Genomic DNA, 72,089 nt, shown 5'->3' on the forward strand with positions numbered 1-72,089 from the left:
CAATGACCTCAAAGATACTTCAAGAAGCACCCAGAAATGGGTGGAAACAAAGTGCTGGAGCGTTGTGAAGTGATGAGTCCAGATCTAAATCCCATTGACCACCTGTGGAGAGATCTTAAAATTGCTGTTTGGAGAAAAATATTAAAATCTGAGAGTCTTCAGTGATTGATACCTTTTAATAGCTAACTGAAAAGATGGTAACAAATTGCAAGCTTTCAAGACTACTCAGGTCTCTTCATCAGACATAGTATAACACAAAACCTGCAGAGTCACATACAGTTATATGAAAAAGTTTGGGCACCCCTATTAATCTTAAGCTTAATGTTTTATAAAAATTGGTGTTTTTGCAACAGCTATTTCAGTTTGATATATGTCATAACTGTTGGACACAGTAATGTTTTTGCCTTGAAATGAGGTTTATTGTACTAACAGAAAATGTGCAATCTGCATTCAAACAAAATTTGACAGGTGCATAAGTATGGGCACCTCACCAGAAAAGTGACATTAATATTTAGTAGATCCTCCTTTTGCAAAAATAACAGCCTCTAGTCGCTTCCTGTAGCTTTTAATGATTTCCTGGATCCTGGATGAAGGTATTTTTGACCATTCCTCTTTACAAAACAATTCCAGTTCCTGTAAGTTTGATGGTCGCCGAGCATGGACAGCCCTCTTCAAATGATCCCACAGATGTTCAATGATATTCAGGTCTGGGGACTGGGATGGCCATTCCAGAACATTGTAATTGTTCCTCTGCATGAATGCCTGAGTAGATTTGGAGCGGTGTTTTGGATCATTGTCTTGCTGAAAGATCCATCCCCTGCGTAACTTCAACTTTATCACTGATTCTTGAACATTATTGTCAAGAATCTGCTGATACTGAGTGGAATCCATGCGTCCCTCAACTTTAACAAGATTCCTGGTGCCGGCATTGGCCACACAGCCCCAAAGCATGATGGAACCTCCACCAAATTTTACTGTGGATAGCAAGTGTTTTTCTTTGAATGCTGTGGTTTTTTGCTGCCATGCATAACGCCTTTTTGTATGACCAAACAACTCAATCTTGGTTTCATCAGTCCACAGGACCTTCTTCCAAAAAGAAATTGGCTTCTCCAAATGTGCTTTTGCATACCTCAGCCGACTCTGTTTGTGGCGTGCTTGCAGGACGGCTTCTTTCGCATCATTCTCCCATACAGCTTCTCCTTGTGCAAAGTGCGTTGTATAGTTGACCGATGCACAGTGACACCATCTGCAGCAAGTTGATGCTGCAGCTCTCTGGAGGTGGTCTGAGGATTGTCCTTGACTGATCTCACCATTCTTCTTCTCTGCCTTTCTGATGTTTTTCTTGGCCTGCCACTTCTGGCCTTAACAAGAACTGTCCCTGTGTTCTTCCATTTCCTTACTATGTTCCTCACAGTGGAAACTGACAGGTTAAATCTCTGAGACAGCTTTTTGTATCCTTCCCCTGAACAACTATGTTGAATAATCTTTGTTTTCAGATCATTTGACAGTTGTCCTCTTCAGAGGAGATTCAAACAGGAGAACAACTTGCAAGTGCCCACTTTAAGTAGCTTTTCTCATGATTGCATACACCTGGCTATGAAGTTCAAAGGTCAATGAGGTTACAAAACCAAAAAAAGGGCTTTAGTAAGTCAGTAAAAAGTAGGTAGGAGTATTTAAAGCAAGAAAATTATAAGGGTGCCCATACTTATGCACCTGTCAAATTTTGTTTGAATGCAGATTGCACATTTTCTGTTAGTACAATAAACCTCATTTCAAGGCAGAAACATGACTGTGTCCAACAGTTATTACATATATCAAACTGAAATAGCTGTTGCAAAAGCACCAATTTTTATAAAACATTAAGCTTAAGATTAATAGGGGTGCCCAAACTTTTTCATATAACTGTATTTATACACAACAGGGCACAGGAATAATGCAATAGATAAGACAAGTGATATGAAGCAGAACTATCAGTATGGGAGAGGGAGAAGCAGTTGTGATGGTGAATATTAGAAGAGTTCATAGATAAGGAGTGTGAAAGTTTTATTGTCCTGTGATTGAGGTCTGGTCCATGATTGTGATGCCCCCAAACGGTTTGAGGAGCCCATTCCTTAGTTGATGTAGAAAGACATAAATAGAGATGAGCGTTGTTCTACTCGAACTGTTCGCCAATCTCAAATTCGAGCTGTTTTGGGCGGTGTTCGAGCCGGTCGGCGAACACGAACAATTTGAGAAAAATTCGGCTGTTCGAGGTTATGTTCGATAACTGTTCGTGCACCAAAATCATAACTGGATTTTTTCTCAGTAATGATGAAAATTAATGTTAATACGCAGTTTGAGTGTACAGCGGGGCGGGGGGAGGGGCAGGGGATGGATCTCTGCAGGAACAATGAAGATCTCCATTTTTTTTTCTCTTTCCCGCATTTACAGTGGGGAGGTGCAATCTGTCAGCCTATCAGCAGCGCACACACGGAGCGAAGTGCTTTTTTTCACACAAGCAAGGGCATGTGTGATTGGCAGTGTATGTCACATGTCCTTGCCCTATAAGACCAAGCCATTTTCCCCGTCGCCACCATTTTCTCACTGCTGCAGCTGCGTGTTAGACGGCACCGCTGTTGCTGTGTGCGCTATACCTTGTTAATTTCAAGCCAATTTTCGCACAAATATACAGATAGCTTGGGAGTAGGGAATAGTTGTGATTGCAGTCCTTTTAAGGACTAGGTTACAGCATTTCCTACGACTTTTATCAGGCAGGTCTGTGCTCTTAAATAGATAGATTGTGGGAGTAAAGACTAATTGTAATTGGAGTCCTTTTCAGGACTAGGTTACATCAGTTCCTATCAGTTTTTGCCAGGCAGGTCTGTGCCAGTGCTGTGCAAGTTTTTTTCACAGCATTTGGCTGAATCTAGCAAAGCTAATCCTTTTTGGCCTATTGCAGAGTGTGTTAGTCAGTGGAGTAGCCTATCTGTGTTGCAAGATATAGCACCTGTGTATAGAATACCAATTTTTTTACTGCACCTAGTGAAGTAAAATCTTTTGGGCATAGCATCATTCTATTAGTCCATCTATACTGACCTCCATCAGGTTGCAAACTGAATATAATTTTTTTCTGCATCTAGCTCTGAAAAAATATTTGGGCTTCTAGCAGTGTGTGGGACTTGGTCTATTAGTCCATCTATACTGACCTCCATCAGGTTGCAAATTAAAAATAATTTTTTTCTTCATTTAGCTCTGAAAAAATATTTGGGCTTCTAGCAGTGTGTGGGACTTGTTCTATTAGTCCTTCTATACTGATCTCCAGCAGGTTGCAAATTGAATATAATTTTTTTCTGCATCTAGCTCTGAAAAAATATTTGGGCTTCTAGCGGTGTGTGGGACTTGGTCTATTAGTCCATCTATACTGACCTCCATCAGGTTGCAAATTAAAAATAATTTTTTTCTGCATCTAGCTCTGAAAAAATATTTGGGCTTCTAGCAGTGTGTGGGACTTGGTCTATTAGTCCATCTATACTGACCTCCATCAGGTTGCAAATTAAAAATAATTTTTTTCTTCATTTATCTCTGAAAAAATATTTGGGCTTCTAGCAGCGTGTGGGACTTGTTCTATTAGTCCATCTATACTGACCTCCATCAGGTTGCAAATTAAAAATAATTTTTTTCTGCATCTAGCTCTGAAAAAATATTTGGGCTTCTAGCAGTGTGTGGGACTTGGTCTATTAGTCCATCTATACTGACCTCCATCAGGTTGCAAATTAAAAATAATTTTTTTCTGCATCTAGCTCTGAAAAAATATTTGGGCTTCTAGCAGTGTGTGGGACTTGGTGTATTAGTCCATCTATACTGACCTCCATCAGGTTGCAAATTAAAAATAATTTTTTTCTGCATCTAGCTCTGAAAAAATATTTGGGCTTCTAGCAGTGTGTGCGACTTGGTCTATTAGTCCATCTATACTGACCTCCATCAGGTTGCAAATTGAATAAAAAAATTTTCTGCATCTAGCTCTGAAAAAATATTTGGGCTTCTAGCAGTGTGTGGGACTTGGTCTATTAGTCCATCTATACTGACCTCCATCAGGTTGCAAATTAAAAATAATTTTTTTCTGCATCTAGCTCTGAAAAAATATTTGGGCTTCTAGCAGTGTGTGGGACTTGGTCTATTAGTCCATCTATACTGACCTCCATCAGGTTGCAAATTAAAAATAATTTTTTTCTTCATTTAGCTCTGAAAAAATATTTGGGCTTCTAGCAGTGTGTGGGACTTGTTCTATTAGTCCTTCTATACTGACGTCCAGCAGGTTGCAAATTGAATATAATTTTTTTCTGCATCTAGCTCTGAAAAAATATTTGGGCTTCTAGCGGTGTGTGGGACTTGGTCTATTAGTCCATCTATACTGACCTCCATCAGGTTGCAAATTAAAAATAATTTTTTTCTGCATCTAGCTCTGAAAAAATATTTGGGCTTCTAGCGGTGTGTGGGACTTGGTCTATTAGTCCATCTATACTGACCTCCATCAGGTTGCAAATTAAAAATAATTTTTTTCTGCATCTAACCCAGCCAATAGTTTTGGCCTAATACCACAGTTTGGCCACTCAGCTCTGCTCGGTTACCATCCATTGTTTTTTTGTGCAAACAACTCCAGAGTTGTGAATTAGTTAACCACCAAAATGAGTGGAAAAAGGCCTGCTGCTGGTGGAAAGGGGAATAGGCGTGTTGGGAAGGGGAAAAAAGGTTGTGTCCGTGGGGTAGGTGCAGAAGAAAGACCATCTTCCAGCCAAACTAAAATGTCTACTTCTTTTAGCGGACAATGTGATAAGATCCCTTTCTTACGGCCACGCCAATCGCTACAAATTCCAGATGAGGCACAAAAACAGCAGGTGCTTCAACGGATATCAAGTGCTCCTTTAAGTGGGCTCTCCTCCACATCAACTTCAACATCACAAATACTCCAGTCCTCAAAGGTGTCACCCAAATCGCACTTGCTTCCTCACAGCTCCCAAATCTCCAGCTGCCCGTCTGAGTATGAGGTAGAACAGATGGTTGAGTCTGCAGAGCTGTTTACTCATACTATAGCCTGGGAATCAGAGGTCGACTCCAGCGCTTCTGTGAATCCAGACGAGGAAATGATCTGCACTGATGCCCAGAATCTTTATGAGTCGGATCCAGGACCAGACGCAGAAGGTTCTGACCATAATGTAGACCCTCATTCCCAAACTGTAACTCCTGTTGGTGGAGACAATGAGGAAGACGATGATAAGACTCAAATACCTGATTGGAGCGACAACTTTAGTTTTTTGTCAGGGCAGGAACAGGTTGGCTCTGAGGACGACGGGTGTGATAACGCACAGGGTGATGATGATGAGGTCGGAGATCCCACTTACTGTCAACCCACAGTCAGCCAAGAGATGAGGTCAGCAGAGGAGGTGGAGGAAGATGCTAGTGACGACGAGGTCAGGTTGCGCCTTCCTGGACAGAGACGTAGTACTGGAAGCACGTCAACAACTGCATCCTCAAACACAACTCTGCCTCTCACCACAAGTCGTGGTGGCTCTTCAGGTCGCATGGGTGCTAAGCCTTGCATAGCCTGGGCATTTTTTCAGATCGATAAAGATGACCCAACTCGTGTTATCTGTAACATTTGTCAGCAAAAGCTAAGTAGAGGCCAAAAAATACATAGTTTGAGTACTTCATGCATGAACCGGCACATGGACATGAAGCATAAGTTGCAGTGGGAAGCTCAGTGTGCTACAATGCGGTCTAGCCGGCCGGGCCAACCACCGTCTGCCATATCTTGTGCATCCGCGGCCTCTTCATCCTCTGTGACTGGGGGGACAGCAGTCACACCTGTTTTGGGGCGCAGACCTGCCACCTCTTTACCCGCAACAGCCAGCGTGATTGGCAGGTCATCATTTTCTTTGGAGGTGGTAACACCAGCTGGTCTTGAGCGCTGTCCGACATCGATAGCACCACCTTTGGATCAAGGCAACCTAACATGTCCGCCTGCATCTTCCTCACAGACCGGCAGTTTGCCGGGGACACCCTTATCAACCCCGTCTAAGCACAATAGCCAGCCCTCGGTCCCTCAGATGTGGACAAGTAAAAGACCATTTCCTCCTAGCCATGAGAAAGCTAAGAGGTTGAATTTCACCATCTGCAAGCTCTTGGCTACAGAAATGCTGCCTTTCCGCCTGGTGGACACAGAGGATTTTCGAGACCTTATGTCCGTCGCAGTGCCCCAGTACCAGATGCCCAGTCGGCACTACTTCTCAAAGAAAGGTGTGCCTGCGCTCCACCAGCATGTCGCACACAACATCACCGCTTCTTTGAGAAACTCTGTGTGTGACAGGGTGCATTTCACCACAGACACTTGGACGAGTAGGCATGGACAGGGGCGTTACATGTCGCTGACTGGGCACTGGGTAACTATGGTGACAGCAGGACAAGGGGCTGCTGTCCAAGTCTTGCCGTCCCCACGAGTTGTGCGTCAATCCTCTTTATGTCATTTTTCCTCCACTGCTTCTGCCTCCTCAACCTCCTCTCAGTCTTCCACCTGCACCCAAAGCCTGTCTGGTCATGCCACAAGCTTTCTAACTGCGCAGAAGGGATCCTGCACACCTCCTTACTATGCTGGCAGTAGGGCTCAACGTCATCAGGCGGTTTTTACATTGAAATGTCTGGGAAATGTGAGTCACACAGCTGAGGAGTTGTGGTCAGCTCTGGAGAACCAATTTCATAAATGGTTGTCTCCACTGGACCTGAAACCAGGGAAGGCCGTGTGCGACAATGCTGCAAACCTGGGTGCGGCCCTTCGCCGGGGCAATGTCACACACGTGCCTTGTATGGCTCACGTGTTGAACCTGGTTGTCCAGCAATTTTTAGCCCACTATCCCAGACTAGATGGCCTTCTGCAGAGGGCATGGTCGCTGTGTGCTCACTTCCGCCGTTCGCATCCCGCAGCTCAGCGACTTACATCTCTACAGAAGTCGTTGGGCCTGCCACTTCACCGGCTAAAATGCGATGTGCCTACCCGGTGGAATTCAACTCTGCACATGTTGCAGCGACTGTGGCAGCACCGACAAGCCCTGGTGCAATACGTTCTGACGTATAGCCTGGGCCAACGAGATTCAGAGGTGGGGCAAATCACGCTGGAGGAGTGGTCTCAGATCAGGGACCTATGCACCCTTCTGCACAGTTTTGAAATGGCGACGAAGATGTTTAGTGCTGACGATGCCATTATCAGCATGACTATTCCGGTGATTTACATGCTGGAGCACATGTTAAACAGAATTCGGAGTCAGGTGGTGGCACAAGAGGAGGTGGAGGAAGTAGAGGAGGAGGAGTTGTATGCGGAAGGGCTAACATCTGCAAGGTCCAGACGGTCGGCAGCACCAGGGCGGCAGGCATGTGAGGGTGGGGGAGATGATTTTACCAGGGCGCATGGTAGCAGCCAAACTAGTGAGGAAGGTGCAGGAGCCCAGGAAGAAGTGGAGGACGAACTGATGGAAGACTCATCAGATGAGGGAGACCTTGATCACATTTCTGTTGTGCGAGGTTGGGGGGAGAGGACAGAGGAAGGAAGCATGATTGTTACCTCGCCACCAACACAACAGGGACTTGGTGCTCCTGGATGCGCAACACACATGAGTGCCTTCTTGCTGCACTACCTGCAACATGACCCTCGAATTGTGAGAATTAGAAATAATCCTGACTACTGGGTTGCCACACTGTTAGATCCCCGGTACAAAAGTAAATTTGCAGAAATTATTCCTGCCATAGAAAGGGATGCACGCATGCAGGAGTATCAGCAGAGACTGTTGCAGAATCTTACATGTGCTTTTCCACAAAATACCAGTGGTGCACGTAGTGAATCTCACAGTTCCAACTTGCCAACCGTGGGACCGTCAAGTGTTCAGCACTCAAACCGTAACAGAACCACAGTATCTGCTGGTAACATCAATTTTGCGGAATCATTTCACCACTTTTTTAGCCCATCCTTTGCAAGGCCACAGGAGACAAGAAGTCTGACACATAGTCAACGCCTAGAGACGATGGTACAGGAGTATCTCCAAGTAAACATTGAAGCCACGACTGTGTCACTGGACCCTTGCTCTTTTTGGGCTTCCAATCTGGATAAATGGCCGGAGCTAGCCACTTACGCCTTGGAGATCTTGTCATGCCCCGCAGCCAGCGTTCTGTCTGAACGTGTGTTCAGCGCTGCTGGTGGTGTGCTGACAGATAAGCGCACGTGGCTCTCCACTGATAATGTAGACAGACTCACGTTCATAAAGATGAACAAATCATGGATCCGAAACGACTTTTCTACCCCTGTGTCATCCTGGGGAGAGTAAAAGCTTGATGATTGGTTAAAATCACCCTACCAACCGTTTTAAGCTTTCAAATTACTAATCATGTTTATCTGTATCTTGACTGGAAAATAATTTGGGCTTTGTAGCAGTGTGCAGCACTGATCCTATTAGGCCATCTATAATAAGCTTCACCAGATTTAAAATTAAAAATAATTTTTAGCTGCATCTAGCCCGGAAAATAATTTTGGGGCTCCGAGATGCGCAAGACACATAAGTGCCTTCTTGCTGCACTACCTGCAGCATGACCCTCATATTGTCAGAATTCGAAGTAATCATGACTACTGGGTTGCCACACTCTTAGATCCCCCAAACTTTTCGATCAACCTTTTCATTTTAATAAAGACCAAAAAAATGGTCATTTTTGAAATTATAAGCATTAGCAGGTTGTTAGAAACTGAAATCAAACAGTTTTCAACTCAAAACTTTATTCTAGGTGATGTTACATTTTCACATAGGACCCCTTGTTCGAAAGGAGCTTCTGAACTCTCTCGTCCATTGAATTTGTCAGGTTTTGGATGGTTTCTGCTTCAATTGTTTTGCATGAGGACAGAATACCCTCCCAGAGCTGTTGCTTAGATGTGAACTGCCTCCCGCCATCATAGACACTCCTTTTAATGATGCTCCAAAGGTTCTGAATGGGGTAGAGGTCAGGGGAGCATGGGGGTCACACCATAAGTTTGTCCCCTTTTATGCCCATATCAGCCAGAGATGCAGATGTTTTATGTGCAGCATGAGATGGTGCATTATCATGCAGAAAAATGATCTTGCTGTGAAATACACGGTTCTTCTTCTTGAACCATGGCAGGAAGTGCTGTTTGAGAAAATCCACATACATTATGGAGTTCATCTTTAGCGCCTTCAGGGATCCTAAAGGGGCCGACAATCTCTCTCCCCATGATTCCAGCCCAAAACATTACTCCACCTCCTCCTTGTTGGCGCTGTAGCCGTGTTTGCGTGGGGTGTCCATCAACCAGCCATCCTCCACTCCATTCATCTGGACCATCGAGCGCTGCACGGCACTCATCCGTGAACAAAACAGTTTTGAAATCAGTCTTCATGTAATGTTTGGCCCACTGGAGCCGTTTCTGCTTGTGTGAAGTGGATAGAGGAGGTCGACAGGATGGCGTATGCACAGCTGCAAACCTCTGAAGGACCCTGCATCTTGTTGTTCGGGGGACGTTGGAGGCACAAGCAGCTTCAAAAACTTGTCTGCTGCTATGACAAGGCTTTTTTGCCGCTGCTCTTTCAACCTGACGTAATTGCCTGTAGGAAAGAGTCCTCAATTTGCCCTTATCAGCACGCACACGTGTGTACTGTGAATCAGCTAAACACTTCTTGATTGCCAAGACACTTCATCCTGATCATCGCACAATGTTGATTGTAGTCATGCCTTGACCTAAACACTCCACAATTTGTTGCTTCTCAGCAGCCGACACATCCTTTTTCTTTCCCATTTTGGCAGAAAATGTAGGCTGCTTAATAATGTGAGAGAGCCTTCTTAAGTAGTCTTGCCTTTCATTGGACACACCTGCCAAACTAATTAGCACAGGTGTCTGCAATTGCTTACAGTGATATAAAGAGCCCTGACACACATCACCATCAATGAGTTTAACTGACAAACAAATTCTTCCCTTATCACTCCTAAACACTTTTTGCATAATAATTTGGAACGCGGTGTACATGTGCTTTTCCACAAAACACCAGTGGTTCACGTAGTGAATCTTACAGTTCTAACTTGCCAACCGTGGTCTGTATGGAATTGTTCAATAAAGGGCCCAAAATTAAGATAACATAGATGGGAGAGGTCTCTATGAATAGGAATTCCTAAGTATTTGATACCCTGTGAGGGCCAGGCAAAGGGAATGTTGGACTGGATGGAATCCTATATGGATTTAGGGAGGGAGACATCGAGGGCCTCAGACTTCGCTGCATTGATTTTAAAATTTTACCATGTAACAAAGTGATCTATTTCAGCCATAACAGCAGGGATGGATATATGTGATTGAGTGATATATACTAGGACATCATCAGCAAATAGAGAGCACTTGTACTCGGTGCCTCCCACCTCAATCCACCTAATATTGGGGTTATGGCGAATTGATGAGAGCAGGTGCTCCGTCACTAGGATGTATAAGAGAGGGGACAGAGGACATCCCTGCCTTGTCCCATTGGTGATTGTGAAAGGTGATGAAAATGTTCTGACGCACCCCCTGGGCCTTGGGACACCCGGAGCAGGACCCTTTTTGGTGGATGCTGGTGGTTGTAGTCTTCGTGGCGGCGATCCGGTTCCGTGGCTCAGGGCGGTCAAACCAGTGGCGGAACTATTTATGTGGTTTTGATGTTTAAATGTCCGACTACGCCACCCGTGGATTGCGGTCAGAGTGAACCGCCGCTACAGGGCAGACCGCTAAGGCTGGTGTTGTGGGTGCAGCAGAGCGTAGCATAACTCCCCACGGGAGGAGTATAGCCTCAGGGCAGTGTATGCGGAGGATGGGGGTGATGGTGCAGGGCAGCAGCAGTAACGACACGGAGTCAGTGATGCAGTTCAGGGCCTTTACTCACAGTTCTTATTATCCAGACCACGTCTGCAGGTAACGGCTGCCCACGTCGTACTGTGCTCACCGGGTGAGGGGCTCAGACAACTCCCAGATAACTTTGGAGCGCTTCACAGGACCCCCTTTGTGTGTCCTTTGTCTGGCCTTTCTTACCAACACTTCTGTCCGGCTGCCTCGGGCCTCCTCTTGGTAAACTTGGCGCCAGTTTCCCTGACCCTATGTGGTGCCTTCCTAGTGGGTGGAGCAAGGGGCTGCGCCACATAAAATGTCAGAGCCTCCGGTTTCTAGCTGAGGGTCGTTTCCTGCCTCCACTAGTTCGGGGACCGGTCTCCCCCTTTGGCCTGACCCCTCCACGCAGGTGGATTCGGGCGTGCGGTGGCGACTCGCCCGTCCGCACCCCTGGGATCCCTTCATTCCTCGTTCCTGGAGCCTTCTCCGCTCCTCTTCCTTCCTTCTCCCTCTTGCAGGCCTGGGCCTCTGTTACTAGGCCCGCCTCCGGAGCAGAGCTCATGCAGAGCCCCTGCTCCCTGCCACTTCTGCTCAGACTTCTCTGCACTGAACTAAGATGGTGCCCACCTTTTATACTCCCTTCTCAATGCACCCAGGAACTGCTTCCTCCCTGCTCCTGCACTGCAGGGTTCCCCTTCCTCAGTGTTCCCTCCCCCCACTCCAGCCAGGGACAGGGACTGTCGTGCCCATCTCAGGGGCATATTGGTCGCCCTGCCCCACGGCAATGTGGTGTAATGCATGCAGGTGTCGGGTCCTGATCCACACTCCATCCTTATCTGAGAGTGAGATATCACACCTCTGGGTGAGGTGCAATACGTCTGTAGCAACCGAGCCCTCGGTGCTACAGTTCCATTTATCTTCAGCCTAGGTGACGTATTGTGATACAGGGCCGTGATTTTGGCTAAAAAAGGGTCCCCTAGACCCCTACCCCAAGCTTTTTAAGAGAATCATATATGGCGTGCCAGGAGACTCTATGGAATGCTTTCTCAGCATCCAACGAGAGTATCTACTTACAAATTTTTAACTGCATCTAGTCCAGGAAATACTTTGTGCCTAGTAGCAGTGTCTGCTAGTCAGCGGATTATCCCGGCTGTTAAGCAAGCTACACCACCTGTAGTTTGGACACTTAATTTTTTCAAAGGAAATGCTTCGGGACCACGGGATACTTAGTGAAGAGCATCAGGAGGCACCCCAAGGCATAGGGGCTGGGACTGGCACTAGGATGCCTTGCGGTGGACAGCCGAGCTCGATCCTTATAAAAGCTTTTTAACTGCAGCAGCTTTAGTGGACGCTACTGGAGCTGGAATTACGCGGCTGCTGGCATGAGACTTGCCCTCCAATAGATCCTTGTAAATGGATTTAAAGTGTATTCATTCAAATTAGAGGGACAATTTAAATTAAAAAGCTTAGAGCTGCCTCCACCACAGGGGGGGCTCTCTCGACCCACCAGCGGACAGGCACCAGTATTGGGAGAGGGGGGCTGGCCGTCAGGGTTCACCGCGGCTCTGGCACAAACCCGGCGACACGGAGGTGGCACGGGCAGGAGCGGACTGGCCGTCTCGGCTTCTCACTTTTTGGATTTTAGAAGGGCATGACATGCCTATATCTGTGTCTCCCCCTCCTTTTACTCCTCCACCTCTTTTCTTTTCGCATGACTATATGTACTTGTCACTTTTCCATGTGTTAGTTGTGTCTTCTGAGCAGTTTGTCAGCTTTTGGACACCTTTGAAGGTGTTTTCTATGTGTTTCTATGTGTTTTTGTTTGCCTGCCATTGGTTTTAACGGTGTTCGAAGGTGTTCGACGAACAGTTCGACAAACAGTTCGGCAAACACACGGGTGTTCGACGAACCGAACCGAACTCGAACACTACGGGGGTGGCTCAACACTAGACATAAATCCATGCGACACATTCATTCCAGCTCAGAGTGTGTCAAAGATTGTCATAAGTTTGTACTTCCACATTTTCCTGTCTCTCTGAGATCTGAAGTTACCTTGCAATACAAGTAATTTCATGTCTATTTTTATTGGTGGGAAGAGCAGATTTTGTCCTTAACTTGCCTGAACAAAGATGGCCGATTTGGCAGTGCGCATGGGTGCTGTGGGGCTGGCAATGAGCATGTGTGCGGGGCTTCCATCAGATTGGTCACGTGTCTCTGACGTAACAGGAAGTCATTCTTCCTGACCCGTGGCCACTCGGAAATGCCCCCTCACTGCTCCTCTACCGGCCTGACACAGCTCACATGCGCCGGTGATGCCAATTAAGCATCAGAGGCGCTCCTATAAAACTCCCCATTTGCACACTCCTCTCCACATGACCCGGGAAGCAGCATCTAGCGAAACACGTGTCAGGGCTGCACTTTGACATGGAGGGACGCATGACTTCTGGATACAGTATGGGTGAGCAATAATTTACATTTGGGGACCTGTTAGCACTTTAGAGAGGGATATAGGGACGGATTCTTTTACCCTTGTCATAATACTGGGACCCAATTTTGCTACTTTGCACAAGGACCCTTAACTGTACCAGATGCACTTTATTTCCCCTCTGTTGCCTTCGTGTTATTCTTTTCCCCTACCTTGGCTCTCTGCTCAGTCCTTTGTTTATCCTGTTATTGTCTCCAAGATTTGTATAAGCTGTCCACAATGTAACCGATTAATAAACATAATTGCATTTTGAGCACTAGCATGGACATTCTTGATGTTCTTATTTGGGCCATTATATACTCATTATTTTTGGTATAATTTCATGTCTATGATGCTGTCATCAGGGATAAAAAAATGATTGGCCACAGGTATATCTATTCTTTTTTCTTTTATTGTGTGGCGATGAGAATTCATCCTTGTTCTAAGTTTTTGCCCTGTCTCCCCTACATAAAGACCCCCAGCTGGACATTTGATACATATAATTAAGTACATTACATGTGATGCAGCTGAAAGTACCCAAGATCTTGGGGTCCTGATGTGAGTTAGGATCTTTATCTTGTCAGTGTCATTATAAATGGACAGGTTTTACATTTTTTCTGGTTGCAGGGAAAGGTTCATGTAGCTATTGGAGAGGACAGGGAGCTTCTGACAATGATGCTTTTTAGATTTGGGGACTGCCTAAAACAGAGAAGTGGGAGATCTGGAAATATAGATTGTAACCGGGCATCTTTTTGTAATAAAGGTTGTAATTTCCATGCAGCTCTCTTTAGCGCTGCCAAATTTGGATTGTAGGTGACTACTAGAGGCACCAGGTTGCCCTTGTTCAAAAAGGTCTTTTTGAGGCCACCAAGGTGTTTGTCTCTGTCCATAGGGTTGGAACATATCCGATTGTATCTGATGGCTTGGCTTTAGCCCATACAGTTTTTTTGTGTGTTTTGGATGGAAACTGAACTGACCCATTTAAGGTATGTTGGACGGTTAATTGGATGTCTCTATTTCATTGTTCTGTAGCTTAATGAAGGTGTCCAAAAAGTTAATTTCAGTACAGGAGTAGTTGAGTGTTAAGTTGATGGTTGTAAAAAAATACTTCTTTCCGTATATTTTTTCTATCGAGGACTTCTTATCAGATGTGATCGATTAATGACTATCACGATATTCTTAGGAAAAAAAGTATCGATTTATTCTCGGATTGTCCATTAAAAAGAATGATTACATAAAATAATTAAATAGTTACAGAGTGATTGTCCATTTGTCCATAATTAGCTTAATAATTGAGATTCACCCATCTTTCCCTGGGATCCTGGATGGTAGATTGCATATGTCTGTGTCCAGCACGTCTCAGGATGACACCATGTGTCCGGGTAAAGAACGTGTTTCCTTGGGCCTACATCAGCAGCTGGTTTACACACATATCCTTGTCCTGTGGAATGGCAAGAGACCCCCCCTGTCTCTAACATGGGCTTTTATAGGCCTGTCATATAGCACCTGTTCTTTTAATTATGGTGCTGAATTAAAATACACAAATAGCGCATGTCATCTAGAAACCCTAGCACGATGGCTGATGCAATCTTATGTATGGTACAGAATTCAGAATTAAGAATAAAATGAATATCCATAATTAATATTTAACAATGGTGAGATAAAATTGATTAAAGTGTTCATGGAACGTCTTAAGCTGTTGCTCAGATTCCGTCCAGATGATTAAAATATCAAAGTAATGGTAGTAGGCAAGAGCCCTGATGGGACATGTGGACAAGAAGTCACTTTCAAGCTTGGCCATTAAAAGATTTGCGTACTGTGGAGCCATGTTACTTCCTATTGCTGTACCAGTCTCTTGTAGATATATATTGTTATGTTATCAAATTCTAATAATTGTGGGCGAAGATGAATTTTGTAATTTTCACCACAAAGGTGAAATAATCCTCCTGGTCTGTTTGCTTTCTCTCCCAGTACCTTTTCCTTCTACCACTGTTAGGTTTCTGGGAAGTTATACTTGCTCCTTTTATTTTTGGTTCTCATTAGCTTGCCTTCTTTGCCCTATATGAATGTGTTTTAGTTTCTCACTCAGGGTTTTTCATATCTTATGTCACACTTTTCTTTCCCCTTGTTGATAGTGTGTTGCAGACTCCCCTCTGGTTCCTCAGGAAATACGAGAAACTCCTCAACTGTCTATTTGGTAGTTAGGTCCGAGGTGGTGTTTTAAGTTGTGCAGCTAAGGCCTTTCTAGTGTATACAGAGACCAGTTGGGTGTAGTTGAGTCATTCTCCCCTGTGTGGGTTCTCTCGTGGCTATCAACATGCGCTTTCTGGTTAAAACATTTCCCACATTTTGAACATGAAAGAGGCTTCTCCCCTGTGTGACTTCTCTGATGTTTATTAAGAGTTGATTTCCGTGTAAAATATTTCCCACATTCTGAACATGAAAATGGCTTCTCCCCTGTGTGAGTTCTTTGATGTTTGATAAGATTTGATTTCTGGTTAAAACATTTCCCACAATCTGAACATGAAAAAGGCTTCTCCCCTGTGTGGGTTCTCTGGTGCTTAACAAAATAACATTTCTGGTTAAAACATTTTCCACATTCTGAACATGAAAATGGCTTCTCCCCTGTGTGGGTTCTCTGATGTCTGATTAGATTTGATGTCGCTATAAAACATTTCCCACATTCTGAACATGAAAATGGCCTCTCCCCTGTGTGGGTTCTTTGGTGTTTAACAACATCTGATTCATGTTTAAAACATTTTCCACATTCTGAACATAAAAAAGGCTTCTCCCCTGTGTGAGTTTTGTGATGTCTGATAAGATCTGATTTATTTACAAAACATTTCCCACATTCTGAACATGGAAATGGCTTCTCCCCTGTGTGAGTTCGCAGATGCTTGATAAGATTTGATTTCTTTGCAAAACATTTCCCACATTCTGAACATGAAAATGGCTTCTCCCCTGTGTGAGTTCTCTGATGTGCGAAAAGATTTGCTTTCCATTTAAAACATTTCCCACATTCTGAACATGAAAAAGGCTTCTCTTCTTTGTGGGTTCTCTGGTGACTGAGAAGAGATATTTTCTGCACAAAACATTTTCCACATTCTGAACATGAAAATGGCTTCTCCCCTGTGTGGGTTCTCTGGTGGGTATCAAGATTTCTTTTCCATTTAAAACATTTCCCACATTTGGAACATAAAAAAGGCTCCTCTTCTGTGTGGGTTCTCTTGTGTCTGAGAAGATATATTTTCTTTACAAAACATTTCCCACATTTTAAACATGAAAATGGCATCTCCAATGTATGAGTTCTCTGGTGACTAACAAGATCCGATTTCTGGTTAAAACATCTCCCACAATTGGAACAGGAAATTCGATTGTCTCCTGTGTACATTTTTTGATGTTTAAGAAAATACTTTTTGAGGGGAAAACTATTTCCATAGTCTGACTGTGAAAATGGCTTGTTTCGTTTAGGAGCAGTTCGTCTGTTAATGCCTCTTTTGTGACTGTGATTTTCCTTAGTAGTCGGTAATGAATCAGAAGTCAGGACCTGTTTTAAAGAATCCGATGACAAATCTTTGTTGTGAAGGGATGATGGTAAATCTGGAGTAACGGCATTCACTTCAATTGTATCCTGTGGGATCTCAAGATCATCTGATTTAGAAATTGAAGAGGTCAGCTGTCCCTCTGATCTCCTGGTACAGTCATCTGCCAAGAATAAAACCAATTATTATTTTTGAAGAAAATATCCTTGAATTTTATATTTCTGAACATTTAAACTGTCTGTAGAAATGGCAAGTTACGTAATAACATTGAATTATTCACTAAGACACTGACAGTTCACAGTCTAATAGAAAACCTCATAGCATGAACCAGTAGAGCGTGGTCCATCATCTGCCAGTGTAAAAACAGAAGTTTCTACATTATTATGGTCTCAAATGCTCCTGAAAAGCAACATGGCTTCCATAACCCAATTCAGCAATATCACTCCAATCTCCCCCTTGCTTCTAAGCCTTGCAGTGCGCCCAAACCACATTTAGCATCCATATATTTGGCATTACTCTAGTAAGAAGAACCCACTTAATTTATAGTGTGTGTGTGTGTGTGTGTGTGTGTGTGTGTGTGTGTGTGTGTGTGTGTGTGTGTGTGTGTGTGTGTGTGTGTGTGTGTGTGTGTGTGTGTGTATCTCCTGGAGTACAATATGAACACTATGTGTTGGGCAATAAAATAATATATTTGCAATTTTCAGTCTCCAACATCCAGGCGTGCAAATTTCCAGAAAGTGGTTGTGGAGTCAAAATAGTCACTACTCCTATAGATTCATTTCCTGAGGGTTATAATTTCCAAAACGGAGTCACTTTCTGGGGATTTCTACTGCTCTGATTTTCTGTCATTTTGTCATATTAAGGTTTCTGCAAATGGTGGGTCTCATCACCTCTGGGATCTGCTCCTGCGGCATCTGCTTCTGTCACCATACGTGGCCTCATTCATTCTGCAGAGAATCTAACTTCATGGTATATGTAGTCAAATGCCCATGTGGTCTACAATACGTATGGAAAACTATTCAACACATCAGGGACCGCATTGTCAAACACAAATCCACTATCCGTTGTGGCAAAACCTGGTTACTACTACCCTATCATTTCGCCAGGTATACAGTATAACAACTCAGGTTCCAGATGATCGAACAAGTATCCAGACCCAGACAAGGTGATAACCTTATTAAAATCCTTAAACAGCGGGAGTGGTTCTAGATCCACGCCCTTCATACACGGTCCCTCAAGGCTCTCAACCATGAAATAGATTGGCTAACCTGATCTTTTTTTCAGACACGCTAGATCAGCTCTATAACCCACTCCTACTCCCCCTCTCCAAGGGAGTTCCTCAAACCCCTTCCCCTCTCCCCTGCCCTCCCACTCCGATCTCCTCCACCCCTTCCCCTCCCACTCCGATCTCCTCCACCCCTTCCCCTCCCACTCCGATCTCCTCCACCCCTTCCCCTCCCACTCCGATCTCCTCCACCCCTTCCCCTCCCACTCCGATCTCCTCCACCCCTTCCCCTCCCACTCCGATCTCCTCCACCCCTTCCCCTCCCCTTCTTACACACAGCTCCTATGTGTCATTCTTGCAAATCTAAGTACATACAAGGGACATACCCTCACACTGTATAGTTTCATACAAGACTCCATACATTTCCTACATCCCTCTCCATTATTGCTTTAATCCAGGGCACCATTTAACCCAACCAAAAGAAGCAGTTTTTTTCCCCCACCAAGATCAACCTCACTTTTGCCGCTCATCCACACACCGTGATGACAATATAACAAAACTATCGCACATAACCTACAGCACAAGCGCGGACTTTGCCCATCGCAATGGTTACGCTACATGTGACACGACCATACAGTGAGCAGGCACTACCCAACAGACCCAGTCCCTGTGCCATGTCACCCGCCCATGACAACTTCCGGTGGGCGGGTATGACGCACGCACTTCCGCATTGCGGAAACTTACCTAAACCCTCCAGCTGCAACCAGAGACAGATGCACGAGACGAAGGAGTGGGAGCACCAGAACGCCAGTTCACAGCTCCATTAAAGGTAGCCACCCAGCACACGTTGTGCAGACAGACAAGCCACCTGGCAAGATCATACAACATGCTTCTATACTGATCTGTTTGGGCACCTGTACTCCCTATATGTCTCTGCCCTGTTACTTAATAAGCTTCATTACTTATCTGAGTGGGGCCCTATATTGCTGATATGTCTCTGCCCTATACCTAACATGCCTTTATACTCATCTGATACCTAACTTATTTACCACCTAAGCTCTATTGTTCTACTCCTTGGCCTTCCTCTGGCTCCTTTATGTAATCATTAACCCCTTTTTGACATTATAAGTAATAATTATTACATTTGGCGGATCGCACCCGCACAGAGGCTGTGCGGGTACGACAGCCACCAGGTGTGAGCTGATTCTGACAGCTGACACCCATCACTCAGTGCCAGGAGCGGTGCCCGCTCTGCTTCCGGCATTTTAACCCCATAAATGATGCAATTGCAGCATTTAGCGAGCTAGCAGAGGGACAAAAGCGTTTCTGCTCTTGGGTCAGAGACCCCTTATACCTGCGATCAGACTGCAGAAAGTGAAAGTGGGACTAAAATATATATGATGCAAGATGCTGTGGTAGCCATGCTGGTTCAGTATGCCTTCAATTTTGAATAAATCCCCAACAGTGTCACCAGCAAAGCACCCCCACACCATCACACCTCCTCCTCCATGCTTCACGGTGGGAACCAGGCATGTAGAGTCCATCCGTTCACCTTTTCTGCATCGCACAAAGACACGGTGGCTGGAACCAAAGATCTCAAATTTGGACTCATCAGACCAAAGCACAGATTTCCACTGGTCTATACTGTATGTAAGCTCATCAAGAGAATGCTAAGAGTGTGCAAAGCAGTCATCAAAGCAAAAGGTGGCTACTTTGAAGAACCTAGAATATAAGACATGTTTTCAGTTGTTTCACACTTTTTTGTTAAGTATATAATTCCACATGTGTTAATTCATAGTTTTGATGCCTTCAGTGTGAATGTACAATTTTCATAGTCATGAAAATACAGAAGAATCTTTAAATGAGGTGTGTCCAAACTTTTGGTCTGTACTAATATATATATACCCATCAATAAATATTCTGAAAAAAAAAACTATAAAAGTACACATATTTGGCATCACCGCATCCAGAATGACCTGACCTATAAAAATGTCCCACTAGTTAACCCCTTTAGTGAACACGGTTAAAAAAAAAAAAAAAAAAAAAAAAAAAAGGCAAAAAACAGTGCTTTATCATCATCACACCGCCGAACAAAAAGTGAAATAAAATGCGATCAAAAAGACGAATGTAAATAAACATGGGACCACTGAAGACGTCATCTTGTCCTGCAAAAAACAAGCTGCCAGACAGTTTCCTCAGCCGAAAAATAAATTTATGCGATGCAAAAAAATTATTCTTCTATAAAATTGTTGGTTTCTGTTTATTCTGCCTCCCAAAAATCGGAATAGAAAGTGATCAAAAAATGTCACATGCCCGAAAATGGTAACAATAAAAACGTCAACTTGTCCCGCAAAAAACAAGCCTTACATGACTGTCGGCCGAAATATGGAAAAATTATAGCTCTCAAAATATGGCAATGCAAAAACTAGTCTTTTTTTTTTTTTTTTGCAAAGTCTTATAGTGTATGATAGCTTTCAATCATAAAAATCAGATATAAATCTGGTATCGCTGTAATCGCAGTGACCCAAAGAATAAAGTTGTCTAATCACTTATACCGCACGAGGAACGGCGTAAAAAATAAATAAAACCAATTCTTCACCTGCTGCTGATTTGTTCCTTCTGCCTCCCAAAAATCGCAGTAAGGCTCGGCTCACATTTATCCTGCGCTCTGTGTTGAGCGCTTACACCGGGGTTTCTGTGTAAATCTCTGAAATAAATTATTCAGACGGAACCCCTGACGGAAGATTCCCAGTAATGAGGCAGATGGAGGCACGGTGGACGCCGTCTGGCCTGTGATCCCAGTGTCTGTCTTTTTATTAGGCGTGCATAAAAGTGCCCTCAGCCACAGTTTTGTAAACCTCTGAAAGGACACCACTAAACAAAGGCAAGACGAACTCCAGAGTAACTTTGCTGCCTCATTATAGTGAATGGATTCCTTGGGATAGGGTTAGGATTATGTTGGGATTAGGGTTAAGGTTACGATTAGGATTAGGGTTGTGTTGAGGTTAGGATTAGACCAACCGATTAGGGTTGGGGTTAGGGTTGTGTTAGGGTTAGCAGTAAAGAAAAAAAATGACAATATGGCGACTAGTGTTGAGCGCAAGTGCTCGCTACTTGACTTCATCAGGTGCTCGGGTATGCGCCTAGTATCGCGGGTGCTCAAGTGACATGCTCGAGTCTCCGCCCCATATGTTTCGCGTTTGTTATACAGCTAAAAAAAAAAACACGTGGGAATTGCCTACCATACACGTGAAATTCCGCAGCGGAAACGCTTTTAAAAGACTTGGTAATACGTGCCCCATGGTCCCCAATGAAAATCTGCATGTTCTGTGCACGTGCTGCGGAATTTTCCGCAGCGGATTTTCTGTGCAGAAAAATCCGCAGCATGTCCATTATTTGTGCGTTTCCGCATGCGGATTTGACTACTCAATGCATTTGAAAAATGCAAGTCAAATCCGCTTGTTAAAAACGCTGCAAAAAAGCTTAAAGAACGCAAGGACAAGGACATGCAGAAATGCTGCGGAAATGTTCTGCTTCAATTCTGCATCGTGGGCACATAGCCATATAGGGTATCGGCGTACTCAGTTCAAATTGCGCAACAACTTTTGGAGTCTCTTCTTACCCTTGTGAAAATAAAAAAATTGGGGCTAAAATATCATTTTTTGTGGAAAAAGTTAGTTTTTTTTTATTTTCACGGGTCTACATTATAAACTTCTGTGAAATACCTGGGGGTTCAAGGTGCTCACCACACATATAGAGGAGTTCCTTGAGGGGTCTAGTTTCCAAAATGTGGTCACATGTGGGGGGTTTCCGCTTTTAAGGCACATCAGGGCCTTCCCAAATGTGACATGGCGTCCTCTAATTATTCAAGCAAATTTTACATTTAAAAAGTCAAATGGCGCTCCTTCCCTTCCGAACCCTGCCGTCTGCCCAAACAGTAGTTCTTCCCAACATATGGGGTATCGGCGTACTCAGGAGAAATTGAACAACAAATGTTTTGGTACAATTTCTCCTGTTATGCTTATGAAAATGCAGAATTTGAGTCCCAAAAACATTTTCGTGGAAAAAATGTGAAAACTTTATTTTTACGGCTCAATGTTATAAAATTCTGTGAAGCACCTGGTGTTATGATCTGCTACAGGGACTAAGGAAAGACAGGAGATCTGTCCCTACAATAGAACTAAACTAGATCCCTACGATGTAACGGGGAACCTGATCCTGCGATCAGACCCGCTAAAGTCCTCGGCTAGTCTGTACGAAGACCTATAGATGAGAGGGAGGGATCCCTACAAGAACTAGGGACTGGGATAAGTTGGACACCTCCTAGCAGAAATAGTAGCAGTCAAAGACAAACACACAACAAAAAGCAAAGAGGTCAGAAGACCTAGCAAAACTAACAGAGAACGGCAACAGAGCACCAAGCTAGCTCAAGAGTAGTAAATACAATGAAGTCCAGCAAAGCCAGGAGGGCGGAGCCGGATTAAATAGGCAAAAATGGTCATGTGACCAGCAAACTAAAAAAAACCTAACAGGAGAGTTCTAACAGTACCCCCTCTTCTATGAGGATCCTCCGGATCCCCTAGGCCCAGGCTTATCAGGAAACCTCCTGTGAAACGCTCTGACAAGTCTGGAAGCAGAAACATCATCCGCCCTCACCCATGAGTTATCCTCAGGTCCGAAACCCTTCCAAGCGATGAGATACGGCAAACTCCCTCTATACCGTCTAGAATTTAGGATGCGGGAAATTTCATATTCCCCGTCCTCCACCACCGGAGGAACAGTGGCAGAGGCGTCACCATCCGACACATCAGCTTTTTTCAACAGAGAAACATGAAACACCGGGTTAATCTTCCAGGACGTAGGAACCTCCAACCTAACAGCAGATTGGTTAACTATCTGAAGCACCTTAAAGGGCCCTACGAACTTGGGACCCAATTTTTTAGAAGGAATCCTCAATCGCAGATTCTTAGAGGACAACCAAACCATGTCACCAACAGCCAACAAAACCTCTTGCCGTTTCCTATCAAAGTACCTTTTAGATTTTTTGTTAGCCTCCTGAAGATTACCACGCACATCCGTCCAAACTCTCTCCAAATCACCGGAAAAACTCTCCTCCTCAGGCACAGCCGATACCAATTTGGAGAATGACCCAAAAGACGGATGTCTCCCAGAACAACAAAAAAAGGCGAACACCCAGCAGAAGAGGATGTATGGTTGTTAAGAGCAAATTCAGCAAGTGGCAGAAACTCAGACCACCCCTCTTGATTGTCTGCCACAAAACAACGCATGAACTGCTCAACATCCTGGTTCTTCCTTTCTGTCTGGCCATTAGACTCAGGATGATATCCGGATGAAAACGACAAATGAACTCCCAACCTGTCACAAAAGGCACACCAAAAACGAGCCACGAACTGAGGTCCCCTATCAGAAACAATGTCAGTAGGAACACCATGTAGTCTGACAATTTCCTTGACAAAGGCCTTAGCGAGTGTCTTAGCGCAAGGCAGTTTGATGAAGGGAACCAAGTGACACATCTTGCTAAAATGGTCCACGACCACCCAGATGACCGTGAAACCTTCAGACAGGGGAAGGTCAGTAATAAAGTCCATAGCCAGATGTGTACAAGGTGCACTAGGAACCTCCAGAGGGCAAAGCAACCCCGCAGCAGGAGCATGCGAAGACTTGGATCTAGCACACACAGTACATTGGCGCACCCACTTAATGACTTCCTTCTGCCATCCAGGCCACCAAAAACTGCGACCTACAAGTCTCTTGGTCTCAGAAATTCCTGGATGACCTGCCAACCGAGACTCATGACACTCAACAAACAAATCTCTCCTAAAGGTCCTAGGCACAAACAACCTCCCATGGGGAGTGTTAGATGGGGCATTCTCCTGAGCTTTAAGAATCTCATCCTCCAAAACGGAGTCCAAAGCAGCAATCACAACACCTTCTTGTAAAATGCTCTCCTCTTCCTCCTCAACACCGACCATGGGAGAAAAGCTGCGAGACAAAGCATCCGCTTTAACATTCTTGGTACCCGGGATGTAAGTAACGGAAAAATTAAACCGCGAGAAAAAAAGTGCCCACCTAGCCTGACGGGCATTCAAGCGCTTGGCAGCATCAAGATAGATCAGATTTTTATGATCAGTGAAAACCTGAATGGGAAATACAGCACCTTCCAAGAGGTGCCGCCAGTGTTCAAATGTGAGTTTAATCGCCAGCAATTCCCGATTACCAATATCGTAATTAAGTTCAGTCTCAGAAAATTTTTTTGAAAAAAAGGCACAGGGATGTACTCCATCCTTGTTTTCCTGAGACAACACCGCACCGACCCCCACCGAAGAAGCATCAACCTCAACCAAAAACGGCTTAGTCACATCAGGCTGCATAAGGATGGGAGCAGAGGTGAACCTCTCCTTTAGAAACACAAAAGCTTCAATCGCCTCAGAAGTCCACTGAACCGCATTAGCACCTTTCCTGGTGAGATCGGTCAGCGGTTTGACAATAATAGAAAAATTTTTTATGAATTTTCTGTAATAATTGGCGAAACCCAAAAACCTCTGTATCGATTTCAAACCAATAGGCCTAGGCCATTCCTGCACAGCTTGAACTTTAACCGGGTCCATCTCAAAACCTTCACTGGAGATAATGTAGCCCAAAAAACTAATTCTCTGTACAGCGAACTCACATTTCTCCAGCTTAGCAAAAAGCGAATTGTCCATTAATAACTGTAATACCTCACGTACGCTCCGCCAATGAGACTCCAGATCAGGCGAATAAATCAGAATGTCATCCAAATACACAACCACATTTTTGCCGATTAAAGGTCTAAGGATGTCATTAATAAGATTCTGAAAAAATGCTGGTGCATTGGTAAGACCAAAAGGCGTAACCAGGTTCTCAAAATGACCCACAGGAGTGTTAAAAGCAGTCTTCCATTCATCACCCTCCTTCATGCGCAACAAATTGTATGCCCCCCGGAGATCAATTTTAGAGAACCACTTGGCCCCCGCTAACTGGTTAAATAAATCAGGAATCAATGGCAGTGGGTAAGGATTGCGTACAGTAATTTTATTAATCTCACGAAAGTCCAGACAAGGACGTAAACCGCCATCTTTTTTTTTTACAAAAAAAAATCCAACAGCCACAGGAGACTTGGAAGGCCTAATGTGACCGGCGGCCAAGCTTTTCTGTATGTATTCCTCCAAAGCCTTTCTCTCAGGAATAGTAAGATTAAATAAACGACTTTTAGGAAGAGTCGCTCCAGGGACAAATTCAATGGTACAATCATAGTCTCTATGGGGAGGCAAAATTTGCGATTCCTTCTCAGAAAAAACTTTCCAAAAATCCTGAATAGGTACAGGTAATTCCCCTTTATCCACAGCAGCAATGCGCCCGTTACAACACTTGTCATAACACTTAGGGCTCCACGACTTAATTTCATTGGTAGACCAATCCAGTACAGGATTGTGCAATTTTAACCAGGGTAACCCCAATATTACTGGAGAAGGCAAATTATCCAATACCACCAAATCCAAATTCTCTTGATGAATACCATTAATAGTGAGGGGAAATTCACAGACCTTATGAGTAACACTCTTCAAGGGAGAGCCATCAACAGAAACCACAGCAATAGGGGATGACAAAAGTTTAGGTTCTAATCTAAGTTTTTCCAAGAATCCCCCATCAATCACATTCAGAGTAGAACCACAATCCACAAATACCCGAAATTCAATTAATTCATCCTGAGCAGCAGTAGTGGCAGATAGGAATACACCCTTAGAATTTAAACAGGCTATACGTGCATGACTGACCATTTTTTTTTTCTTTCTTCATACGAAGCACACAGTTCTTAATCAAATGACCAGAATTTCCGCAATAGAAGCACAAACCTTCAGAAAGCCTGCGGTCTTTTTCCTGAGAGCGGGGTGCCATCGCCCCAATCTCCATCGGCTCTCCATTGTCAGCACAGACCCTCTCAGGACTTGGAGCTGACATAGCAGAGGATTTGCTCTCATTAACCCTTGCACGCAGTCTCCTGTCCACCCGTATAGCTAATTGCATTGCCTCCTGCAAGTTTCCAGGTGTGGGATAAGCAATCAGTAAATCCTTAACCCTTTCACATAGCCCTGCAAGAAACAAGCTTTTCAAAGCTGAATCGTTCCACCCCACCTGGGCAGACCACCGACGGAAGTGAGAACAATATTTTTCCACATTACCTGATCCCTGCCTCAGATGTCTCAATTCAGACTCAGCAGATGAGACACGATCAGGATCATCGTACAACAAACCCAAAGCAGAAAAAAAAACTATCCACTGATCTAAAGCACGGATCACTAGGTTGGAGGGATAAGGCCCATCCCTGAGGATCTTTGCGCAAAAGTGACATTATGAACCCCATGCACTGTGATTCATCACCAGAGGATCCGGGTCTCAAACGAAAATACAATAAACAAGCATTTTTAAAAGAAAAAAAATCTTGTTGTTCACCAAAAAATAGATCAGGCAGACGTACCTTAGGTTCCACAAAATGTGCTCCAGAACAGCTACTCACGTGTTGTTGGAGCCTTACCACCTCCAGAGAGAGTCCCTGCAAGCGTTGAGCCAAATCTTGAACCGAGACCATGATGGAAAACTGGAGGTCTTTCCTTAGAGAAAATTTTTTTCTTTTTTCTTTTTGGGCTGGACTTACTGTTATGATCTGCTACAGGGACTAAGGAAAGACAGGAGATCTGTCCCTACAATAGAACTAAACTAGATCCCTACGATGTAACGGGGAACCTGATCCTGCGATCAGACCCGCTAAAGTCCTCGGCTAGTCTGTACGAAGACCTATAGATGAGAGGGAGGGATCCCTACAAGAACTAGGGACTGGGATAAGTTGGACACCTCCTAGCAGAAATAGTAGCAGTCAAAGACAAACACACAACAAAAAGCAAAGAGGTCAGAAGACCTAGCAAAACTAACAGAGAACGGCAACAGAGCACCAAGCTAGCTCAAGAGTAGTAAATACAATGAAGTCCAGCAAAGCCAGGAGGGCGGAGCCGGATTAAATAGGCAAAAATGGTCATGTGACCAGCAAACTAAAAAAAAACTAACAGGAGAGTTCTAACACCTGGGGGTTCAGGGTGCTCACCACACATCTAGATAAGTTCCCTGAGGGGTCTAGTTTCCAAAATGGGGTCACTTGTGGGGGGTTTCCACTGCTTAGGCACATCAGGGGCTCCCCTAAAGCAACATGACGTCCGCTAATTATTGAAGCAAATTTTACATTCAAAAAGTCAAATGGCGCTCCTTCCCTTCCGAACCCTGCCGTGCGTCCAAACAGTGGTTTTCCCCCACATATGGGGTATCTGTATGCTCGGGGGAAATTGCACAACAAAGTTTTTGTTCCATTTTTTCCTGTTACCCTTGCGAAAATAAAAACATTAGGGTCTAAATTTAAATTTTTGTGAAAAAAAGTTAAATGTTCATGGTTTTCTTCCACATTCCAAAAATTCCTGTGACTCACCTGAAGGGTTATTAACCCCTTCATGACCTTGGGATTTACCGTTTTTTTTGTATTTTCGTTTTTCACTCCCCTTGTTCCCAGAGCCATAGCGTTTTTATTTTTTTGTCAATATGGCCTTGTGAGGGCTTATTTTTTGCAGGACGAGTTGTACTTTTAAACGCAGTTGCTAGTTTTACCATATTGTGTACTGGAAAACGGGAAAAAAATTCCAAGTTCCAATTCCACAGTTGTTTTTTTTTTTTCTTTCCACGTTCACTGGATGCTAAAACTGACCTGTCATTATTATTCTCCAGGACATTACGAGTTCGTAGACACCAAACATGTATAGGTTCTTTTCTATTTAAGTGGTGGAAAAAAAATCCAAAGTTTGCGTAAAAAAAAAAAAAAAAATGGCGCCATTTTCTGAGACTTGTAGAGTCTTCAATTTTTGGGATCTGGGGCCGGGTGAGGACTTATTTTTTGCGCGCCAGGCTGACGTTTTTATTGATACCATTTTGGGGTAGATCCGTTGTTCTGATCACCCGTTATTGCATTTTATTGCAATGTTGTGGCGATCAAAAAAAACGTAATTCTGCCATTTGGAATTTTTTTCTCGTTACGCCGTTTACCTATCAGATTAATTCTTTTTTATATTGATAGATCGGGCGATTCTGAACACGGCGGTACCAAATATGTTTATGTGGGGTTTATTTTATTTTATTTTGAATGGGGCAAAAGGGGGGTGATTTAAACTTTATTTTTTAACATTTTTTTTAATATTTTTAAAAACATTTTTTAAACTTTTTGCATGCTTCTATAGTCTCCAGAGGAGACTAGAAGCAGCAACTGCCTGATCGCCTCTGCTACATAAAGGTGATGAACAGATCCCCTCTATGTAGCAGTAATGAGTATCGACCGCTAGGTGGCGCTCATAGCGATCTTTACATGACAACCACTGGGCTCTGCAGCAGACCCAGGGTTGTCATGCCCACCCATCGGTGACCCGCGATCACGTGACGGGGTCACCGATGGGCGGGGTAAGTGACGCGCTTCCGGCGCAGCGCTGTTAAGTTCTGCTGTCAGAGATTGACAGCAGCATTTAACATGTAAACAGACGCGGGTGGATCATGATTTTCAACATTTTCTTCACATTTCCGATTTTTTTCACCAAGTAACGCATGTCATATCAAATACATTTTACCACTATTATGAAGTACAAGATGTCACAAAAAAACAGTCTCAGAATCAGCGGGATCCTTCAAAGCTTTTCCGAGTTATAACCTCAAAGTGACAGTGGTCAGAATTGTGAAAATTGGCCCGGTCATTAACGTGCAAACCACCCTCGGGGGTAAAGGGATTAAGGGAACTTCACAGACTCTCCCAGCTATAGGTGATGCATCAAGTTTATAGAACACATAAATTGCTATTTGATCGTGGGCTTAGACCACATTCACTGTGCTAGATGTAAGACAAACTCAGCAGACTTATTACATATGCTTTGCTCTTGTTTTAACTTGGAATCCTTTTGGAAGGGCGTACAAGACACTATAAACAGAATGTACTTAGCACAAATAGACGTCACTCCTTTGGTATGCATATTGGGTTTATTAAAGATTTAGTTATTGATGAACATGGTAAATCTGCTGTTTCTCAAATGTTATATATGGCCAAGAAATTAATAGCTCAACATTGGATAACCGACCAGACCCCCACAATCCCAGAGTCCATAAACAAGATTAACTTTCTCCTAAACTTGGAAAGAAATATCTCAAGAGAAATGCTATCACTAAATTTGAAAATCGATGGGCCTTTTGGATTGATAGATCCGGTTGTGCTTCGCGAGAACTGCAAAGATAATGTCTAGGTCTCTTTTAAGCTTCTAAATCCTATACTATAGAATTCCTGAAGGTATACATGTGATATCGATGTTATTTGTACTATATTAGCAAATGACGAAATACATTATACATTCTGACAAATGGTACAGTTGGGCTCAAAAGTTTACATACCCCGGCTGAATTTTTGCTTTCTTCGCCTTGTTTCAGAGAACATGAATGATAACAAAAACCTTTTTCTCCCCTCATGGTTATTGGTTGGGTGAAGCCATTTATTATCAAACTACTGTGTTTTCTCTTTTTAAATCATAATGACAACCAAAAACATCCAAATGGCCCTCATCAAAAATTTACATACCCCAGTTCATAATACGGTGTATTGCACCCTCTAGCATCAATGACAGCTTGAAGTCTTTTGTGGTAGTTGTGGATGAGGTTCTTTATTTTCTCAGATGGTAAAGCTGCCCATTCTTCTTGGCAAAAAGCCTCCAGTTCCTGTAAATTCCTGGGCTGTCTAGCATGAACTGCGCGCTTCAGATCTCCCCAGAATGGCTCAATGATAGTGAGGTCAGGAGACTGAGATGGCCACTCCAGAACCTTTGCTTTGTTCTGCTGTAGCCAATGACAGGTCAACTTGGCTTTGTGTTTTGGATCATTGTCATGTTGGAACGTCCAAGTACTTCCCATGCGCAGCTTCCGGGCTGATGAGTGCAAATTTGCCTCCAGTATTTGCTGATAATGTGCTGCATTCATCTTTCCTTCAACTTTTACCAAGTTTCCTGTGCCTTTGTAGCTCACACATCCCCTAAACATCAGCGATCCACCTCCGAGCTTTACTGTAGGAATGGTGTTCCTTTCATCATAGGCCTTGTTGACCTCTCTCCAAATGTAACATTTATGCTTGTGGCCAAAAAGTTCAATTTTGGTCTCATCACTCCAAATTACCTTGTTCCAGAAGTCTTGAGGCTTGTCTCTGTGATGTTTGGCGTATTGTAGGTGAGATACTTTGTGGCATTTGCACAGTAATGGCTTTCATCTGGCGACTCGACCATGCAGCCCATTTTTCTTCAAGTGCCTCCTTATTGTACATCTTGAAACAGCCACACCGCTAGTTTTCAGAGAGTCCTGAATTTCAGCTGATGTTATTTGTGGGTTTTTCTTTGCATCCCAAACAATTTTCCTGGCAGTTGTGGCCAAAATTATTGTTGGTCTACCTGACCGTGGTTTGGTTTTTACAGAGCCCCTGATTTTTCCATTTGTTAATCATAGTTTGAACGCTGCTGACTGGCATTATCAATTCCTTGGATATCTTTTTGTATCCCTTTCATCTGTTATACAGTTCAACTACCTTTTCCCGTAGATCCACTGACAATTCTTTTGCTTTCCTCATGACTCACAATCCAGAAACGTCACTGGCTGGATGAAAGATGCAAGAGTCTGTCTGGATCCCAGAAACTCACTCAGCTTTTATACACACACACACTGATTACAAGCAAACAGGTCACAGGAGAGGATGTTACCTTTAGTAGCCATTCAAACCCATTTGTGTCAAATTCTGTGCATGTTATCAGGCCAAAATCACCAGGGTATGTGAACTTTTGATCAGGGTCATTTGGATGTTTTTGGTTGTCATTAAGATTTAAAAAGAGAAAACACAGTAGTTTGACAATAAATGGCTTCACCCAACCAATAACCATGAGTGGAGAAAAAGGTTTCTTGTTATCATTCATATTCTCTGAAATAAGGCCAAGAAAGGAAAAATTCTGCCAGGGTATGTAAACTTTTGAGCACAACTAGAGGTCATTCCCGCCTCCCTATCCTTTACTGAACCGTGAATCTACTTTACTGATTATGTTGCACTTTAATATATCTTGTTGTATTTTGTTGGGGCGGGAGGGATTTGGGACTTGTGGGGATACTTTTGTGTATTGTAATATTTATATACAAAAACTTACAATTAAAAACATCATAACTCAGAGGCGGCAGATCTATCTTATGTGTATTGGGACTGCCGGGAAATTAGGGAATTTTGGGAACCAGTTAACACATTTGTTGCTGAGAGGCTGAATATTGTTTTGTCATTTCATTTTTTTTTTTATAGGAGTCAGGATGGATTTTCCTACTAAGGATCTAATTACTTCACAGTTATTATCTGCAAGGGGTTTTATTTTTAAGAACTGGATAACTTAGAAAAATATAATTTTCTAACAGCAGCTTAGGCAAAGTTGCACATCCCAATAAATGAAAAGCTGGAATAAGTAGGAGAAAAAGAATTTAAGAAATATGGGCAAGAATTATTGATTGAAGGGTTTTCTCTTCTTTTCTCTTCTCTGAATGGGGGGGGGGGGTGTCAGGGAAGTGTTTAAATAGAAAAAGAAAGGAGAAAATATATAATTCTATTATATTTCTTGTGTTTTTGTGACTGTGGTTTATATTTGAGCATATAAATAAAAAGGACTTGGACTGGGGTCTCGTCATAAAAGCAAGGCCCACCATACGGATTATATTTTTGTTCACATGATTGTCTATGTTGTCAGCAAATTTTACGTACGCTGTCATTTTGCTTTGCGGTTTAGGGACCTGTGAAGGTAAGGGTCAGCGTCTACTAATCCCAGGGGGTAGGGTGCGTTCTCCGGACTGTAAGCTCTGGTCGGAACATGTCTCACTCCAACAGGACTGTCAACGCTCAAAGTAATGGGGACAGTTTTGGTTTAGCAGGAAAAGGGTGACTGATTGATTGTGATATGAACGGACTACACCGAAGAGAAGATAACCACATCTAGTGACTGAGAAGAATCTGTGACTTTTCGGCATTTAGTGGTTACTACTCACCTGGGTAGTCATATGTAGGAATCTCCTCCTTACACCACTCATCACCCCTCACATATGTCTCTGTAGTATTAATATGGGTCAGATCTTCACCCTGAAACAAATATTATAAAAGTCACAGACAGATGGAGAAGTCACATCTATGATCAGCTCTAATCCTGCCATCTCCACCGTTCTCATTACACAAGTATAAAACATATAATAATGGTGGATAAAACAAGACTGAGCACAAGACCTTCACAGCCGTCTACACATCATAGGGGAGATCTCATGACACCTTCTCTCCATCTACCTGATGATCCTGAGGAACATTGGGATCTTCTTGTTTACAGTCCTGTGGAAGAAGAGGACGGGGACATCTCTCTGGTGTTGTCCTCTTACTGGATAGATCTGGAGGAAACACATACAGGGACTGAATTCATTCTTTACATACAGATAATTATAGGCCGTGTGTATTTAATCCTATTACCTGGTGATGTGAGGGGCTGGGGAACCTCCATCATGATGTCCTTGTACAGATCTTTGTGTCCTTCTAAATACTCCCACTCCTCCATGGAGAAATAGACGGTGACATCCTGACACCTTATAGGAACCTGACACATACAATGATACCATCATCCCCCCCGATCCCTCCATAGCGATACTGTATAATGTCCCAGCATTCCCAGCAGTGTCACCTCTCCAGTCAGCAGCTCAATCATCTTGTAAGTGAGTTCTAGGATCTTTTGGTCACTGATGTCCTCATGTATCAGGGGGTGAAATGGAGGCCCTGTGATTGGGCTCAGGGGTCTTCCCCATCCCTCAGACACAGGGTCCTGACAGCGCTCACTAGAGGTCTTCTTCACTACTGTGTAATCCTGATTGTGGAGAGACACATTAATAAATCTCACTCCAGACATTTCCAGAGTCCTCACCTCTCCAGTTCTGTCCATCTGTTATTCCCATAGATAAGAATGATGTAATGTGACGTCATCAGAATCTCTCACCTCTCCAGTAAGCCGGAAGAGGATCTCTAGGGTGAGGTGCAATATCTTCTCCGCCATCTTGTCTCTGTCCATATCCATATTTGTTGGGTAAATCAGTAAAATTCCCTTTTGTAGAAGATATTCACTGAGATGATCTGATATTGTAGAGACCTGAATGAGAAAAAGATAAAAATGTAACATCATAAAGAATTCAGTGTAATAATACAATTACTGGAGATATGAGATTTATTACTTTACAGTATCTAGTTTTCTTCTTTACATCTACTAATAAAACCTATATATTTTAGGCCACAGACAACAAGCAGTTTCTTCCTCGGAGTCGGCAGCTGAATACGTTTCTCATAGACTCATCTTCCATAACACTAATTCTCATCTCATTTACTGACACTGGGATCAGCATTAGTAATACTGCAGGAGATATTCATTTCACATGACATGAGAAATAACTACTTCATGATGAGGACGACATCTTTATCTTATAATACGGCTCTAGACAGATATTTGGCCAGAGTAAGTCACTGACTACATCACCACTGGCCGTCTATATGAATGTTTCCCGTCTTCCCCAAACTGTAATCTTCTATTATCATGTCTGATTCACACACAGAAGTTTGAGGCTTTTATAAAACTTTCTTGTTTGCACAAATACCACGGACATAAATTATTTGATACCAAAGTCTGCATGTACAGTATTTTATGGGGTTTATTTCTGGCCTTAGGTTTTCCTATATTACAATAAAAACACCAGAAAAAAGCAGATATTAAAATGTTTCAAAAGAAAATTGGCACCAACAATTCTTGTAAAATGAAAAAAACATGAAAAAGCATAACCCTGGACTCTGATCTCTCATTCAAACCACATATCCAAGCCCTTTCCACTTCCTGCTGACTCCAACTCAAAAAAATCTCCCAGATACACACATTCCTCAACCAAGAATCTGCAAAAACACTAGTGCATGCCCTCATCATCTCCCGCCTGGACTACTGCAACCTCCTGCTCTGTGGCCTCCCATCTAACACTCTCCCACCCCTCCAATCTATCCTAAACTCTGCTGCCCAACTAATCCACCAGACCCCCTGCTATTCCCCTGGCCTCTCATCTCTATCAATCCCTTCACTGGCTCTCCATCACGCAGAGACTCCAGTTCAAAACCCTAACCATGGCATACAAAGCCATCCACAACCTGTCTCCTCCATACAACTGTGACCTAGTCTCCCGATACTTACCTGCACGCAACCTCCAATCCTCACAAGATCTTCTCTACTCCCCTCTTATCTCCTCTTCCCACAATCGCATAGAAGATTTCTCCCGTGCTTCCCCCCCTACTCTGGAACTCTCTACCCCAACATATCAGACTCTCGCCTACCGTGGAAACCTTCAAAAGGAACCTGAAGACCCACCTCTTCTGACAAGCCTACAACCTGCTGTAACCATCGCTCCACCATAACGATGCACAAACAGCTCTACCCTCACCTACTGTATCCTCACCCATCCCTTGTAGATTGTGAGCCCTCGCGAGCAGGGTCCTCTCTCCTCTTGTACCAGTTGCTGACTTGTATTGTTCAAGATTATTGTAATTGTTTTTGCTGTGTATACCCCGATCACATGTAAAGCGGCATGGAATAAATGGCGATATAATAATAACACACATTTGGTTATTTTTTAACACATTAAACATTTTTTTTTTTTTTTAAATAACTCTTTTGGCCCTAGAACATAGATGTACACCGCAGGGATGGCACAGGTGCAGCCGCAACAAAAACACTGGCAGCTTAACCACTTGCTGCTGTCCAAAACAAACATGGCATCTAAGAAGGTTTGAGAAAGTTCAGCTGAATTCCCCTCCTCCCCCAAGTACACGATAGTATGGGGCTGCCTAGTAGCTATGATACTTAAATGCCTATTAATGGTGTCTGGGCCTGCAATCCATGAAAGTCTATTAGGCCAGGCCAGAGGCAACGTCCAATAAGTTACCTTTTAATGCCCCCATACACTTTAGACTAAAGTTACATGAAAGCACTGATTTCGGGGGGTTTGGTCGACTATATAATGTATTTGGGGGCCTCCCGACAGATGATGTCAGGGCAGAGAAGGATTTGGCATCCTGAATTTCAGAGGCTAATCAGTTTGTTCTTCCTGTAGATCAGAGGTCCCCAACCGCCGACCAGGACCTGGCCGTTGGGGTTTTTTCAGCCGGTCCGCGGCACCGCCACAGACAATCACTAAACATTGACAGTGTGCTCTGGTCTGCGGTGGCTCAGAGCACACTGTGTGGGGTGGATGCTGCCCGCTGTTCTAGACTCCCGCAGGGTAGACCTGTAGAGGACCTGTGATGACATCAAGGTACATAACTGTGATGTCACCACAGGTCCTGAAGCAGGATGAAGCAGGGGCGGAACTACCGCCCGTGCAGCCGGTTCATTGAATGGGGGCCCCGAGGGAGAGGGGGCCCCTCCAGCCTCCAGCAGGGCCGCCATCAGGGCATGACTGCCCTGACTCCAGTATGGGGCCCGGGCCGGTAGGAGCCCCCTCGGAGCCCCCCTCTTGTGAGTCTCTCTCCTCATGGGGCCCCCGGCCCCATGCAAAGCGCCGGGTCCAGGACATCTCATAATTCCTCTGACTTCCGGTCATGTGACGGCGCCGTCACATGACCGGAAGGCAGGAGAACCTGGTGTCAGCGATTTGGATGAGCGCCAGGATTCTGCAGGGATCGCATGGGGGTAAGTATAACAAGTTTTATTTTTTTTTAAATACAATTAACTAGGAGTGGGGGGAATGGGATATGCACATGGGGGAGGGGAGAGATGAGAGATGCACATGGGGGGGAGGGGAGAGATGAGAGATGCACATGGGGGGAGGGGAGAGATGAGAGATGCACATGGGGGGGAGGGGAGAGATGAGAGATGCACGGGGGGGAGGGGAGAGATGAGAGATGCACGGGGAGAGATGAGAGATGCACGGGGGGGGTTGAGAGATGCACGGGGGGGGTTGAGAGATGCACGGGGGGGGTTGAGAGATGCACGGGGGGGGTTGAGAGATGCACGGGGGGGGGTTGAGAGATGCACGGGGGGGGGGTTGAGAGATGCACGGGGGGGGGGTTGAGAGATGCACGGGGGGGGGGTTGAGAGATGCACGGGGGGGGGGTTGAGAGATGCACGGGGGGGGGGTTGAGAGATGCACGGGGGGGGTTGAGAGATGCACGGGGGGGGGTTGAGAGATGCACGGGGGGGGGTTGAGAGATGCACGGGGGGGTTGAGAGATGCACGGGGGGGTTGAGAGATGCACGGGGGGGTTGAGAGATGCACGGGGGGGTTGAGAGATGCACGGGGGGGTTGAGAGATGCACGGGGGGGGGTTGAGAGATGCACGGGGGGGGGTTGAGAGATGCACGGGGGGGGGATTGAGAGATGCACGGGGGGGGGATTGAGAGATGCACGGGGGGGGGATTGAGAGATGCACGGGGGGGGGTTGAGAGATGCACGGGGGGGGGTTGAGAGATGCACGGGGGGTGGATGAGAGATGCACGGGGGGTGGATGAGAGATGCACGGGGGGTGGATGAGAGATGCACGGGGGGTGGATGAGAGATGCACGGGGGGTGGATGAGAGATGCACGGGGGGTGGATGAGAGATGCACGGGGGGTGGATGAGAGATGCACGGGGGGTGGATGAGAGATGCACGGGGGGTGGATGAGAGATGCACGGGGGGTGGATGAGAGATGCACGGGGGGTGGATGAGAGATGCACGGGGGGTGGATGAGAGATGCACGGGGGGTGGATGAGAGATGCACGGGGGGTGGATGAGAGATGCACGGGGGGTGGATGAGAGATGCACGGGGGGTGGATGAGAGATGCACGGGGGGTGGATGAGAGATGCACGGGGGGTGGATGAGAGATGCACGGGGGGTGGATGAGAGATGCACGGGGGGTGGATGAGAGATGCACGGGGGGTGGATGAGAGATGCACGGGGGGTGGATGAGAGATGCACGGGGGGTGGATGAGAGATGCACGGGGGGTGGATGAGAGATGCACGGGGGGTGGATGAGAGATGCACGGGGGGTGGATGAGAGATGCACGGGGGGTGGATGAGAGATGCACGGGGGGTGGATGAGAGATGCACGGGGGGTGGATGAGAGATGCACGGGGGGTGGATGAGAGATGCACGGGGGGTGGATGAGAGATGCACGGGGGGTGGATGAGAGATGCACGGGGGGTGGATGAGAGATGCACGGGGGGTGGATGAGAGATGCACGGGGGGTGGATGAGAGATGCACGGGGGGTGGATGAGAGATGCACGGGGGGTGGATGAGAGATGCACGGGGGGTGGATGAGAGATGCACGGGGGGTGGATGAGAGATGCACGGGGGGTGGATGAGAGATGCACGGGGGGTGGATGAGAGATGCACGGGGGGTGGATGAGAGATGCACGGGGGGTGGATGAGAGATGCACGGGGGGTGGATGAGAGATGCACGGGGGGTGGATGAGAGATGCACGGGGGGTGGATGAGAGATGCACGGAGGGGGATGAGAGATGCACGGAGGGGGATGAGAGATGCACGGAGGGGGATGAGAGATGCACGGGGGTGAGCTGCACATGGGGGGGTGAGAGATGCACATGGGGGGGTTATGTTTACATAACTTTGTTGCCTTATGAAGGGCAGGGGGGGCCCCCAAAAATTTCTTGCACAGGGGCCCACTACAGTCTGTGTCCGCCCCTGGGATGAAGTAAATGCAGCTGAACAGCAGCTGTCAGGACAGCTGCCCTGTCCTGCTGCAGGGCGTGATGGGGCCTCAGTGATGCGGCTCCTGGCACAGCACATTATGTGGGGCTCCTGGCATAGCTCCTGGCGGGGACCTGGTCTACACTATATGATAAGTATGCACTAAACTCCAAATCCCTCCATTACCCCACCCCCATATGACCAAAGCCCCGCCCACCCCACCCCCTCCTTGCTGGGCCATGGAAAAATGATCTTGCTTCAAGCCGGTCCCTGGTGCAAAAAAGGTTGGGGACCACTGCTGTAGATAACCCTCTGCTAGAGGAGTCTGGAGGCGACTCTCTCATGCTGCCCACAGGAAAGCTGGAATATGTGTGCGTATGGGGGTGTCTGGAGAGATATGTCGTCTGCCAAATAACCGTTTAGCCATCCCTTATCTCATGTGTATGGGGCCGTTAGTATTACACAGACAGGCAGGGATAATACACGGCACTACAGTAGTACAGTGCATCACCTGAGCAATCAGAGGCTTGTATGGTGTATGATCGCACTGATGAGAGTTGCTTAAACTTTTAAAAAAGTTTTAATATGAAATAAAAATATCACAGTTTTACCAGCAAGAATTCGTCACTATAGGGAAAACACATTCACTGCACAATGTTAGTTAAGTCACATCCATAACAACTTTATTATACTCTATTATCCTATACACAATGGTGTAGATAGAAATCACAGGTGCCACAGCAATAGCTGTAATTGATCCCCAACCTCAAACAGAAAATATATATAAATGTATTTGGCAGAGTCATATCTCCTGACTCAGCAGATCACATGCTGCCATTGTACTTGGCAGACCCGGACCAGATGGTATGGAGATTAATGAGGGAGACGAAAGTCCAAAAGTAAACTTTTCTTTACTTAACAAGATCTTGATGAGAAGTATATACATCAGATAGTAGGCACAACACTGTGTGACAGATGCCAGTACTGTGGGAACATTATACTGTGTGGGGGACATTGTACTATGAGATCAATAAGTTTCACAGTGGCATAGATTGAAATCACAGGGCCCACATCAATAGCTGTAATTGGGCCTCTCAACCTCAAAAGGAAAAAAATATCTAGGCATGTTTGGAAGGAGTCATATCTCCCGACTCTGCAGACCGCATGCTGCTATTCTACTCGGCAGGAACAGACCACATGGTATGGAGATGAATGAATGAGACCAAAATCCAAAAATAAACTTTTCTTTACTTAACAAGAACTTAATGAGAAGTATATACACATCAGACATCAGACACAACACTTTATGAATTCTTCTGCATTCATGCAGAGTCACGAGCTTTCTGGGTACATGTGGCAGTACATAAGTTTTATTACAAGCTACAACAGTCCAGCAAACCATTATGGGAAGGTCCATTATCCCCTGTGGGGACCATACGGGTCGAGATGTGTCACTACGGCCCCTAGAGCTACTTTCAGCTTCCAGTTCATTTGTGAGGACCTCACTGGCTGAGGTGCATCTTGTACGACTCCTCATTAGTATAGTACGCTCAAAATACATTCAATGAGGGCCACACACTACTTGCTGTGACACTGCATTTTCAACTCTCTGTAGAAGGACTCGTGTCCCAGTTTGGCGACGCTGTAACTTCCTCTCTACTATAGACAATAGTTTGCTTAAATCCTCTTCCTTTAAGATAAGGAATCTATGCTTAACTTAATCCCGTTAAGGCTGTGTGCACACGATGCGTTTTTAATGCGTTTCCGCAGCGTTTTTGCAGCTGCGGAAATGCATTAAAAACGCATGGTAGAAGGGCAGCAATGTTCCCCAATGATAATCCGCATGTGCTGTGCCCATGCTGTGGATTTTTCCGCAGCGTTTACGCTGCGCTCAAAAATCCGCAGCATGTCCATTAATTTTGCGGAAACGCGGCGTTTTTGCCGCCATTGACTTGCATTAGAACGCGCCAATTCCGCAAGACTGCATTTGTACTTGCGTTATTGGCGCGTTCTAATGTGCGGATGGTACCCGGGTGTGGAGAAGATGAGACTCTCCTCCACACCCAGGTACCATAGAAACTGTAAAAACAAGAATAAAATAAGATATATTCACCTTCCGATGGCCCCCGCTCTCCTTCCCTCTGCTCGCGTGCAAAACTGAAAGACCTTCGGTGACGTCACAGTCATGTGACCCAGGTCCTTCAGCGCAGTGTCTCGCGATATCCCAGCAGCCAGGAACAAGCCAGGAACGAACGCGGCAGCACACGCCGGGCCATCGGAGGGTAAGTATAGCTTTATTTTTTTATTTTTAAACATTCTTTTACGGTCACACTATATATGCCGTTTGCATGGATTTATATATAGTGTGATCTAGTTGTCAAGCACTTTCCAGGTGATGCTAAAATCGCCTGGAAAGCGATTGTCAATCCGCATGTATTCCGCAGGAAAACACATGTACAATCCGCATGCGTTTTTTCTGCCAGGGAGATGCAGAAATTTTCTACTTCATTTCTGCATCGTGTGCACATAGCCTTATTTAGGCCTTCTGCCCCCTCAGGGCAAAGTTTTGCACCATTTACTGTAAGTAGGTCTTCTGGCCTGTGCTAAGAACCTCATCCTGCTGCTCACCTTAAAGTTTTACCTCTTTAATTAGGCCTCCTGGCCTTCTGCCCCCTCCCTCCAGGGCGAAGTTCTATACTGTTTAAGTAGACCTCCTGGTCTGAGCTAAGGACTTCTCCCTGCTCTATGACTCCGCTATGCTCCCTGCCTGGAATCTGGATTCATACTGCCATTATATCTTTCCTTCAGAACGTTCAATCTGATGTCTCCCTCCTGTCACACAACACCCTATCAATTCAAGTCTGCAACCAGATAGAACAAAGGTCTGTATTTCTCACTTACTTATCCCTATCTGACTCATCACCAGGAAATTGTTCTCCTGTACAGTGTCCATTTTAGGACATGATCAGATATCAAAATCAAACATCAGAATGATGTCAGTTTGAGGCTAAATACCCTGTCTGAGAACTGATCTTGATAAGTGATTTTGATAAGTGATTCTGACAAGTGACTTTTACAACCGTAATAATAAAAAAAAGTAACTGTTCACTGATGGGAGTTGAACCCAAAATTATACATCCCAAAGCCAGTGCACTAACCACTAAGCTATTAACTCAGTTTTAAAAACCTAGGAGTTCTATTTGGTTATATGATTTTCAGTGCAACTTGTCTAAAACTCATTGGGACTTATGCACAGACTGCAAGCAAGCCAAATTCAAATGATGTGTGATTTTGATGTGTGATTCTGATGTTTGAAGAAAGTCACACAATGACTTTTAGTCACCCTGAGTATTTTCATCACTTGACTGGATAGCGCAATGGTAAGGCATCCGACGCGCCCCCTGGGACGTGGGGTACTCGGTGCCGGGCCGGTCGTTGCTAGGGGAGATGTCACAGTGGCGGAGACCCAGTCCATGACCCAGGGCGGTCAGTAAAAAGGGGATATTTTCAGGGAATAAAAGTTCTTATATACAGTTTGTGACGCCACCTGTGGTATGCGGCTATGTGGAGCCGCCGCTGCGGAGCAGGTCCTCTGGAGCTGTTGTTAATGCAGCAGAGTTGGTTTAGCTCTCCACAGGCAGAGCTTAGCTCCAGGGCAGTGTAGACGTTGCGGTTATGGTGTAGTGCAGAGGATGGCGCAGTTAATAATCAGTCCACAACTTAGTGGCGGTTTCCTCTTATCTTTACTTGCGGTGGTTAGGCAGACCGGGGCACGGGTACTAGCTGGTAGTAGAGGTCCGGGCGGCCTGGAAGCAAGTTGGGGGGATCCACCTAGCCAGGTGGAGTTGTAGGCCTTCCCTTTGCGCTACCTCTTTGGCCCTGCTGTGTATAGCTATGCTGCAGCCCTCGTCCCTGAGTAAAAAGGGAGAAGCTCCTTGCTGGTCTGGAGCCAGGAAAGCGTTGTATGCTGGTATACCTGATTAGGGGACCCCTCCTTGCTTCCAGGCATGGCATTACCTCTGAAACTACAGTGTTAGTGCACTGGCTTTAGGACACAGAATTTTGGGTTCAAGTCCCATCAGTGAACAGTTACTTTTTTTTTTTTTTATTATTATTACAGTTGTAAAAGTCACTAGTCAGAATCAGTTCTCAGACAGGGTATTTAGCCTCAAACTGACATAATTCTGATGTTTGATTTTGATACCTGATCGTGTCCTAAAATGGACACTGTATTTCTGTGTACTCATATAGCTCAGAATGAGGGATCCCACACAGTATGATGGCCCCCACAGCCCTTCACTTAATATGATAATATGATGCCCCAACAATTCCTGATAGTTAACAATAAAAACACACACACACACACACACACACACACACACAACTCATCCAACCCATTTCTGAGGTGCGCTGCTCCGGTCTGTGCAGTGTGAGTACTGAGGCTCCGTACTACAGGTGGGATGTAGTGACGCCATTGTGCCTGCAGTGCACGGAGTCTTAGACTCACAGGTGAAGGGTGAATGGTGGATCGGAGAGCTTAAATCTCCCTGATTCACTATTCTATTCAATGGTATCACCATCATGGGACAAGGTGCCTGGTGCTGAGTCACACTGAGCCTTCTCAATTTATGGGCATTATAGTATTTATTAATCAGCTGTGGGGTAGTACCATAATGTGTGCGTAGGGGGCAGTACTGTGAGAAACCTCTCTGAAGTAAAATTTTAAACCTTTATTAAATATATGCATTAAAATCAGAACTAACAAATATATACTTAAAGCTAGCAAAATTATAAGGTCAATGGCTTGTTGTGGATGTAAACACCATTCTAAGTCTATGTGCCCACGATGCAGAAATGCTGCTGATTTTTCCTGAGCGTTTCTGCATCTCCCTGGCAGAGAAAACGCATGCGGATTGTACGTGCGTTTTTTTTTCCAGGTAGAAGCTTAGCGCGATTTCGCATGCGGGTTATCAAGCGCTTTTAGCATCACTTGGAAAAGTACTTGACAACTTGGTCACACAATATAAATCCATGCAACCGGCATGGATTTATATAGTGTGACCAAGTTATCATGCTGCAAATGAAGCATCAATAGTAAAAAAAAAAAAAAAATTAAAAAAAACATTATACTCACCTTCCAATGGCCCCCGGTCTCCTTCTCCGATGCGTCCGGTATCTTCGGTGGCTCCAGGTGCTCTAAAAAAGTAAATAACTAAACGTTATTTAGTCATGTGAATGTCACGTGACCATCAACTGACCGCTGACGTCACGGAAGGTCCTTGCAGACCACCGCCGAAAGCCAAGGAGACAGCAGCGCCACTCAGAGGAGACCGGGGGCGCCGAAAGTGACTATAAGGTTTTTTTTTAATTCTTTTTTATCTACAGGTACTATGGTACCCGGGTCTGGATGAGAGTCTCTTCTTCTCCAGACCCGGGTACCATCCGTGCATTGAACCACATGATATCCGCATGTGCATGTGTAGTCATGCGGATGTCACGCGGTCCAATGCTAAAACGCAGCAATTCCGCAAAATAATTGGTAGTGCTGTGGATTTTTCCGCAATGATAATCCGCAGCGGAAATTTTCGCACCATGTGCACAGCACATGAGGATTATCATTGGGGAACATGGCAGACCTTCTACCAAGCGTTTTTAAGAGTTTCCAATATAATAAGGAAAAACATCATTTACAACAGACTCCAAAAAGGCAGTTATAATAGATGGGCAATGAATAGAGCCACTAAAGTAGCAGATAAAAAATTACGTTATGATTTACTAATCAAACATTCAGAGAAGTAAGTAACCTTAGATAAAGCTATATTTGTAACAATTTACAGCAAAGAAAATAGCCAGATTAAAGGAATTATTAACAAATACCTTCCCATGTTATATATTGATAGCCAATTAAATTAGATTTTACGAGATGGTTGTTTGTTCTCGGCCCCGACCCTTTCACATCTCCTGTCTCCTGGTTTAATCCCAAGAGAAGCCGATAACGAGAACCTGCCTTACACCTCTGGGTTTTCACCAATGCGGCATTGATGAATGTTCACCATGTAAATATGCGGAACACAAGAAATAGGTTTAATCACATTAAATAAAAACATTTCATTAATCCCTTAATGGCCCAGGGCGTATTAGTACTCACCAGGCTGTCACCCCCTGTTCAGCGGGGGCTCCGGCGCTGAGCCCGCACTGAACCGGGGACATGTCAGCTGATTCTTACAGCTGACATGTGCCCGCAACAGCCGCAGGTGGAATCGCGATCCACCCGCAGCTGTTAACATGTTAAATGCCGCTGTCAATCTCCGACAGCGGCATTTAACATTCTCGCGCCGGAAGCGCGGCATTAGCCCCGCCCATCGGTGACCCCCTCACGTGATCGCGGGTCACCGATGGGTGGGCATGACAACCCTGGGTCTGCAGCAGACTCCAGTGGTTGTCATGCAAAGATTACTATGAGCGCCACCTAGTGGTCAGCGCTCATAGTACAGGTGCATTTATGCTACATAGAGGTGACTTGTTGATCACCTCTATGTAGCAGAGGCGATCAGACAGTTGCTGCTTCTAGTATCCTATGGAGACTATAGAAGCATGCAGAAAAAGTTTAAAAAAAATGTTTTTAAAAATATTTAAAAAAAATATAATAGTTTAAATCACCCCCCTTTTACCCCACATACACATATTTGGTATCGCCGCGTTCAGAATCGCCCGATCTATCAATATAAAAAAAAGAATTAATCTGATCGGTAAACGGCGCAACGAGAAAAAAATTCCAAACGCCACAATTACGTTTTTTTGGTTGCCGCAACATGGCAATAAAATGCAATAACGGGCGATCAAAACATCGTATCTACCCCAAAATGGTATCAAAAAAGTCAGCCTGGCGCGCAAAAAATAAGTCCTCACCCAGCCCAAGATCCCCAAAAAAAAATCGAGATGCTACGGGTCTCGGAAAATGGCACCATTTTTTTTTTTTTTTTTTTTTTTAGCAAACTTTGGATTCTTTTTTCACCACTTAAATAAAAAAAGAACCTATACATGTTTGGTGTCTACGAACTCGTAATGATCTGGAGAATAATAATGACAGGTCAGTTTTAGCATTCAGTGAACGTGGTAAAAAAAACAACTGTGAAATTGGAAAGAAAAAAAAACAAACAACAACTGTGGAATTGCATTTTTTTTTTTACAATGTCACCGCACTTGGAATTGTTTTCCCGTACACGATATGGTAAAACTAGTAATGTCGTTTAAAAGTACAACTCGTCCCACAAAAAATAAGCCCTCACACGGCCATATTGCCCAAAAAATAAAAACGTTATGGCTCTGGGAACAAGGGGAGTGAAAAACGAAAATGCAAAAATGGTAAATCCCAAGGTCGCGAAGGGGTTAAACAATGGATCGCCTGCAGCAGTGAATTTGTAGCATATGGCATTCAGTGTCTGGGGTGTACTGTCAGATATGTCGGCTGCTGCTCCCGTAAATAAGGCAGAGAATTAATGAGCACATAGGAGACCCCACTAATCCCGCGGCCATTAACCCCTCCAACGATTCCACACATTTCCTAAGAGAGCACAATGGGGACTGTAAGAACGTTCAGTTTTGTGGCATTGAAAGGGTAAATAGCTGAGGTGGAGGAGAGATGGCGGAGGAGCATTGCTGAACCTGAGGGTAAATCCATCGCACCGGAGGAATAAAGAGAATATGGGGGCGATTATCACCAGTATCTACATCACTGTGCGGGAACTAGGAGAGAAGCAGCGGCCATTGTGTGAGGACGTCTCTGGGCTTCTGTCCTTCATCCTGCAGTCGTCTGAAGGGATCTAATGTGGACGGGAACCAGCGAAGCCGCATTCTGTCCACAGCTGTTACCTCACTGTTCACACCACACAGAGACCCCCAAAGAGCCTCCGTGCTGAAGGGGTTAATGCCCACTGCGCCCAGTAATGGGGTCTCCACATACCTCCACCTGCAGAGCCGCCACCACGTATATGGCTGCTGTGTGCGCACAGGACCTGTGATGAGGTCACAGGAGGGGAGGAGTCAGGGGTCACATGATCAGGGGCCTCAGTGGATGCACGGTTGAGCCTAGAATGTATGGGCTCCTGTCAGGTATATACACTGCTCAAAAAAATAAAGGGAACACTGAAATAACACATCCTAGATCCGAATGAATGAAATCTTCTCATTGAATACTTTGTTCTGTACAAAGGTAAATGTGCTGACAACAAAATCACACAAAAATCATCAATGGAAATCACATTTATTAACCAATGGAGGCCTGGATTTGGAGTCACCCCCAAAATTACAGTGGAAAAACACACTACAGGCTGATCCAACTTTGATGTAATGTCCTTAAAACAAGTCAAAATGAGGCTCAGTATTGTGTGTGGCCTCCACGTGCCTGTATGACCTCCCTACAACGCCTGGACATGCTCCTGATGAGGCTCAGTATTGTGTGTGGCCTCCACGTGCCTGTATGACCTCCCTACAACGCCTGGGCATGCTCCTGATGAGGCTCAGTATTGTGTGTGGCCTCCACATGCCTGTATGACCTCCCTACAACGCCTGGGCATGCTACTGATGAGGCTGAGTATTGTGTGTGGCCTCCACGTGCCTGAATGACCTCCCTACAACGCCTGGGCATGCTCCTGATGAGGTTGCGGATGGTCTCCTGTGGGATCTCCTCCCAGACCTGGACTAAAGCATTCACCAACTCCTGGACAGTCTGTGGTGCAATGTGACGTTGCTGGATGGAGCGAGACATGATGTCCCAGATGTGCTCAATCGGATTCAGGTCTGGGGAACGGACGGGCCAGTCCATAGCTTCAATGCCTTCATCTTGCAGGAACTGCTGACACATTCCAGCCACATGAGGTCTGGCATTGTCCTGCATTAGGAGGAACCCAGGGCCAACCGCACCAGCATATGGTCTCACAAGGGGTCTGAGGATCTCATCTCAGTACCTAATGGCAGTCAGGCTACCTCTGGCGAGCACATGGAGGGCTGTGCGGCCCTCCAAAGAAATGCCACCCCACACCATTACTGACCCATTGCCAAACCTGTCATGCTGAAGGATGCTGCAGGCAGCAGATCGCTCTCCACGGCGTCTCCAGACTCTGTCACATGTGCTCAGTATGAACCTGCTTTCATCTGTGAAGAGCACAGGGCGCCAGTGGCGACTTTGCCAATCCTGGTGTTCTGTGGCAAATGCCAAACGTCCTGCACGGTGTTGGGCTGTGAGCACAACCCCCATCTGTGGACGTCGGGCCCCCATACCACCCTCATGGAGTCGTTTTCTAACCGTTTGTGCAGACACATGAACATTTGTGGCCTGCTGGAGGTCATTTTGCAGGGCTCTGGGAGTGTTTCTCTTGTTCCTCCTTGCACAAAGGCGGAGGTAGTGGTTCTGCTGTTGGGTTGTTGCCCTCCTACGGCCCCCTCCACGTCTCCTGGTGTACTGGCCTGTCTCCTGGTAGCGCCTCCATCCTCTGGACACTACGCTGACAGACACAGCAAACCTTCTTGCCACAGCTCGCATTGATGTGCCATCCTGAATGAGCTGCACTACCTGAGCAACTTCTGCGGGTTGTAGAGTCTGTCTCATGCTACCACAAGTGTGAAAGCACAACCAACATTCAAAAGTGACCAAAACATTAGCCAGAAAGCATTGGTACTGAGCTGTAGTCTGTGGTGCCCACCTGCAGAACCACTCCTTTATTGAGGGTGTCTTGATAATTGGCAATAATTTCCATCTATTGTCTATTCCATTTGCACAACAGCATGTGAAATTGATTGTCAATCAGTGTTGCTTCCTAAGTGGACAGTTGATTTCACAGAAGTTTGATTTACTTGGAGTCATATTCTGTTGTTTAAGTGTTACCTTTATTTTTTTGAGCAGTGTATTATTGGAGGCAGCAGAATGTATGGGCTCCTGTCAGGTATATATTATTGGAGGTAGGAGAATGTATGGGCTCCTGTCAGGTATATATTATTGGAGGCAGGAGAATGTATGGGCTTCTGTCAGGTATATATTATTGGAGGCAGCAGAATGTATGGGCTCCTGTCAGGTATATATTATTGGAGGCAACAGAATGTATGGGCTCCTGTCAGGTATATATTATTGGAGGCAGCAGAATGTATGGACTCCTGTCAGGTATATATTATTGGAGGTAGGAGAATGTATGGGCTCCTGTCAGGTATATATTATTGGAGGCAGCAGAATGTATGGGCTCCTGTCAGGTATATATTATTGGAGGCAGCAGAATGTATGGGCTCCTGTCAGGTATATATTATTGGAGGCAGCAGAATGTATGGGCTCCTGTCAGGTATATATTATTGGAGGCAGCAGAATGTATGGGTTTCTGTCAGGTATATATTATTGGAGGCAGGAGAATGTATGGGCTCCTGTCGGGTATATATTATTGGAGGCAGGAGAATGTATGGGCTCCTGTCGGGTATATATTATTGGAGGCAGCAGAATGTATGGGCTCCTGTCGGGTATATATTATTGGAGGCAGCAGAATGTATGGGCTCCTGTCGGGTATATATTATTGGAGGCAGCAGAATGTATGGGTTTCTGTCAGGTATATATTATTGGAGGCAGGAGAATGTATGGGCTCCTGTCGGGTATATATTGTTGGAGGCAGCAGAATGTATGGGCTCCTGTCAGGTATATATTATTGGAGGCAGGAGAATGTATGGGCTCCTGTCAGGTATATATTATTGGAGGCAGCAGAATGTATGGGTTTCTGTCAGGTATATATTATTGGAGGCAGGAGAATGTATGGGCTCCTGTCGGGTATATATTGTTGGAGGCAGCAGAATGTATGGGTTTCTGTCAGGTATATATTATTGGAGGCAGGAGAATGTATGGGCTCCTGTCAGGTATATATTATTGGAGGCAGCAGAATGTATGGGCTCCTGTCAGGTATATATTACTGGAGGCAGCAGAATGTATGGGTTTCTGTCAGGTATATATTATTGGAGGCAGCAGAATGTATGGGTTTCTGTCAGGTATATATTATTGGAGGCAGGAGAATGTATGGGCTCCTGTCGGGTATATATTGTTGGAGGCAGCAGAATGTATGGGCTCCTGTCAGGTATATATTATTGGAGGCAGGAGAATGTATGGGCTCCTGTCAGGTATATATTATTGGAGGCAGCAGAATGTATGGGCTCCTGTCAGGTATATATTACTGGAGGCAGCAGAATGTATGGGCTCCTGTCAGGTATATATTATTGGAGGCAGCAGAATGTATGGACTCCTGTCAGGTATATATTATTGGAGGCAGCAGAATGTATGGGCTCCTGTCAGGTATATATTATTGGAGGCAGCAGAATGTATGGGCTCCTGTCAGGTATATATTATTGGAGGCAGCAGAATGTATGGGCTCCTGTCAGGTATATATTATTGGAGGCAGCAGAATGTATGGACTCCTGTCAGGTATATATTATTGGAGGCAGCAGAATGTATGGGCTCCTGTCGGGTATATATTATTGGAGGCAGCAGAATGTATGGGCTCCTGTCAGGTATATATTATTGGAGGCAGCAGAATGTATGGGCTCCTGTCAGGTATATATTATTGGAGGCAGCAGAATCTATGGGCTCCTGTCAGGTATATATTATTGGAGGCAGGAGAATGTATGGGCTCCTGTCAGGTATATATTATTGGAGGCAGGAGAATGTATGGGCTTCTGTCAGGTATATAGCAGACGCGTGACCTGTCACATGACTAAATGACGTCATGGAAGGTCCTTTCACACCACCGCGAGCTGTACAAGAGACCGGACGCAGCGGAGAAAATACTGGGGGCCATGAGAAGGTGAGAATAAGGTTATTTTTTATTTTAAATTCTTTTTTTACAGGTTCTATGGTACCAGTGTCTGGATGAGAGTCTCCTCTTCTCCAGACCCGGGTGCCATCCGCACATTGAATCGCTTAATATCTGCATGTGCACATGTACTCATGCGGATATTAAGTGATTCAATGCAAGTCAATGGCGGCAATTACGCTGCGTGTCGGCAAAATTAATGGACATGGAGCGTATTTTTCCGCAATGATAATCTGCAGCGGAAATTTCCACAGCATTTGCACAGCACATGAGGATTATCATTGGGGACCATGGGGCACGTATTACCAAGCGTTTTTTAACCCCTTAAATACCGGGGACGTATTAGTACGCATATTTGCGTACTGCCCGTTCAGTGAGGGCTGCTGCGCTGAGTCCTCACTGAACGGAGCACATGTCAGCTGATTCTTACAGCTGACATGTGCCCGCAACAGCCGCGGGTGGAATCGTGATCCACCCGCGGCTGTTAACATGTTAAATGCCGCTGTCAATCTCTGACAGCAGCATTTAACGCGCGCTTCCGGGTAGTGCGTCATAAGCCCCGCCCACCGGCGACCCCGTCACGTAATGGCGGGTCGCCGATGGGGGGCATGACAACCCAGGGTCTGCAGCAGACGCCTGTGGTTGTCATGATCTTGTCGCTATGAGCGCCACCTAGTGGTCGGCGCTCATAGCACAGGACCATTTCTGCTGCATGCAGGGGACCTGCTCGTCCCCTGTATGTAGCAGAGGCGATCGGATAGTTGCTGCTTCTAGTCTCCTATGGAGACTATAGAAGCATGCAAAAAGTAAAAAAAAAAAGTTTTTAAAAATATAAAAAAAATAAAAAAATATAAAAGTTTAAATCACCCCCCTTTTGCACCATTCAAAATAAAATAATAAAAAATAAACCCCACATACACATATTTGGTATCGCCGCGTTCAGAATCGCCCGATCTATCAATATAAAAAAAGAATTAATCCGATCGGTAAACGGCGTAACGAGAAAAAAAATTCTAAACGCCAGAATTACGTTTTTTGGTCGCCGCAAAATTGCAATAAAATGCAATAACGGGCGATCAAAACATCGGATCTACCCCAAATGTTATCAATAAAAATGTCAGCCCAGTGCGCAAAAAATAAGCCATCAACCAGCCCCAGATCACGAAAAATGGAGACGCTACGGGTCTTAGAAAATGGCGCTATTTTTTTATTTTATTTTTTACCAAATTTTGGATTTTTTTTCACCACAATATAAAAGAACCTATACATGTTTGGTGTCTATGAACTCGTAATGACCTGTAGAATAAGAAAGGCAGGTCAGTTTTAGCATTCAGTGAACGTGGTAAAAAAAAAAAATAAAAAACAACTGTGGTATTGCACTTTTTTTGCAATTTTACCGCACTTGGAATTTTTTTCCCGTTTTCCCGTGCAGGATATGGTAAAACTAGTAATGGCGTTGAAAAGTACAACTCGTCCCGCAAAAAATAAGCCCACACATAGCCATATTGACCAAAAAATAAAAACGCTATGGCTCTGGGAACAAGGGGAGCAAAAACGAAAATGCAAAAACGGAAAATGCTCCGGGGCTTAAGGGGTTAAGTGTTTTCGCTGCGGAAATTCTGAAGCAAAAACACTTGAAAAACGCATAGTGGGCACGCAGCCTAACTTCCTGTTAATGCTTCGGACCTTTTTTTTCCTTAACAAAGTCCCGGATATCCCCTTTAAGGATGTTTACATCCATGCAGCTTGTACAAGTGAACACGATTTTAAAAGTAGGCTAAATGTCCAAGTCATGTTATTAATAGGACCCTATATACAGATGCATCATGGGCTTTTCCTGCCACATGCATATAGTGAAAGTCTAAAATCCAAATGTGTAATTTGCCTCAGAGTAGAAGTGTTTTAACTACAGTCACAATAATTACTAATCACTCACAGAAATCTCTAACTTTTAATCAGAAATAAATATTGTATAAATAACCTTTTTACATATAGAAATATTCTTTAAATAACATTAGCAGAACTAAATATTGTAGTAATAACATTTGAACATTATATATAGAAAAGTACTTTTTTCTAAAAGTGATTTTTTAGCCTTGTAAACTCTATACTTTAGTAGGTTTTATTTTTGTTATTTCTGATGTATTTGAAAAATGACAACTTCACCTTCTTACAATAATGCTAAGAACACGATCCCTTTTATAAGTACAATTTTTTTTCATAAAAGTGCAAAACTTTATAACACAAAAAATTGGTCAAATACAAAAAAAAAAAATCAATCAGGAGAGTGCCTCCTGAATGCATAAAAATTTGCACAGCCCCATCCCATAGGATGCATCATCCACAAGAAACAGTGATTGCAAGAAGAGAGGAGGCAATGGATCAACACCAGAGATGCCCATCGGACCGGATTGCATGTGAGTATGATTAAAGGTCTTTTTTGCATTATGCAGAGCGGCTTGAAGACTTACACATGTGGTCAAAATTGTTGGTTCCCCTCGTTTAATGAAAGAAAAACCCACAATGGTCACAGAAATAACTTGAATCTGACAAAAGTAATAATAAATTAAAAATCTATGAAAATGAACAAATGAAAGTCAGACATTGCTTTTCTGCTTCCACAGAATTTAAAAAAAAATTAAACTGATGAAACAGGCCTGGACAGAAATGATGGTACCCCTGAAAATAATGTGACAAAAGGGACATGTTAAATCACGTTGTGCCCACTAATTATCATCACAGGTATCTACAATCCTGTAATCAGTCAGTGGGCCTGTATATAGGACTACAGATACTCATTGTGCTGTTTGGTGACATGGTGTACCACACTCAACATGGACCAGATTAAGCAAAGGAAAAAGTTGTCTCAGGAGATTAGAAAGAAAATTATAGACAAGCATGTTAAAGGTAAAGGTTATAAGACCATCTCCAAGCAGCGTGATGTTCCCGTGACTACAGTTGCACACATTATTCGGAAATTTAAGATCCATGGGACTGTAGCCAATCTCCCTGGACGTGGCCGCAGGAGGAAAATTGATCACAAATCAAAGAGACGAATAATACAAATGATAACAAAAGAGCCCAGGAAAACTTCTAAAGAGATTAAAGGTGAACTTCAAGCACAAGGAACATCAGTGTCAGATCGCACCATTCGTTGTTGTTTGATCCAAAGTGGACTTCATGGGAGATGACCAAGGAGAACACCATTGTTGAAAAAAAATCATAAAAAAGCCAGGCTGGAATTTGCCAAACTACATGTTGACAAGCCACATGTAGCATCGGCGTCTCTGCCCCCTGCCAGGCAGAGACGCCGTCCCTCTCACCGCCGCGCTCCCCGCCCGGCGTTCTCCAGCGCTCCTCTTCCTGCTGCTGCCAGTGCGCGCAGCTTCCCGGGCACTGTGCTTAGGGCGCGTGCGCTCCCTCCCTCTTAAAGGGGCCGCACGCGCCGCCCTAAGGAGTCCCCGGCCAATTGCCGGAGGTCCTCCCATATATAAGGCACCTCCTCCAATATGGAGGTGCCCGAGCAATAGTTGTTGCACAGTGTACTTACCTCTGCTTCAGCCCTCAGGTCCCGCTGCTAGCCTGACTACTAGTCCTGCCCGCCAGCCTGACTACCAGTCCAGTCCACCAGCCTGACTACTCTCCAGCCCGACAGTCTGTCTTCCGTTCAGTCCGCCAGTCTGTCTATGGGCTTTGCCCGCCTGCTTACCTGGAAGCACCTGCCCGCTACCTGCCATGCCTACCTGGAGGCTCCTGCTTGCTACCTGCTGTGCCTACCTAGAGGCTCCTGCCTGTCACTTGCCGTGATCACCTGACAGCCTACCTAGAGGCTCCTGTCTGTCACTTGCCGTGACCACCTGTCAGCCTACCTGGAGGCTCCTGCCCGTCACTTGCCGTGACCACCTGACAGCCTACCTAGAGGCTCCTGCCTGTCACCTGCCGTGACCACCTGACAACCTACCTAGAGGCTCCCACCTGTCGCCTGCCGTGTCTGCCAGTCCATCCACCCGGATTACTCATCAGCCTGCCTGCTGTGCCCATCTGCAATACCGGTCAGTCCCTGCCATCTGTACCATGGGAGTCACCTGCTCCCTTACAAGGTCGTCCCCAGAGTAGCACCTGGTCCCTCTGCTCGGACCCTCCCTGGTCACGGAGTCGATTGAGCCGCCGTACGACCTAGGTCGCTCCGAGTTGATACCTAGTTACGTCCCTCTGGGTCCCTCCTTCCACCGCAGCACAGAGGTTCCACCACCCGGATCCGTAACACCACAAAGCTTCTGGGAGAATGTCCTATGGACAGATGAGACAAAATGGAAGTTTTTGGCAAAGCACATCAGCTCTATGTTCACAGACCGAAAAATGAAGCATATCAAGAAAAGAACACTGTCCCTACTGTGAAACATGGTGAAGGCTCTGTTATGTTCTGGGGTTGCTTTGCTGCATCTGGCACAGGGTGTCTTGAATCTGTGCAGGGTACAATGAAATCTCAAGACTATCGACGGATTCTAGAGAGAAATGTGCTGCCCAGTGTCAGAAAGCTTGGTCTCAGTCGCAGGTCAGGGGTCTTTCAACAGTATTATGACCCAAAACACAGCTAAAAACACCCAAGAATGGCTAAGAGGAAAACATTGGACTATTCTGAAGTGGCTTCTATGAGCCCTGACCTAAATCCTATTGAGCATCTTTGGAAAGAGCTGAAACATGCCGTCTGGAAAAGGCAACTTTCACACACGAGACAACTGGAGCAGTTTACTCATGAGGAGTGGGCCAAAATACCTGTCGAGAGGTGCAGAAGTCTCATTGACAGTTACAGGAATCGTTTGATTGCAGTGATTGCCTCAAAAGGTTGCTCAACAAAATATTAAGTTAAGAAGAACCATCATTTCTGTCCAGGCCGATTTCATGAGTTTAATTTTTTTTTTATTCTGTGGAAGCAGAAAAGCAATGTCTGACTTTCATTTGTTCATTTTCATCGATTTTTAATTTATTATTACTTTTGTCAGATTCAAGTTATTTCTGTGACCATTGTGGGTTTTTCTTTCATTAAACGAGGGGCACCAACAATTTTGACCATGTGTGTATATGCAGCATTCTAGAATGCTTTAACAGAGGGCTGAAAGATGCGTACCCTACTTTATATGGGGAAAACATGGTGATAGGTTCCCTTTAATAAGCATTAAAAAATACTGATGCTATTTTAGAGTTGAAAATTGTGATGACAGGTTTTCTTTTGATGGGTTTTGTATGTTTAAAATACAGCGTTAGGCTATGTTCACACTCAGATGTCAGTGTCTCAGGTATGTGTGGTCACAGTTTCCACTGGTACTGGTGACACTGACACATGCAGACCCATTCAAATGAGTCTGTGCACATGTCTGAGTGTTTCCACGGACTGTGTGTCCATGGGCAAAACACGCTGACACGCAAAAACGTCCCACACAGATGACATGTACCGGCGCCAGGGAATCAGTGTAGTTAGTGTTGTTCCCAAGCGCCGGGTGCTGAACACTGCCCTCATCATAGTTTCCTGCTTGAGCTGCGATCAACACCAGCAGGGGACCATGATGAGAGCAGTAGTGTCTGCTCCCGGTGTGTCCAACTGTAAAAATAAAAAATCTTTAGATTCACCTGTCAGAAGATGTCCCCCACTGTAATCCATCTGACCGCTCTCGCCGAGGAGCCAGGGAGAATGACTCACTCCAGTGAGCGGCCCTGGAGCTGCGCTGAGCTCAGTGAGTGACAGGACACCACTCGCTGAGTGCAGCTCGGGGCTGCTTGCTGCAGTGAGTCATTCTTCCTGGCTCCTCGGCGAGAACGGTCGCATGGATTACAGTGGGGGACACGGGTGAGTTTAAGGATTTTATACTTTATTCTTATTTTAACAGTTGGAGACATCGGGAGCAGACTACTACTCTCATCATGGACCCCTGATGGTGCTGATCTCAGTGCAAGCAAGGACAATGATGAGGGTAGCGTTCAGCACCCTTCGCTTAGGAACAGTGTTAACTGTACCACTGATTCCCAAGCTCCGGTACATGCAATCCTGATGTGGCCACACAGACATCTCCAGTACTGTTTTTTCCACTTCCGGAAATATCCAGACGTGAAACTGATGGTCCCAACCCCATTTATAAGGCAAGAAATCCAACTTATTAAACCTGACAGGGCACACCTGTGAAGTGAAGACCATTTCCGGTGACTACCTCTTGAAGCTCATCAAGAGAATGCCAAGAGTGTGCAAAGCAGTCATCAAAGCAAAAGGTGGCTACTTTGAAGAACCTAGAATATGAGACATATTTCCAGTTGTTTCACACTTTTTTGTTAAGTATATAATTCCACATGTGTTAATTCATAGTTTTGATGCCTTCAGTGTGAATGTACAATTTTCAAAGTCATGAAAATACAGAAAAATCTTTAAATGGGAAGGTGTGTCCAAACTTTTGGTCTGTACTGTATACAAGTAATCAGCAGCAAGGGGACAGATTGATGAAGACCAAAATATAATATAAAAACATGTGAAACCGTGGCAGCATACAGCTAACCAGAATAATAATCTATCGAGAGTCACTTATACATGTGTATATAATCCATATATTCAAAATGTATATATATAATACTCTCATGACAATATTAACTCATGTATGTAAAATCATGGAATCCAGGGTTCATAGTAATAGATCTCGTACTAAGCAAAGCAATGTGCAACAAGCATTTATAAGATATATTTATGCATAGCGATTACCTGGATAGCCACTGGCAGCTCAGCAGCACTGTACACGTCACCCCGACGCGCATTTGGGAAGAAACCTTTATCAAGGGGCACATATGCATATCAGCCACCCACCTTTATATACCATGTACCACACAACAGACCATAGAGTGCGTGCACACACCTCCACGCAAACCGGAAGCGCACTACCGCACGCTCAATCGTATCAGCTGATCGTCAGACCTGAACATCGCACCCCAATAACCATTGAGACACATCACATGACCAAATGGTCACATGCTCATGTTTAATATGTTTAATAAAATGTCGTGAACGATTGTGCAGAAATGTTGGAACGTTGACATCATACTTCCGGTACTGTTCAGAGCTGATCACATTTAAGTAGACATACCTTTCAAAAAGTAAAATAAAAATATTTTACACACAAATACCAATATTATATAAAATTAATTTGTAAAGTATTGTTATGCACACGCCCAGGCTGAGCGGCGTGTGCGTGTGATTGTAGTGATTCCACTGGACCATGAACCGGAGAGTGCCTGGAGGGGCGTGACTAAGTATCTGGCCGATCCGACCAAGATGGCACGACGGCATACGACGCCAGTGCACCAGGGAGAAACCGGGCAGAGGGACCAGGTGCTACTCCAGGTCAAACTCCGGACACGGGGGTTGACCCACACAGGGATTACTGGATCAGGCTGGTTAGGCTGGCGCACAGACTGGAGGGTATAGGCAGGCACGACTGGTATGCAGGCAGGCGGGTAAAGGCAAGCGCAGCTAGAGTGCAGACAGGGAGGCACTAGCAGGTAGGAACACAGGCGGGATAGGACCCAGTACACACTGGGACTCAGGAACAATACAGGTAGAGGGGTACAGGCAAGCACAGCTAGAGTGCAGACAGGGAGGCACTAGCAGGTAGGAACACAGGCGGGATAGGACCCAGTACACACTGGGACTCAGGAACAGGCAGGTTAGGCTGGCACAGACTGGTGGATATAAGCAAACACGGCAGGTATGCAGATGGGTGGATACAGGCGAGTATGCAGGCAGGGAGGTACTGGCCGAAAGGACGGGCTGGAGCACAGAAAGGTTAAGACCCAGTACAGACTGGGTCACAGAACCGCAGATGCGGTAGACAACCACAGCAGAGAGGGAACGCCCGAAGCGGTGGGCAAGAACAGAGCAGGACGGGGCTGCCGGAGCAGCGGGCAGAAGCAGGGCAGGACAGGACTGCCGGAGCAGCGGGCAGAAGCAGGGCAGGACAGGACTGCCGGAGCAGCGGGCAGAAGCAGGGCAGGACAGGACTGCCGGAGCAGCGGGCAGAAGCAGGGCAGGACAGGACTGCCGGAGCAGCGGGCAGAAGCAGGGCAGGACAGGACTGCCGGAGCAGCGGGCAGAAGCAGGGCAGGACAGGACTGCCGGAGCAGTGGGCAGAAGCAGGGCAGGCTAGAACCGCCGGAGCGGTAAGCAAAGGAGTCAGAGCAGACTAGAACCGCCGGAGCGGTGAGCAAAGGAGTCAGAGCAGGCTAGAACCACCGGAGCGGTGAGCAAAGGAGTCAGAGCAGGCTAGGCTGAGTAGGGGGGACAGGGCTCTGTTCACACGGAACAGACAGGAAGGGAAAGGCAGAGCCAGACACCCACAGGGTACTAGCAGAGAAGTAGCGAGTGGACCACAAACTCACAAACGGGAGTACAGAGACAACAAGCAGGAGTTAGGTACGAGTTCAGACTCTGCAGAAAAAGGAAGGGAACGGACATAGAGGCAAAACAGGTAAAGGATAGGAGAGAGTTCAGACTGGAACTGAGTGTACGGAGGAGACCGACACTGCAGCGGAATACAGGAGCGGGTCTGGGAATACGGCCCCAGGAGGCAGGACGAACAGGCAAGGTGCGTGTTAAGACAGGTCAGACAAGATACAGGAACGGGTCTAGGTAATCGGCCCCTAGAAGGCAGGAGGAACAGGCTAGGAGCGTGTTCAGACAGGCCTGGAAATACAGCCTCCAGGATAGGCAGACAAGAGAACACAGAACGGGACCTGGCACCTTCAGAGTGCAAGCACACACTGAATGAAACACTATGCTCAGGCAGGGATAGATGGGAGCAGCTGAGCTATATACCAGGTGACAGAGAGCAATAGGCTGAGGACGCACAAGGGGTGTGACCCACAGCAGGTACAAAAAGCAGGAAGTGATCGGGCGCCGCCCTTAAGCAGCAGAAACAGACACAAACAGACAGCATGGAGGGAAGCCAGAGAGACATTCTGGACAGGAGATCAAGTGCGCGCTCTTGCACAGTGGGAGATGGACCACTATGCAAGGACGCCGCCAGGTATGTTACAGTACCCCACCCCTTACGCCCCCTCTTCTTCAGGCCTGCCAGAATCTTCCGCAGGGAATTTGAGGGCCAATTCTTCACTTCGAAGAGATCACTTCCCCTGTCCACCGGAAAAACTGGTCTCCTCTGGGTAGCTAGGATGCTACCTCCCATCCAGCCACCCTTAGCAACAGACGAAACGGGTGGAGTACCAGGAACAGCACACAAGGAAGTCTCTCTCCACATATTTTCAGGTGGCACCCCAGAGGGTACAGGAGACAACTGGAAGTCCTCCACCGGGTTGGAGGGGGACAGAGACTTGGGGGTAATCTCTGCTTCGAGGTACATCTTGTCAAGCTCACAGGAAGAAATAGACGGGTTATCAGGTACATAATGAGGAAAAGTCACTGTCTCTTTGTTTTCTGGTGGTACCCCGGAGGATTCAGGAAACTGTAGGTCCTCCGCCGGGTCAGAAGAGTGCAGAGGCTCAGAGAAAACATCTGCTTCAGAGTACACTAGGTCGGACTCACTGGACGAAGCAGGCGAGGTATCGGGTACCGAGTATAGGAAAGTCTCTGTCCATTGTCCACCAGGTGGCACCCCGAAGGGTTCTGGAGACAACTGGCGGTCCTCCGCCTGGTCAGAGGGGTGTAGAGACTCACGGGTAACCTCTGCTTCAGAGTACACTAGGTCGGACTCACTGGACGAAGCAAGCGAGGTATCAGATCCAGGATATAGGAAAGTCTCTGTCCATTTACCACCAGGTGGCACCCCGAAGGGTTCTGGAGACAACTGGAGGTCCTCCGCCTGGTCAGAGGAGTGTAGAGACTCGGGAGTAACCACTGCTTCAGAGTACACTAGGTTGGACTCACTGGACGAAGCGAGCGAGGTATCAGGTACAGAGTATAGGAGAGTCTCTGTCCTTTCGCTACCAGGTAGCACCCCGAAGGGTTCAGGAGACAACTGGAGGTCCTCCGCCTGGTCGGAGGGGTGTAGAGACTCGGGAGTAACCTCTGCTTCGGAGTACACTAGGTTGGACTCACTGGACGAAGCGAGCGAGGTATCAGGTACAGAGTATAGGAGAGTCTCTGTCCTTTCGCTACCAGGTAGCACCCCGAAGGGTTCAGGAGACAACTGGAGGTCCTCCGCCTGGTCGGAGGGGTGTAGAGACTCGGGGGTAACTACCACTTTGGGGTACCCATTGTCAGGCTCACAGGACGAAGCGGACAAAGTATCGAGTACCGGGTGTAGAGAATTCTCTCTCCATTTGTCATCGAGTGGTATCCCGGAGGATTCAGGAGGCAACAGGGGGTCCTCCGCCAGGTAGTAGAGGTGCACAGACTCTGAGTTAACCACAGCTTTGGAGCATCCTTGGACATGCACACCGGTTAAAGTGGGTGAAGCATCTGATGCCGGGTGCAGGAAGTTCTCCTGTGTGGAGTCTGGATGGGCAGAAGTCTCTTCGGGCAGGAGAACTGGTGCACTACCCACGCACATTACCCGTTGGGGCTTCTCCGGGATACAGGGAGATGAAGCTTCAGTAGGGACTTCAAGGTTGGGGTCAGGAGGTCTCAGGGAGGACAGACCCTGGCGTGACGGCTTGCCTCTACGTCTAGCACGTCTGGACTGCCTCTTGAGGTTGGGAGAAGTATTCCGGAAAGCGTAGTCACCCTGTGAGGATTCTGGGTGGGCAGTAGTCTCATTGGGCTGGAGGACTATTGCGCTACCCACACACATTACCCATTGGGGCTGCTCCGGGATATTGGGAAGTGAAGCTTCAGCAGGAGCCTCCGGGTTAGGATCATCGAAGACCATTAGAAAGGCCACCAGGAAGGCCATTAGGTCCAGGAGGATCGGATCCTGTGTTTCATATAGGGGGTTGATCCATTCCAAGGCATCACCCGCCAGGTAAGACATAATGAATGCCACCTTAACCCGATTGGTGGGAAAACATAGAGGGTAGAACTTGAAGTGTAGCATGCATTGCTCCACAAATGCACGACTTTGTCTAGGATCCCCATAATAACGTAGCGGATCCGCGGGAACGAGAGCAGATAGATCCATCTGGACGGGTGCGTAATTCGCCTGGAACTCAGCTAAAGGAAAAAAAAAATATTTATTTATTTATTTTAATGCATGTATTCGCTGGAAAACTTCTCAGAGAGCGAAGGCCGTGGGGCTCAACGGGAACCATGGCCTGAGCATGCTGTTATGCACACGCCCGGGCTGAGCGGCGTGTGCGTGTGATTGTAGTGATTCCACTGGACCATGAACCGGAGAGTGCCTGGAGGGGCGTGACTAAGTATCTGGCCGATCCGACCAAGATGGCACGACGGCATACGACGCCAGTGCACCAGGGAGAAACCGGGCAGAGGGACGAGGTGCTACTCCAGGTCAAACTCCGGACACGGGGGTTGACCCACACAGGGATTACTGGATCAGGCTGGTTAGGCTGGCGCACAGACTGGAGGGTATAGGCAGGCACGACTGGTATGCAGGCAGGCGGGTAAAGGCAAGCGCAGCTAGAGTGCAGACAGGGAGGCACTAGCAGGTAGGAACACAGGCGGGATAGGACCCAGTACACACTGGGACTCAGGAACAATACAGGTAGAGGGGTACAGGCAAGCACAGCTAGAGTGCAGACAGGGAGGCACTAGCAGGTAGGAACACAGGCGGGATAGGACCCAGTACACACTGGGACTCAGGAACAGGCAGGTTAGGCTGGCACAGACTGGTGGATATAAGCAAACACGGCAGGTATGCAGATGGGTGGATACAGGCGAGTATGCAGGCAGGGAGGTACTGGCCGAAAGGACGGGCTGGAGCACAGAAAGGTTAAGACCCAGTACAGACTGGGTCACAGAACCGCAGATGCGGTAGACAACCACAGCAGAGAGGGAACGCCCGAAGCGGTGGGCAAGAACAGAGCAGGACGGGGCTGCCGGAGCAGCGGGCAGAAGCAGGGCAGGACAGGACTGCCGGAGCAGCGGGCAGAAGCAGGGCAGGACAGGACTGCCGGAGCAGCGGGCAGAAGCAGGGCAGGACAGGACTGCCGGAGCAGCGGGCAGAAGCAGGGCAGGGCAGGACAGGACTGCCGGAGCAGCGGGCAGAAGCAGGGCAGGACAGGACTGCCGGAGCAGCGGGCAGAAGCAGGGCAGGACAGGACTGCCGGAGCAGCGGGCAGAAGCAGGGCAGGACAGGACTGCCGGAGCAGCGGGCAGAAGCAGGGCAGGACAGGACTGCCGGAGCAGTGGGCAGAAGCAGGGCAGGACAGGACTGCCGGAGCAGTGGGCAGAAGCAGGGCAGGACAGGACTGCCGGAGCAGTGGGCAGAAGCAGGGCAGGCTAGAACCGCCGGAGCGGTAAGCAAAGGAGTCAGAGCAGACTAGAACCGCCGGAGCGGTGAGCAAAGGAGTCAGAGCAGGCTAGAACCGCCGGAGCGGTGAGCAAAGGAGTCAGAGCAGGCTAGGCTGAGTAGGGGGGACAGGGCTCTGTTCACACGGAACAGACAGGAAGGGAAAGGCAGAGCCAGACACCCACAGGGTACTAGCAGAGAAGTAGCGAGTGGACCACAAACTCACAAACGGGAGTACAGAGACAACAAGCAGGAGTTAGGTACGAGTTCAGACTCTGCAGAAAAAGGAAGGGAACGGACATAGAGGCAAAACAGGTAAAGGATAGGAGAGAGTTCAGACTGGAACTGAGTGTACGGAGGAGACCGACACTGCAGCGGAATACAGGAGCGGGTCTGGGAATACGGCCCCCAGAGAGGCAGGACGAACAGGCAAGGTGCGTGTTAAGACAGGTCAGACAAGATACAGGAACGGGTCTAGGTAATCGGCCCCTAGAAGGCAGGAGGAACAGGCTAGGAGCGTGTTCAGACAGGCCTGGAAATACAGCCTCCAGGATAGGCAGACAAGAGAACACAGAACGGGACCTGGCACCTTCAGAGTGCAAGCACACACTGAATGAAACACTATGCTCAGGCAGGGATAGATGGGAGCAGCTGAGCTATATACCAGGTGACAGAGAGCAATAGGCTGAGGACGCACAAGGGGTGTGACCCACAGCAGGTACAAAAAGCAGGAAGTGATCGGGCGCCGCCCTTAAGCAGCAGAAACAGACACAAACAGACAGCAAGGAGGGAAGCCAGAGAGACATTCTGAACAGGAGATCAAGTGCGCGCTCTTGCACAGTGGGAGATGGACCACTATGCAAGGACGCCGCCAGGTATGTTACAAGTATATTATAAAATTGTTTTGTAAATCAGAAGTCCCATTTACAGTTAATCGGTGCATTATGATGCATTTTCAATCAACCTGTTTAAACATTCCCCAGTAAAATAATGCGCAAAGTTATTATTCTTCAGTGATTGGTTAATTCATGCAGGGCCCATAAATTATGTCATTTGTAGCACATTATGCTGTATATTGACAGACCCACGTTGTTAAAGGGAGTCCTGTCACATCCCCAAGTGCTATTAACCTGCAGATATGGGGTTAATATCGTTCTGAAACAGCCAGACTTTAAGTGCTGTGGACAGTCAATACGGAGCAAATGAGTGTTTATACTTCTGGCAGTCTCCCCCTTTCAGTCATATAGACATGGCTTCAGTTACCGTTCATTACATACAGAGTGTTGGCTATAACCGCACCCAGCACTGACTGACAGCCAGAACAGTAGAGCACCAGTGCCGAACTGGCTGTCAGTGCCGGGGCTTGGTTATAGCCGACAATCAGTAGGTAAAGAACGGTGACTGAACCCGCCGCCTCTGAAAATCCCAGGAATAAAGGTAATTTTTGAGGAATAAAGGTAATTTTTTCCCCAGTGGGTACACCTTGTTCCGGAGTAGGGCAGCTTCGGAATGCAATTAACCTTCATATAAATACAAAATTTCCAGGTTAATACCATATGGGGATGTGACAGGTTTCCTTTCACGATTGCTTCTGTTCCCATACAGCTTGTATTGTCACGTGTTAAAGGACCATGAAATATTTGTTAACTTATTATATGCATCTGGAAAGAATCCGAAATGTAGCACTCGCACCATCTGACTCAAAGAGTAGTGTTTGTAGGAATGCAGATAGCTGTACTTCAAGGTCTGATGCCGCTTCTCCAACCCATTGTTGGTGTTTACTTGAGTGTGTTGCTCTCTTGTCCTGTAGTAATGTGCCCATTTCTGTTTCAAAGTAAAAAAATAATAAATTAAATTATATATATATACTGTATATAGTGTTCCCTTTACTTCTTTGCGTAGTGTATATATATATATATATATATATATATATATACACAGTGCTCAAAAAAATAAAGGGAACACTGAAATAACACATCCTAGATCTGAATGAATGAAATATTCTCATTAAATACTTTGTTCTGTACAAAGTTGAATGTGCTGACAACAAAATCACACAAAAATCAATGGAAATCAAATTTATTAACCAATGGAGGCCTGGATTTGGAGTCACCCCCAAAATTAAAGGGGAAAAACACACTACAGGCTGATCCAACTTTGATGTAATGTCCTTAAAACAAGTCAAAATGAGGCTCAGTATTGTGTGTGGCCTCCACGTGCCTGTATGACCTCCCTACAGCGCCTGGGCATGCTCCTGATGAGGCCGAGTATTGTGTGTGGCCTCCACGTGCCTGTATGACCGCCCTACAACGCCTGGGCATGCTCCTGATGAGGTTGCGGATGGTCTCCTGTAGGATCTCCTCCCAGACCTGGACTAAAGTATCCGCCAACTCCTGGACAGTCTGTGCTGCCAAACCGTCATGCTGAAGGATGTTGCAGGCAGCAGATCGCTCTCTACGGTGTCTCCAGACTCTGTCACGTCTGTCACATGTGCTCAGTGTGAACCTGCTTTCATCTGTGAAGAGCACAGGGTGCCAGTGGTGACTTTGCCAATCCTGGTGTTCTGTGGCAAATGCCAAGCGTCCTGCACGGTTTTGGGCTGTGAGCACAACCCCCATCTGTGGACGTCGGGCCCTCATACCACCCGCATGGAGTCGGTTTCTAACCGTTTGTGCAGACACATGCACATTTGTGGCCTGCTAGAGGTCATTTTGCAGGACTCTGGCAGTGCTCCTCCTGTTCCTCCTTACACAAAGGCGGAGATAGCGGTCCTGCTGCTGGGTTGTTGCCCTCCTACAGCCCCCTCCATGTCTCCTGGTGTACTGTCCTGTTTCCTGGTAGCGCCTCCAGCCTCTGGACACTATGCTGATAGACACAGCAAACCTTCTTGCCACAGCTCTCATTGATGTGCCATCCTGGATGAGATGCACTACCTGAGCAACTTCTGTGGGTTGTAGAGTCCGTCTCATGCTACCACGAGTGTGAAAGCACAACCAACATTCAAAAGTGACCAAAACATCAGCCAGAAAGCATTGGTACTGAGATGTGGTCTGTGGTCCTCATCTGCAGAACCACTCCTTTATTGAGGGTGTCTTGATAATTGCCAATAATTTCCAGCTATTGTCTATTCCATTTGCACAACAGCATGTGAAATTGATTGTCAATCAGTGTTGCTTCCTAAGTGGACAGTTTGATTTCACAGAAGTCTGTTTGACTTGGAGTTATATTCTGTTGTTCCCTTTATTTTTTTGAGCAGTGTATAAAGAAGATTTGATAAAATGTCCATTTTGATCACAATAATACAACCAAACCAGGACAAGGGTTTCAAGTTATAATTCATCAGATTTTGAATCGTTTGTTCAAGGATTGGGATATAATTTAAACAATACAGATCATACAAGTTCCTCGGAATTTGTGTACCCAGGTACTTAATTGCGTCTTTCTGCCACTTAAAGGGAAACTTAGAAATCAGTTATTGTGTCAGTTCAGCTTTAAAAGTTATATTCATGACTTCTGTTTTAGAGTAGTGGCTCTAAAGTGGCTCTAAAGTGGCTGTGGAGTCAAAATAGTCACTACTATGCGGATTTCTACTGCTCTGGTTTTCGGCCATTTTGACATATTAGGTCTTCTGCCAATGGTGTGTCCCATCTCCTCTAGGATCTGCTCCCGTGACATCTGCTTCTGTCACCAGGCGGCGCTGATGGTGGAGGAGATGTGAGAACCAAAAGTTCTGGGTGGTGCAGGCTCTGTCCAGCCACTAAGATTAGGGAGCCTGGGACCAGTAGTACCATCCAGTCTGGCGGTATAGGTGTGTGTGCTGTCCAGCTGGAGTAATCTGCTCCCTGCTTCAGCCATTTGGAAAGCACCGCACCCTACTAAAGCTGGAAGCATATTGCCGGAAGCTGCCAGATCCAGCCTTGTTCTCCTCTGGTTCAGTCCTCTGTGCTCCGCTCCTGACTTGTGTATTTGTTTCCCGTTGTGGCCTCGGCCCGTTTACTGACTATTTTTGTATCTTCTGCCCTCCTTGTTCTTCTGACCCGGCTACCTGACTATTCTTCTTGCCATCTCACACCACAGAACAGAAGGTAACACAACATGGCCCAAGTCTAGGGGTCTCTGTGTAAGTCCAGATCCATGTAGAGGGGTTAAAGCGTGATGGGCAAGGCAATCCCTGGGATCTTGAAAATGGAGTCTATAGCGCCAAGCCTGTTCGTTGTGGTCATCTTTTGAGCTGGTAGGTGAATATGAACAGGTGAAGATTTGCATTCAAATAGCTAAATGTCGCTCCTTCCCTTCTTACCCTGCCATGTGCCCAGACAGTAGTCTACAACCGTATATAGGGGATTGTCAGATTCAAGAGTAGTTGGAAATAATTTGTAAGGTCCATTTGTTTCCTATTATCCTTTGTGAAGAATTCCAACATTGTCACCACATAAAGTGACAAAACGTCAGATTTGAAGAATGGGGCCTGATTAGGAACAAAAAACTGTCTGCGGGAAGGGGTAAATCAGAGTATTTTGAACATTAACTACTGTAGTCAAAAACTGTGAGTATAGACAATAACACATCTACTGAAATGATCAAACTGAACAGTCTTCATCAGAGAAAAATGAGTAACTAGTGGTGAAACCTCTCTGGGGTAATTAGAGTCTGGGGCTCGGTGGCTCTTGGCAATCTAAACTATCGTAAGGGCCAATATTTTCTATGAGATGATTTTGAAGAAGAAATATTAGACATTCAAAGAGAACTTTTTATAATACTGCAGAGCTGAGATGTCTTAAATTTCAATCTCCGGCATTTGGAAGGGGTAACGGAGAACTTTTTTTAAAGACTTCCAGGGCATTACACACTTACATAAGTGAGGCCGGCCGATCCAACCACAATCAAACTATCATACAGAATGAACCTTTAAGAAAAGCCATAGAATCAAAAATATGCTACATTCCCAACAAGAATGTATGTATGAGCGGAGAACTCAAACACTAAACCGGAGTCACACTCATTTATGGTGGACCATTGGAGCTACTATGAGTCCTGACCAGAAGAGTAGAGAAAGTATTAGTGCCCCCATTTCAGGAGAGATTGTGCAGGAATCTGAATTCCTTAGGATTGAAAACCTAATGGAATTTATGACGTGGAGTGAATCCATGAAACCAGGGCTCGAGCCATGCCACCACATCTCCTGCAGGCGTGAATAGATGTATATTACAGCCATCAGCCACGCACAGCTTAGAGACATATCATGGCACAGGTGTAATGTTTTTTATATAGATAATCGCAATCCTGTTTGAAGTTAGTCGGTTTTGTAAGAAATTAAAAAGTCAGGATAAAGGGAAACTCTGTTGTCATTGTACAGAAATTCACACTTGGCCCTTACTGCACATTTAATGTTATCGATCATAAAAGTGAAGTTTGGTCATAAATAGTGATGAGCGAGCAGTAAAATGCTCGGATGCTCGAAGCTTGGGTCGAGCCCAATGTAAGTCTATGGGAAACTCTAGCATTTTTCTGGCGGTCCCTCCCCCCCCCACCGGCGGTCTGCAGGAGGTCAAAAATTGCCCAAATCGATGGGAACAGTACTCAAACGTCAGGCAGGCAGAATATAGGCAGGAGAATTCTCTCAAGCTCGCCGCAAGCGCAGGAGAATTTTCCCACGCTGTCAGTGACGTGCATGAGGTGAGCCAAGTTCATTGGACATGAACTCGGCTCATCTGGATGCCGTCACAGCCAGACACTGAGGAGCGCAAACATGCATGCGCTTCTCAGTGTCAGCGGCATGGCAAGCTGGATGGCAGCTTTCGGCTGCAATCCAGCCTATCATGTGAATGTAGCAGAGCTGGAGCTGTCCTGGGAACCATGGAAAGGTAAGGATGATGTTGCTTTATTATTTTACTTTTATTGCAGGAGATCGTTGGCTTCAGCTGGAATGGGCGTGATGGTAAGTATGGTTTAATTTAGAACAATAAAGAATTGTGTGTTTATTTCAATTAAAGGACTTTATTCTGGGTGTTTGTGTTTTTTTGTAACTTTGACTATGGGGTTAGTAATGGGGGTGTCTTATAGACGCCTCTCCATTACTAACCTGGGCTTGATGTCAGCTGGCATTATAAGCTGACATCAACCCCAGCCCTATTACCCCACTGCCACCGCTACAGGGCAGTGGGAAGAGCGAGGCTAAGTGCCAGAATTGGCGCATTCTATGGATGCGCCATTTCTGGGGCGGCTGACGGCTGGTGTTTCTAGCCTGGGAGGGGACCAATATTCATGGCACCCTTCCTGGGCTATTGATATCAGCCCCCAGCTGTCTGCCTAGCCTTTGCTAGCTATTAAAATAGGGGGGACCCCACATCATTTTTTTGGGGGGGGTCCCCCATTTTAATAGCTAGTAAAGGCTAGGTATTCAGCTGGGGGCTGATATTAGTAGCCTGGGAAGCTCGCTGGGTATTACCCCCTTCCCAGGCTTCAAACATCTGCCCCAGCAGTCTGCTTAACCTCTGCTAGAGACTAAAATTACGGGGAACCCCACGCCAATTTTTTTTAAAATAAATCCTTTATTTTAACACTAAATGACAAGTACAGTAAGCAACACTATCACTGTACTTATTATATATGTGACTGAGATGTTTCTATCTATCTAATCTATGTGTGATGCTCTATTTTTTCTGTTCTAAATTGTCGGGTACCGGTGTATGCCGCTGCTGAATTGCCGGCTTTTCATGTTTCATTGTGAGCACTGTTCCCATCGATTTGGGCAATCACTGTAATGCCACAACCACCATGGCTGTGACATTACAGTGAGTGGCAGACAGTCCCTGCATGATTGGTGCTCTAAATAGCGCCAAACATGCAGGACGTGGGCCCGGGCTCCCGCCCGAGCATCTCGAAAGTATTCGGCAAGCTGCGAGCATCTCGAGTACTGAGATGCTCGGGCGAGTACCGAGCAGTGGCGAGCATGCTCGCTCATCACTAGTAATAAGACGTCATCCGCATATAGAGCGACACTTTCTTCTTTATTCCCATATCTAAACCCTTCCAGCCCAGGATGTGTCTGATTTTATAAGCTAAGGGCTTAATTGGCAAAGTAAAGAGTATAAGGCACAGCGGGCACCCCTGCCTTGTTCCCCTGAATAGCTCGAGATTGTCAGAAGTATCTCCATTCACTCTAATTTTGACCGAAGGAGCTTTGTATGGTATCTTAACCCATTTCATGAAATTAGGGTCAAACCCCATTTTCTCCAGCACTACCCAGATGTAACTCCACTCTACACTATCAAAAGTGTAGCATACCTGGCGGCGTTCTTGCATGGTGTTCCATCTCTCATCATGCAAGATCGCAAACTTCATCTCCCGCCCAGCTTCCTGGTCTGGCTTCTTTCCTTGTGCTCTGCTCTGCTCCACTTTGGCTGCATAGGGCGACGCCCGCTGAACTTCCTGTTTCTTGTACCTGCTGCGGACACGCCCCTGTTGCACCTTCAGCCTATTGCTGTCCATCTTTGGGTATTTATACCACCTTCTTCCTCAAGATGGCGCCTGAGCATTGTTTCTTGTCAGTTGGCTTTTTGTCTCTGACATGCCAGGTCCTATCCTGTTTTCCTGTTCTGTGTCTGAACTGTGGTCTGTTCTTGTGAACACGCTTCTTGCCTGTTCTTTCGCCTTCTAGGGGCCGTATTCCTAGATCTGCCTGTCTGTGCCTTGCGGTATCTGTTCCCGTCTGAACAGAGTCCTGTTTGTGTCTCTGCCTTGCGGTATCTGTTCCCGTCTGAACAGAGTCCTGTTTGTGTCCCTGCCTTGCGGTATCTGTTCCCGTCTGAACAGAGTCCTGTTTGTGTTCCTGCCTTGTGGTATCTGTTCCCGTCTGAACAGAGTCCTGTTTGTGTTCCTGCCTTGCTGTCTCTGTTCCCGTTCCTCTGTTCCCTGTTGTCTGTGCCTCGTTTCTACTTTAACCTTGTCTCCCTTTTCCCTCTGTCTGTTTTCTGCGTTTTTCTGCAGAGTCTGAACCCGCTCCTAAATTCCTTCTCGTCGTCTCTGTACCTCTGTTGTGAATTTAGTGTACGCTCGCTACTTCTATGTAAGTACTGTGCGTGCTTCTGGTTCTGCCTTTCCTTCTCCGTCTGTTCTTTGTGAACAGAGTCCTATCCCCTTGCCTTGTTTACCGCTCTGCGGTGTCCGCTCTGCTCCTGCTTAGCTTGCCGCTCTTGCGGTTTCTGCTCTGCTCCTGCCTTGTTTACCGCTCTGTGGTGTCCGCTCTGCTCCTGCTTAGCTTGCCGCTCTTGCGGTTTCTGCTCTGCTCCTGCCTTGTTTACCGCTCTGCGGTGTCCGCTCTGCTCCTGCTTAGCTTGCCGCTCTTGCGGTTTCTGCTCTGCTCCTGCCTTGTTTACCGCTCTGCGGTGTCCGCTCTGCTCCTGCTTAGCTTGCCGCTCTTGCGGTTTTTGCTCTGCTCCTGCCTTGTTTACCGCTCTGCGGTGTCCGCTCTGCCCCTGCTTAGCTTGCCGCTCTTGCGGTTTCTGCTCTGCTCCTGCCTTGTTTACCGCTCTGCGGTGTCCGCTCTGCTCCTGCTTAGCTTGCCGCTCTTGCGGTTTCTACTCTGCTCCTGCCTTGTTTACCGCTCTGCGGTGTCCGCTCTGCTCCTGCTTAGCTTGCCGCTCTTGCGGTTTCTGCTCTGCTCCTGCCTTGTTTACCGCTTTTGCGGTGTCCGCTCTGCTCCTGCTTAGCTTGCCGCTCTTGCGGTTTTCACTCTGCTCTTGCCTTGCTTGCCGCTCTTGCGGTTTGCACTCTGCTCTTGCCTTGCTTGCCGCTCCTGCGGTTTCTGCTCTGCTCTTATCTTGCTTACTGCTTCTGCGGTTTCCGCCCTGCCCTGCTTCTGCCCGCTGCTCTGGCAGTCCTGTCCTGCCCTGCTTGTGCTCGCTGCTCCTGCAGCCCCGTCCTGCTCTGTTCTTGCCCACCGCTTCGGGCGTTCCCTCTCTGCTGTGGTTGTCTACCGCATCTGCGGTTCTGTGACCCAGTCTGTACTGGGTCTTAACCTCTCTGTGCTCCAGCCCGTCCTTTCGGCCAGTACCTCCCTGCCTGCATACTCGCCTGTATCCACCCATCTGCATACCTGCCGTGTTTGCTTACATCCACCAGTCTGTGGCAGCCTAACCTGCCTGTTCCAGTAATCCCAGTGTGGGTCAACCCCCGTGTCCGGAGTTTGACCTGGAGTAGCACCTGGTCCCTCTGCCCGGTTTCTCCCTGGCGCACTGGCGTCGTATGCCGTCGTGCCACCTTGGTCGGATCGGCCAGATACTTAGTCACGCCCCTCCAGGCACTCTCCGGTCCATGGTCCAGTGGAACCACAACACCCGCACACGCCAGTCAGTCCGGGCGTGTGCATAACAGCATGCTCAGGCCATGGTTCCTGTTGAGCCCCACGGCCTTCGCTCTCTGAGACGTTTTCCAGCTAATACGTGCATTAAAAATAAATAAAAATTTTTTTTTCTCTAGCTGAGTTCCAGGCTAATTTCGCACCCATCCAGATGGAGCTTTCTGCACCCGTTCCTGCGGATCCGCCCCAGTACTATGGGGATCCAAAACAAAGTCGTGCATTTGTGGAGAAATGCATGCTGCACTTCAAGTTCTACCCTCTTTCTTTTCCTTCTGATTGGTCTAAAGTGGCATTTATAATTGACTACCTAGCGGGGGATGCCTTGAAGTGGGTCACCCCCCTATGGGAAGCTTGGGATCCTATCGTCCTTGACCTGCAGGCCTTCCTGGTGGCCTTCCTAATGGTCTTCGATGACCCCAACCCTGGAGTCCCTGCTGAAGCTGCACCTGCTCCCGCGGATCCACCACGGTACTACGGGGATCCAAAACAATGCCGTGCGTTTGTGTGGCAATGCTTGCTGCAGTTCCGGTTCTAT

General features: G+C 46.2%; 1 protein-coding gene across 1 annotated transcript; it reads right to left on the reverse strand.

Moving 5' to 3' along the window:
* Positions 1–13,842: 13,842 nt before the first annotated feature.
* Positions 13,843–56,590, reverse strand: LOC141178791 (uncharacterized). Its single transcript, XM_073660630.1, has 9 exons — positions 56,538–56,590; positions 45,925–46,049; positions 43,096–43,157; positions 33,242–33,391; positions 32,933–33,112; positions 32,725–32,848; positions 32,548–32,645; positions 32,259–32,349; positions 13,843–17,036 (listed from the first exon to the last, which is right to left on the reverse strand). Exons 1-9 carry the CDS (start codon positions 56,588–56,590, stop codon positions 15,565–15,567), a joined length of 2,355 nt encoding a protein of 784 aa, XP_073516731.1. The 3' UTR covers positions 13,843–15,564.
* Positions 56,591–72,089: the final 15,499 nt, after the last annotated feature.

The sequence above is a fragment of the Phyllobates terribilis genome, unplaced genomic scaffold (genome assembly GCF_046119375.1).
Source record: "Phyllobates terribilis strain yellow unplaced genomic scaffold, ASM4611937v1 Scaffold_30__1_contigs__length_15301838, whole genome shotgun sequence".
NCBI classification, from domain to species: Eukaryota; Metazoa; Chordata; class Amphibia; order Anura; family Dendrobatidae; genus Phyllobates; species Phyllobates terribilis.

What these genes read in the sequence shown, in the direction of transcription:
- LOC141178791 (XM_073660630.1), bottom strand. Translation starts at nt 56,590, where the DNA reads ATGCGCGTCGGGGTGACGTGTACAGTGCTGCTGAGCTGCCAGTGGCTA. An exon ending in TGGCGGCTCTGCAGGTGGAG is followed by an intron (nt 43,158 to 45,924) that starts GTATGTGGAGAC and finishes TTACTTTTTTAG; the next exon opens with AGCACCTGGAGCCACCGAAG. An exon ending in TTGAGCTGCTGACTGGAGAG is followed by an intron (nt 32,849 to 32,932) that starts GTGACACTGCTG and finishes TGTATGTGTCAG; the next exon opens with GTTCCTATAAGGTGTCAGGA.